Consider the following 60,948-nt stretch of genomic DNA (forward strand, 5'->3'; position numbering starts at 1 on the left):
AAAAAACAAAACAAAATAAATGTTATTACTGTCTTACCTTTACTTATAAATGAATAGAAGTCCTCCTTATCTTCCTTCAGTTTTAAAAGTCTCTCTGTCTCAATGGAGATCACTGCCAGGGAAGAAAGCCTTCCTTGATCCGTCCTGTTCCTGCCTTATGTTTTCAGTCTCTTGAGCACCCCCTGCCATGAGGCAAGAGAACTGCCTGCCTCACCTCGAACTTGTTCTCTGCCGTTTATAATCGCTCATTACACGAAACACGTTACACAAACACAGTTGGTGACAAAAAGCTCTGTACATTATATACATAAGCCAAATTATTAGAAATAAGTTCACATATTACATTTGTTTAAACCATTTTATTGACGCCGTACAGCAACATGCTCTCTCCGCTTTGCAGCCAGCGCAGAGCCAGGGGTTGCGCAATCCAAGGTGAGGCAGAGCTCGCTGCTGCCTCACCGGCATCGCTTCCAAGCATTTGAATGGGAAAATAAGAAAATTCAGCGATTTTGAACAAATAAAAATCGAAATTGGTGAAGCTACATGAAAAATGAATATTTTTTAGTACAAACCACCGGATGAATATAACAATTTAAATTACTTTATGATTATATATTTTCTTTCTTTCCATGATGGCTGGTGAGGCACTGCCTCACCTGCCTCCCCTGACCGCACGTCACTGCTCGGAGCTTTGGGTTTCGTTAAAGGGAACTGTTGGCCTCGCTGATAAGGCAAGGTGCTCTGTTCCCCTTTAATGGGGTAGAGGTTGCGATGATAGCAGGAAGGAATCCAAATTGTTTTTTTTTGTTTTTTTGTATCAAGGCAGCAGGGTATTAATGCAAATCATAACTCGTACCCTCATCATTTAGACATTGGTTTTTTGGACTAAATCTGGTTGGGCCGTTATACTCATGATTTATTTCAGATATAGTTGTCTAAAATGGGGCTGCGTTTGGTTGGTCTGATTTGATCCATTTTAGCCCAATAGTAGACGTTGAAATGATGTTGAAAACTTTACTTTTTAACAATGTGAAAATTACGGCTTTTCACCCTTCACTTTTCAAGCAACAGTATAATTTTGTCTTTTCATAGTCTTTTCAACCAACTTTTGCTCTGAGGGTAAGAACAATTTTCTTTGTTTGATTTTCAAAGGTACAATCATAACGGTTCCTATAATGTTTGTATAAGCAGGTTTTACAATGAGAAGAGTCAATTTTCAGTATATGTTGTCTTTTAAGTACTTTGCAAATTAAATACATTGAAAAAGTTTAAAAATAAAGTTCAAATATTCGGATTGCAGATGTGAGTAAGAACCTGGCAGCAGATTGGGTACATACAGGAGCAAATGATGGCTTAAGATCATGGTCCTCTTCACCTTTGCGTTTCCTTCTTCTGCTGCTAAGCTTGGCTCAAGAGCTCTCATTTGTGTATTCTTCGCAGTCACATATAGAGTACATTTCTTTAGCCAACAGACACAAGGCTTATTGCTGCAATAACTGTCAGACAGGGAATACAAAAAGGAGGCAGCAGAAAGCATCTAAAAGCAACAGAGAAATGTATTTATAGACAGAAATAAAAGGATTATGCCTCCATGAAGGAGTAGGGGGAAGCCACTGCTTTTCAGACACGTCAAATGCTGTTCGATCACAGTTGGAGGGAGAACGGGGGTGGGGAGAAAAACAGAGCAGAAGTAGGGAAAAACTGGCAGATAGAGAGAGCCTGATTGGGAAAAAAGTGTAAGAAGTGCCATTTTTCTAGATTCAATTCACTAGTTTCAGATTGGTCTGTGCATCACATCAGAGGCTGATAATTCCCCCCTGCCAGCTCGCTAGGAACAGGGTGGCTGCCGCGAAGGATGGGGAGTCTGCTAAATGATGCTTCCAAGCATAATGAGACTTACTCCCACCTTTCCCTTTTACAGCATGTGTGCGCTCCCTGCTGTACTTGGAGCCGCTAATGGACCTTGGACCTTGCTTTAAAAGTATTAAAAATCGCTACATGTTTTTTTTTTCCCCTCCTAATTCTGTCCTGCTTTTGAGAGAAAAAAATGGGATAAAAAGAAAATTTAGCAAACAGCTGTCAAAAGGGGAACTACCGCCAAATATGAATTACATAACATCCATCCCTGCATATTCTCTTCATATTCCCTACGAAGTCGCTTCCTTTTTCCCCCTTCCGTCTCTTTTCAACTTCTTTGCGCTGCACATATGTTGGCTACCGGATGTGTAAAAACTAGCGTTAATACCCTGCCTTGAGTCCTCTTGCTGTTGCTAAGGAGAATACAGTCAAGCCTTTAAATGGGGGTAAAAAAAGCAAAGCGGAGCGCAGGGATGAAAGCATGTTCATGAGAAGAAAGGAGGAAATGAGGCATTGGATGACTAGATTCCAGCTGGAGGAGGCAAATGTGTCAATACAGCTTAAAGGTGCATTCCCATTGCTAAGTAAATGAAATGGAGTGTGGCTCACAGATAGGCAGGGAGCACTGCTGAGCTATGATACATTCCACCATGTTCCTACACAGATTACAACTGGATAATGAACATGTTTAGATAGCCTCCAGGGAGATGTTCCTCGACTCTGTAATCTGCTATAAAATGTAAAATCCTGAAATATGTTCATGTATTGTACTGTCTATGTCAGACATGATGCTCTAAACTGATCAAATTTTAACTTGGTGAATTTTTTGAGGGGATAAAAGGAAGCACTTTACTACTTTGTTGCTAATGCACGATTTTTTTTTTAAATGGTTGCAGTCTAATGCACCAACTCTCTGGTTTAGATTGAATAAGGTTTGATCCATGTTCAGAAAATACCAGCATTCAGTCGGTTGTTTAGGTATCCTTGTATGTAGAAATCATGAGGTGGGGCATAGTCATTGGCTTGATGCAAATACCTCAAATCCATAAGAAATTAAGCCAAGATGGAAGTTTGTCTGTGATCGCCATAATGACTGCTGTCTGAAAAGTGCTGGCATTTTTGAAGGTGCTAGGACCTGGAAGAACTATGCTTCCTAGCGCAAACTCAGCATTCTATCATTTGTGTGACAGAACAGCAGAAACTCATAAAGTTTAACATAAAACGTTTCTTTTGTGGCATATACTCATTTGTGTAAGTTTTGTTTTTTGTACCAATTTGTACCAATTTGAGCACCATCATTCATGCGTGTGTTCATCGAATAACGATGTCCATAAGGCTAAAAAATTTCTCGATTTAGCACAGCAATCTGGAGCTCCTTTTCCACCAAGGTTAGTTTTCTTATTGTTGACCCTGCGAAACGTGAAGGGATGGGAGATGCCACAATTTGAGGTAATCGGATGGAGCCAAAGTTTTGTTCACCACCAATAAGTTTCAAGTCTTTCTAGTCCCAAGGGAAGGAATGCAAGCTTTAAATCGAGTCAAAGTCTCAATCTGATCAATTCAAAGTAAGGATAGGTATGGAATTATGTACTTTTATTGATGGTTGCCAAATTCTATCTGTTTTACCAAACATGTATTCATGTAGAGTGAAACATCATAGTTTGATACATAAACATTATTTTGAAAGAGAGGGATTGAAAGAGTGGTCAGTTTTCCATGGCCGGCATGAATGAAGCTTTGCACATACAAGAGGATGATGATGTAAGAAGCTTATCTATAGTAAACAAATTAAGCAGGGCTAGTAGAAAGTGCTTGAGAGGAGGACTCCACTATCCAAAATCTATACAGATTACAATGCCGGGGTGGGGGGAGGGTAACACGTCATATCTAAGGAAGCATCTAGTAAGCATTCTGTGCTGTTAGCATCTTTTAGCTCATTGTCTGCAGCCGGAAACCTGAGGCAACAAATTTATCATCTTTGTTAACCAACGGCAATTGTACAAACGTTTACTCTAACATGAGTAAAATAGGATTATCAAACAGTTGATGAAAGTTGCAAAATAATTATTAACTAAATGAATCAGGAACTTGGTCGTGCTGCTGTCAGCTGGAGCCTCTCAAAGCATTCGATCCAACAAGTTCAACAACACTTGAATGCAGAGTTCATGTAGCATAACAGAAAATAAAACATGACATTCCCTAATCTAAATTTTGCACCAAAGAAAAATCAGTGATTAAAAAGTTCCACAATACTTTCATGGAGATGTTACCTGATTTTCTTGGTATAAATTACATTTAACAAAAATTTTAAATTAAATCTAGAGGAACAAAATATTTTGATAAGTGATGTAGGCTTTTTTATGAATACGAATCACTGAAAAAGTTAGAACATTACCGACATGACTGCTTATTTTCCTCTAAACTAAGTAAATAACTGTGCAGGACAAAGTGTTTAAATTGTGGGGGATCAAATAAGTAGGGGACACTAGAAAATTCTACGTCCATCACTGTGTTTACATTCCAATTGTTACATCATGTGCACATGTGGCATCATCTGCCTCATATCAAATGGGAGCAGAATATCCCATCAGGATAGGGCTAAGGAGTGAATGGCAAGACCATACAGGGAGAATTACAGCATGCATACAGAGCAAGCATTCCCACTGGAGTGATGCTCTACTTCTGTGGCGGAAGGAAATAATCACTCCGCAGGGCTGCTATTTTTATCTATGTGGAATTGATCAATTCCTCTCAGCACCTCCTGATATGACACACCACACCGTGCGAGTTAGTAAGTTACGTAACATGGATATCTCTTTAATCTACATGATTATCATCTCAAGGATCCTGCCGGTGAAAAGCCAAGTCCGCCTTTTCCCATTAGTTAAATATGTGTCAGTTTTGCCTCGGCAACTTATTTACCTTCTGTAATTCATCTTTTTCTACTTCCAAGTCAGAGATGTGGTTACAGCCAGAAGATTACATCCTGGTGGAGATGAGCACATCGCACTCAGTGTTTGTATTTATCATGCTTACCTCTGCTTTTGACCGTAAAGCTTTGAGCAGAATCTCAACAGAAGACTCAGCAGAGCAATATGAAGTTTACCAGCTGCATAGGCCAATATTGCATAACAGAAAGTAGACATACTTTTGATGCCTGCAGTGATTCAAGCCTCACTAAGCACTTTATTATGCAAGGATAAAGAGATGCATAATAACACAGCATCTAGAGTTTGGGATTGATTTATGCTGTGGTGCTGCGGGAAATTAGAGATTCTTATGATACATTCTTTTAAAAAAGACACTATCTTATGTGTACGCAGATGCCACAAAAAAAAACTCAGCACTTAACTATGAATTTCAACTGCATGATTTCACAAAATCCTTTTTTAAAGAGCTCATTGAAGAAAAAAAAATGTTGCTCTTTGATTCTTGTTCTTCTAGTGTCATCAGTTCAAACTGATTATGACATTTACACACATTATGGCAAATGATAGACTTCTGACAGATTTTGAGATACGTGCTAAATTTTTCACAAAACTGCCATCATGGCTTTGTCAAGCTGCTACCTACCTTCGTGAAGCAGGAAAAAGACTAATACAAAGTGATTCCAGTAGAACTTTTTATTGCCTACCTGGAATGAGTGACAATAGTTGAATAAACTTTTGGCCGTCAAAATGGTATCAGCGCCCTATTTGTAGGTACTCGTCGATACGGATCCCACCATTTTAATGCCTGTATAGATTTTAGTGATACTGGTATCGGAATTGGTGCAACACTAGCACCAACACTTAAATTCTTTGTGTTGCAGCTTTTTGACAACTCTAAAAAAGGGGGCTTTTACTAGATAACCTATTAGCTACAACAAGCTAAAGTTGAGAGATTCCTGTATTCAACACTTGTATTTAACATAGAAGTTCATATCGGACTGATTAAACTTAAAGAAGTCTAAACATAGATATTTAAACTAAATTCAAGATTAATGAACAACTATTGTATATTTAATTATGAAATTATATATATATATATATATATATATATATATATATATATATATATATATATATATATGCTGACATATTAATGAACGAGATTTTTACATGCTTTTTATAAATTAGGATTACCTAAGTCATAATTTTGGAGTCCTGCATTTCCAATCATCCCATCACCTCTCATGAGCTTGATCTGTTGTTACAAATATTATGCCATCAAATTTCCTTCAAGGCCTTTTTCTGCCTTCATAATACAATAATATATTCTCCAATAATTCGCATACTTTAATCACAGTTGCTGGTGAAGATTCTGAGGCATCCAGGTTCATAGTCATTCCAAAAAAGTAAAAAAACAAACAAAAAAACAATCCACTTTGTTTCCAAATTTGAAGATGTTTCGCTTCCCATCTAGGAAGCTTTTTTAATTCAAATGTCAGAAATAGTGTGAGGCTTTATACAGTAGCCCAACAAAGTCTGGCTTTTGCTTAAACAACATGTGAATTGAAACGGACGAACGGCTCCACCCCTTTGGAATGGGGGTCATTTGGCTTCATTTGTTAGTTTGCAATGCTTCATAACTGTCTATGTCTCTGAAAGGGTGGTCACTAAAGGGAATTGTTGGTATGGCTGAACAGGTGGGGTTTTCTGTTCCCGTGTAGAGGAGTTTGAAATGGAAACGGACCTGTTGGTCAGTTTCAATTTGCATGTTGTCTCAGCAAAATCAAAGCTTTGTTGGGCTACTGTATAACGCCTCAAACTCAACGTTATTTCTGACATTTCAATAGAAAAAGCTTCCTGGATGGGAAGTGAAACCTCATTAAACTTGGAAACAAAGTCCACTGGATTGTTTTTTAGCTTTTTCTGAATTTAATCAGAGTTATCAAACAAGACCTAGACTTAGCTTAAACCTGTACAACAGCCCCATGGCTAAATCTAATTCACAGCTGGGTAATAACCAGTTACATTCATCCAGCTACAATGACTTAAGTAATATTCCTGTGAAGCATCAATACTACTTCTGGAGTAAAATATGTGGCTACTCTGCTCTCTGTGAGTATCTTGAGCTACTTAAGATCAGGTTTCTACACTGTAAACAGTCGATATCATCATTGGAATTTCTTTACCTTTTCCTAACATACAATTCCCCTTGTATGGATTAGAGTTGGTTTTATGTTACAAAAAAGATTGTGTTTCCTCTCTCACGGGTTTGTTATGTTGTTATCACATTATTTATTTGTATTTATATTCATTAAATACCAGAATTTTCTGCATCGTGTATATCTGACTACAGCATTTACTAAAAGCTAAAAGCTAACAGCTACTAAGTTCTTGAGTAGCCTTTTATCTAGTACTTTTTGACTGTAATTTGAGTAATTTTTTGGATCACTACTTTTTACTTTTATGTGACAAAAATAAATAAACAGAGTAGTGCTACTACTACTTGGGTACCATTTTTGAAATGTATTAAAATGTGAACGTAAGCCTATATGTGATCTACAGGCCTCAACATCATGCACAAAAGTGTGTGTTTGATTTAATAACAAGTGGGTGTCATGTATAAAAGGTTAAAAATGATCGGGCAATGTTTTTAAAACCATTTAACTTACCTTTAACATTGAGTTATTTTGCTGTTAAAACTAACATAATTACAAGACTTGCTGTTCTTTTCAAAATAAAAGCACTTTTTCTCATGCTCATTCCAAAGTTTTGGGAACCACTCATTGCACTACACCTTGCACTTCGTTTTTTTTGGGCCTTTTTTTGGTACCTTTGAACACTTTAGGATGTACACTCAACAACAAAAAACAAAAGATGTGAACTATGTCAGCAAACTACTAGTATTTTTACTAAATTAAAAGCACTTTCTCTTTACTTCTTCAGACATTTTATATTATAACCCCTCTCTAGAAGTTTTATTCTATTTTTTTTTTTACTTCAATGCATACTTATAGTCAGTTATAAAAATGATTAAATGCTTTGCCAAACAGTTTTCTTGAATTTAATGTATTTATTTTAATTGTGACTTAAATGTAGAGACTGTAGGAAGATGCATCTCTTTTTATTGATATGCTAATACTTTATCCTATAGCAAATACAAAGTATTCATAGATTACCTCATGCAGCTATAAGCCCATTTAGCCAATTAATTATGTACATCTTTGCACCTGCATCAGAATTCTTAATGAAACTAAAATATAGCAAAATTGTTAACAGTGATTAAAGGCACAGCGCAGACTTTGTGATCTAAAGAGTGATGCGTATAAGTTATTTTGAATGATTCCTCAGACCAATATACAGCGCTTGACATTATAAATACTACGAGTGTGGCTCCCCTTTTGAAATACCGCCTATTTAAGTCGGGAGAAGACGCACCATCGTTCCTACCGGTCATGTGACCCGGAAGAACATATTGCTTCATGGCCGCAGGTTCTTATATAGGTCATATAGTCATGGAGCTAAAGCTTTTGCTTTAGTATTTTTTCGCCTGCTCTACTACTGGTCATGGCATAGGCAAGGAAAAAATGTAAACCTTCTGACGAGGCAAAAAAATAGAAAACGTGAAAGGGATGGTACGTGAGGAAAAACAAGAGTCGATCTTGGAAAGGAGTTTATTCGTTGGAGCAGGCTGAAAAGAAGTTTATTCGTTGGAGCAGGCTGAAAAGAAGTAGCTGGATGTAAAACCGATTCTCATTTCTCAATTGGTAAGTTAAAACTTCGCTCCAAGTATACAGTCATATATCTTTATTATTTTTCATGTTTAGTAGAAGAAAAATACGGGCAGAGAAAGCTAGCAGGATACAAACAAATGCTAACCAAGATTCCAGGTCCGAACCAGTCCCTCTGCATTGGACCCCACCACTGTTCTCTGCGTGGTGTGGTCTGCCCCGGCAGTGCTCTCCAGTGAGAACCAGCGTTTCTCAAACTTTCTGAGCTAAACCTAGATGCCTAGTGTGGTCCCCGATCAAAAATCACGGAAGCTGACCAGCTGACTGCTGCAGCGCTTGTGGCCACTAGGGGTGCTAGAGATGGGAGTTTCAGGTCCAGCGGCCCTAGTGGCTAAAAGTTACACGGTGTACCTTTAAGGTAGTGTGGATTGCATATCGATTTTCTTCTGCAGGACCACAGACATATGCATATCCTGGGTTTTATTGCTTTCATGGGCTTAAATACTCTTTCACTGGTTGCTGGATACTGCCGTTGCATGGAAAAGGGATTATTCTGTGCTCTAGCTACCATCCTCTCTTCCCTTCTGTGTGGCGGCAAACCTGCTTCAAGCGCTTTATCACTACCTAAACGACAAGAGCCTTTTTTACATTGTAAACATATAGTGAATGTAATTTATTCTCCAGCCCTCAATGTCTAAAACACAATATGAATTACTGTTATACTATGGATTGCAAAGGTTTCACTCCCATTTTTTTTCTGAATAATTTGCTTTAAAATTATCTGATCACAGGGGAGGAGGGGGGGGGGGGTCATTAGAGAAAAAAATGTATTCCCAGAAGTTAAGTGGATTTATGATAATAATAATAATAATAATAATAATAATAATAATAATAATAATAATAATAATAATAATAATAATAATAATAATAATAATGAAACAACACAATGATTTCACAAGCAAGTCATTTTCCCAGTCCTTTTAACTGGATCTCACTACACATGCATTCAACAGAGCAGGTGCTAAAAACAACTAACAGAACACAGGAAAGTGTCTCATGTTTCACAAAGTCTTTTTTTTCTTCTTCTCATTTTTAGATGCAACAAACACATTTTTCTTCATATTCCTCTTTGGCAAGGTATAAAAAAGTGACACTAGTTCCATCCATGATAAGAAACAAATACCTGTGACCATCTATGTGGAGCCGTATTTGATGTCACCAGAGGATGTTTTTGTGCAGAAGCTTGTGTTTAAGCTGGTTCATTTTATGTAAGATATAAAGCAGTCTACTATAAAATAACAAAAGATGTGGAAAATGTTTTTTTTTTCCTAATCGACCTCATTTAGACTTTGTCTAAATTAAGTTATACCTTAAAATCCAGTTCATTTCTGCTAAAATAAATAAATAAATAAATATTCCGCTTATGCAAACATTTTTTGCAGAAAATGCAGAACATTTCAATGAATGGGATAAATGTCAACTTCTTTCTAAAGACTGAATCCAAATGTCATGTCATGTCATATGGCTCTCAGGTCCCGCACTGGGAGAAGCCAGCAGATGTTGGGGGTGCGCACCGGGCCAGAGGCTGGTGTCAGCGGTGGATCTGCTGGTTGCAGTGTTTCTGGACTAAAGCCAAGAAGGAGTCAGAAGAGCTGCAGCTAAAACATTCTGTTCTGGTTCTGGAGCCGCGCCTTCAGGCTGCGGGGAATCATGTGCGTGTGTATTGGGTTGCGGGGGATAAGGTGCGTTAACAGGACTGCGGCGCGCAAACATTTAACTCCCGATTGCACTTGTTGTGTGAGGATCTCCGGTTCTGATCCGGAACATTTCAATGCATTGCTGTTTAAAACTCACCTCACTCATGATGGAAGCGTGTTCGTGGGGGGAGTTTTGCTGCAGAAGTGGACTTCAGTTGCGTTTTGGTGTCCCCGCGGAAAAAAAAGAGCAGGGGGAGAAAAGATCTTTTCAGTCAGGTGAAAAAGCTGTTGGCTGCAGGATCTCCGGTACGAAGCTGCGGGAACTCAGCAGGACAGACAGATTCACTGCAGCTCTGTGGCGAAGATAGAGAGAAAAGGAGGATGCGGCGCGTGGCGCGATGAGGTTTATGAGCAACAGCAGCGCGCGCTCCCTCTCTCTCTCCATCCCTCTCTCTCTCTCCCTCTCTCTCTCTCTCCCTCTCTCTCTCCCCCCCTCTCTCTCCCTCTCTCTCCCACTCTGAAGCAGTCAGCGGGGAGCAGCCTGATGCGCTCCGACGCGGATGTTTAGAGGCACAGAGACTCGGCTGGCCCAGATCTGGGGTCTCTTACTCCAGATCTACTGCCCTGCAGTTTAAAAGCTCATCCCTGCTCCAGCTAACCTGCACTAAATGAGTGGCTCGTTATCAGGTCTCTGTCCAACTTGATGACAGATAATAAATAATTTCAGTCAGCTGTGTTGGATCAGGGATGTGCGTAAAAGCTGCAGGGCAGTGGAGGTTGTGAAAAGCAGTGGAAGGATAAAAACGTTTCCTACTATTTATTTATATGCTTTATATATAATTTTTAGTCACCTGACCTGTTGTTTTTCTTTTATTAATGACTCTGATCATCTCAGATCATTGATCCAGAACAGAAAGTTTCTGTGATCAGACAGTTTGTCTCCCAGGATCCTCATTCCAGACCAGTCTAAGAAAACCTTGGTGGTTTTTTTTTTTTGTTTTTATTAGTTAATGTTCCTGGATTTGTATTGAAAACCTTTAGTTACAATTTTATTACGTCTCATAAGAAATATCTCTAAAATAAGGCAGAGACTGATTCCCCAAACTAGATCTGGGGGAGAGTTTTCATGTTTGTTTTTTTACCCTCAGTTAAATTGTAACTTTTTTTTTTTAATTTGTTTTAAGAAATCAGCATCACTCCCCTCCAGTTGGTCCAGAAAGCTGCAGCAAGGCTTTTAACAGTAACAAACAGAAAGGCTCACAGCTTTATCAGTGGTTTCCTAGCAGCTATTTTACCATGAAGGCCTGATTCACGCAGTCTCCTCCCAACAGTTGTTCTAGAGGTTTGTCTGCTGCTAGAACTCTGTGTTTCATTGACCTGCTCTCTAATCTGAGCTGCTGTTAACCCTGTAATTTCTGAGGCTGGTGACTCAGATGAACTTCTCCTCTGCAGGAGAGGTGACTCTTGGTCTTCCTTTCCTGGGGCAGTTCTCATGTGAGCCAGTTTCTTTGTATTACTTGATGGTTTTTGCAACTGCACTTGGAAACACTTCCAAATTATTGCCATTTTTCAGACTGACTCACCTTCATTTCTTAAAGTAGTGATGGCCATTCATTGTTTTTTTACTTAACTACTTTTTTTTCTTGCCATAATAAAAACTCTAACAGTTTATTCAGTAGGACTATCATCTGTGTATCAGCTGACTTCTGACCTGACAAAACTACTGATGGTCCCAAATCCATTTATAAGGCAAGAAATCCCACCTGTAAAGTGAAAACCATTTCAGGTGATTACCTCTTGAAGCTCATCAAGAGAATGCCAAGAGTGTGCGAAGCAGTAATCAAAGCAAAAGATGGCCATTGCACATGGTATTTAGATGGGTATTTATCTATATAACAATTGCACTGGGTAAAGAAACTGGTTATTGCACAGGGTATTAAATATTAATTGCCCATTATTAAGTTCTGACTTTTAAAGTTTAAATAAAGAGATCCCAATACATCTGAGACCCAATAATCACGCTGTCTTCTCTGTTCATTGGGCCAAAACCTTTTGAAGGTCCCTAAGACCTGGTTTAAACTGGGAGTCACTTGTCCTTCCCAGCTGTAACCTCCAGACTGTAATACCCTGCCCCCCTCTATGTGTTTTTTTTTAATATGCACCTAAATAGACTTTTATTGTGAAAAATATTTACTGAAATGTAAGTATTCTATAATTTATAAGTCTTGACTGTAATTTATAAGTCTCTTTTTATCTGTGAAAGGTGCTATAAAGTTTACATACTGGCTTAGATCGATCAAACTTGTTTAGATTTTCATCAAACAGGAATAGATGCACTATTGTATTGTTTACTTTTATCAACTAAAGTGAAACCAAAACAACACAAGCATTACTGCACATTTAGATTTAGCTCAGTTTCTCTAATCCAATGATTAAAAAAAAATAAAAAATTTCCAGCTCTAGTTTTACAAAATGAAATACTTTCTTGTTACCGATGCCCTCATTTTTTGCTTACATCTTTTACAAATAAGAAATGTCCTACTAATACTAAGAAACATCTAAAATTCTGTGGTTAGACTTTTTAAATGCAAAAGGGGGACCCTGTCATAAAAACGGGCAGATGAACCCAGTATTCAAGGTGAGACAATCAGTAGGAAAGTTCATAAGGTTTATTAAAACATAACAAACAAAAACATAACAGAAATGCAGAGCTGTGGAATTACTGGCGACAACGACTGCAGCGGGGGTGGGGGGGGGTCACTGCCCGATCACAGACATTCTGGTTTAACAGTTCAGTCCATCATCTCAATTATAGGCACGATAAGCAGATGCACTAACGAGATGCGGCCCTGAGCCGCCCAGAGTGTCCCCGATGCTGCAGCCCCACAGAACATGCAGGAAGCTGACAGGGCAGACAGAGCAGGCAGGAACAGTTCAGGAATCCAGGAGACCTCCACTTGATCAGAGGTTCCGACCAAAACAGGAACAGCCTGGATACAGGCTTCCAGGAATCCTCAGAGAATGAAGGCAGGTTCAGAGTCCCGTGCGTCGAGCAACAAGCTCAGACAGAAACGCACAGACAGGCAGGATCAAGCGGGAGTCAAAAGGTGGTTCAGGCGAACAGATCAGATGGGTACAGACATGTCCAGTGGGTGAGAGTGAACAGAATCAGGAAATCAGAATAACAAAGGAAACACTGAAACTCTCTCACCACTGGTTAGGGAACAAACTTGCCTAAAGACTCCGGCTCCAGAATAATCTCCTCATTGGAACCGGGACATGAACCTTGGACTAACTAAAACAGAACTCACAGACATGAAACAGAAAGCAAACAATGATCTGGCCCTGATAGCTGGGTAAGCCGAATATAAAGGAACAGATGCAGGTGGATGAAATGAGGAGTGATTAGAGACTGGGCACAATTAAACAGCTGAATCATATGAACAATTAAGGCCAGCTATCAGGGCAGATTGAGACGGACCCATCTAGAAACAGCTTTAGGGAAAGAGACCAATATTAAATAGAAATGTTTAAATTGCTCTTGTTCCTAAAGTACGGGTCAGGGCCACCCAGAGGGTCGGGATGTGAGGGTGGATTTTTATAATAACTGTGATCACTGAGGAATACGGATTGCCAAAATGTTCCATGTAACAAATAATGATAAATGCAGAAGGATATATGCAGATATTACAGGGTACATTTTATTTATTTTGATGAAACTATTAAAGTTAACATAACAGAAAATGATAAAATGTACAATTAAATAATGAAATGTCTAATAACATACAGTAGTTAAATAGAATTAAAATAATGGATTCAGTGTCATTTTAAAAAATAATATGTACTTCACTCCATATTTTTTCATCCATCCATTATCCTAACCACTTATTTCCTAATGGGGCTGGGGGGGGGGGGGGGGGGGGGGGGGGGGGTACTGGAGCCTATTGCAGTAGTCAATGGGCGAGAGGCGGGGTACACCCTGGACAGCACTCTATATTTTATATGAGAAAAAAAATCATACATATCTTCATGGGGTCACAAGTCTGTGGCAGTGTAACTTTTTTGGTTCTGTAGAGTTCTTAAACCCCTGCGCAAGGTTAAACCCCATCTTCTGCTTCCTTGAAGGAATAAAACAAGGTATCTATACCGACTTTTATTGCTTCATAATGCAGGTTTCATAAATATTAGTCGTTATTTTAGGGATCTTTAGTGTAAAGTCATCTTATTTAGGTTTGATCGGTGATTTTCATTTTAAACAAGATACATTAAAGAGGTAGTGTTTGATGGAAAGTGGTTCAAGAAGAACTACTTAGCCCTTCAGCTCAATGCTGCATCCTTTAGCTTCTAAACCAGGAGTCTTGAACTCAAATGCCAGAGGACCGGTATCCTGCTACTGCTAGATGTGTCTCTGCTTCAGCACACCTGACTGCAGTATGAGCTCATTAGCAGAGCTTTTGGCTGATGCTAGAGGGGTCGTTTAGCCATTTGATCCGGATGTGTAGGGCAGGAGACACATATAAAAGCTGCTGGATACAGAGTGTAAGCATCCTGCCCTAAACAGTCATATTTACATACAGTGTGACACGGGCAGAACCTGCTCTCCATTGACAGGGCCTGCAAATAGACAGATGACTGGTGACTCATGGACTCACCAAGGTTCAAGCCTGCTCTGACCTGTAAATTGCTGAAGCAACAGTGTCATTGTCAGCTCCTAAGCCACTTTTACACTATCAGCAGCTAGGAGTTCTGATATGGAAATATGCCAGTTATTTAGAATATTTCAATTTTAAACTCCTGTAGAATTTTTACACAATTGAAATGCCTTCATCTTACTCAGCTCATTGACAATACTGAAAGGGAAACGTGTTTGCTGTTGTGATGTGAAGCCTTTAAACCCAAGACCACTGATTTATTATGCAAGATGGTGGTAGTATCATGCATGGGGCTTTTGTAGCAAAAGCATTTGTATTGCAGAAAGTGAATTGAATTATAAGATTCACACAAAAAATGTTTTGTGTACAACGATCACCCGAATGCTTTAAAAAAAAAAAATGCTATTTGTTTTTCTAAAACTCCAAGAATACCACGACATGAACCATGAAAAATATGTTGACTGTGGTTAAAAGCTGAATCTGTGCAATAGAAGGAAGGTATTGATATTTAAAGGAAATGTTCGGTAAGCAAGGTATAATCAATGGATCATATTTTATACCTTAAACTAATGCGTTCTCTGTGATTTAATGAATTTAGTGTTAATCAGTAAAAAAATTAAAATAATCATTTTGTCGAGATCACTGAGTCAATTGTAGTAACACCTCTTCCTGCAGTGACATCATGCCATCAAGCCATTCTCTCTGCTTTACAAACAAAATCAGTATGAACTACTAGACACACCTGCAATTATTTAAGACTTCGAGAGGACTTCAACATTGAAATTCACCAGAGCTATAGTTAAACTGACAATACCCATGTGCGTGGCAGTTGGATGTTGGAATATATCGGGTAAAAGTGAAAAAAAATGTGTTATTTCACCTTTCCAATTCATGATCGATCACCGACGGGTTACTGCATCCTGGTCGTTGGATTGCCAATTTAAAGAGGGAGAATTTGTCATTGAACTTCTGGCCACAGAAAAAACCTGTAATATGCAGCCAACATTTGGAAGAAGAATAAAAAATGACTTGGATAATAGCGCAATACAGCACTGGGACTTGATCAACATCTGATACCGCACCGTGATGTCACAAACGGGTAGGTGGTAGTATTACTCTTTTACAAACATTTTTCAGTTTAGCAAAAAAATTCTAGTGAAACAATGACATTCAAAATTAAGAAAATCACATCTAACAAAGGAGGAACACAATGTTTTCCAAAGACTGCAGGCAGGGGCGCCATATTGGGGGGAAAAGTTAGGATGATTCTAAGGGCCCTTGACTGAGGGCAGCCTAATAGAAGGAGGAAAGATTTGCCCCGCAATATTTTTCAAATATAAAGAGAAAATCCAGAAGTAAAATAAATTATCTTCATGCCGTCCCTCATTTTTTCAGCAGTAAACAGTAAAAAAAAAACATAAATATATTAACCCCTTCCCCTGTCTGCTGTCTGACTGAACATGATTTGCAAGTGTTTTATTATTTTGTTGTGTTTAGTTTTTAGTTTTAAAGATAAAATAAACCAGGATTAATCCAGCATTTATTGAGCCTATTGTGTGTTTGTTAATAACACAGAGGCGCACAGGGCTGAGAGTTTAATTCAATTCAATTCAGTTTATTTATATAGCGCCAAATTCACAACACATGTCATCTCAAGGCACTTTACAGTTCAACCAGATCATACAGTCAAATTGATACAAAGTTTACCTTGATTAACCCGACCAGGCAACAGGAAAACACTGAAGTCACGAAAGGTTAACGTCAGCTAAACGCTAGTAAATGTTTAGCAGGATATTTACTTTAAATAAATGTCTTTGTCCCCCCTTCATCATGTAAACAGATGATCCACCAGTAGCCCCTTTCTTTAACCCCCAAATTCCTGGTGTCCCCCCCGGCTGCAGATGTACACCAAGGCTCAGCACTTGGCCCACTTCGCTGCACTCATTTCACTTTGATTTGGCCGACATGAAGACTGGTGTAAATAGTTTATTACAATGAATAACAATTCTTCCAGGTTCACAGGTTGGCACTGACGAGGAGTGGTTAGCTGTTATTATTATAAGATTATTATAAGAACTAAGACATGTTGAAGATGTGATTACAATTGTGGATATGGTCCCAATCTTAATATCTGAGATATTGTGATAATACAAGAGGGAAAAGGTCAGCATATCCACAGAGGCTGAGATCAGGGTGGTGGTGAACGGTGCTTGTTTGTAATTATTTCCTTATTCTTTCTTCCAGGAGACATGAGAGGCAGTGGGAAGCTTGAGGGTTGACAGGCAAGTTAGTAATGGTGGATGGATGATGAGGTGTCCTGACAGCATGAACCACAGGAGCAGCCAGAGAGGCGGTGAGGAGAGTCACAGAGAGTCGCTAGGTGATTTCTTCTGCAAACTCTGAAAATGAAGAGACTGCGTGCTATAATCAAGGAGGACAACAAAAGAGGTAAGCACCAGAATGTGAAGCAACTCAGAAACAGAGAAGTAGTAAATGATAAAACTGATTTATATTCTGGGTATATTGACCAATCAAAGCACATTATACTGTCACTACACTCATCCAACACACAGCTGGACTAAAACAGGGCCTCAATGGAAGAAGACTACTCTTCGCATGAAACCACAGCCACTTGCTGGCAATACAATCTGGGATCTGCCTCAGGGATTCTGTGCTTCTTTGAGCTCCTCCTGATTGGGCCTCACAAGATAAAGCTGTGCAGACAAACCTGCTGGTCGCCCCTCAATCAGAGGAGACTCACACACTGTATGCAGCCATGTTGACATCACATGTGGTGTGTTGACATTTATGGTGCAGGTTTTTAGATGTATGCCAAAGATACAATCAATTTGTTTCTGTTTGTGCATCGATCTATTCACAGTCTCAGACTTCTAATTTGTAATTATAACGTTGTAATCTGTTAACACTTTGATGCCTTTCATGGTTTCCTTTCAAATATGCTATAATTTGATCTACTGACCGCAAGCAGGATCCACAGAGCTTTAAGACTCTTGATGACAATTGCTAAAGACATTTCTTCAAGAGTGAGTATTTAGAATAAAATAAAACACATTTTTAGAGTTTTTTTAAAGACAGATTCTGTTTTTTTTCTGCCACTACACTAATATCTAAAAGCATTGTTTTTTTTTAAATAAGTGCAAGTTTTGATCTAACAGAAGATGTTAACTCCAAGTCCACTAGGTCAGGTCATCATTGTCCAAAAAAAACAGCCGTCGTTGGTCTATATAGTTACTATCCTATGGCTCTGACTTCAGTCATCATGAAGTCACACGTCTCTGACTTTCAGTGGTGTTATGTCCTTGGGTAAGACATTTCATCATTGCCTATTGATGGCAGTCGGAGGACACTCATGTTTTCTAAGGGTATTTTAACTTTTATGAGTGTTTTGTCTGTGCCTTCACTGGAAGAATGATCTTGAAATAAGTAAAACTATCTTAGATTAAAGGGGAACACCGTTTTTTTTTTTACATTTGGCCCTTGATTTTACGTTATTACATCATGTTCTACTCACCCATATGAGTTTTGTGTCATTTGGAGCCGTTCTGAAGATATTCTGTTAGGTTATATCCAAGTAACGTCTTCCTATGGGCAATGAGTTGAAGGCGCAAACTGAAATGTTCATAATTTATCATTTATGGTACACCAGCATTCCTAACATGTAGGCGAATCACTGTCCCCCAGACATCTGTGTTTATATTCTTTATATTTGTATGTTTTTAAAAAAAAAAAGCGGTGTGTGTATGACGTCATCCACGCGCTCCGGCTACCGTTCATTCTTCCTGTCCGCTGAACTGCAGCTAGTTTTACTGACATGCAGAGAAGATGTCTAGAGCTAGTACCACAGATGATCTCGCTCTCAAATTGGAATTGAACGATTCAGATTAACCAAACGTATATAAGGGGTAGAGCGTAGCCGCCTGTGGCCCGGGCTTCCTGTTACGACTCCAGTCCATATGCGCGGATGACGTCATACACACTCCGTGTACAATATACATAACGCAATATCTGCAAAGTACTACAGAGAGAAGAAGAAAATAAAAATAAAAATGACTGCATGTTTTACTGGGGATTTGTGTTTCTTGTAATCTAAATGCAGCAGCACACATAAGCTGAATGAAGGGATTCATGTTTTACGTTGCATTATATTACAGCATATCAGGGTCTCCCACCAACCGCTAATGGCACAGTTGGTAGCCATGTTCCCTCCAATCCAAACCCTTTCTACTTGGAGTTTACCTGTTCTCCATCTGAATCTCCTTGATGCAAAGACCATCTAAGTTAGCGGAGCTAACATGGATTCTTAACGGTGATAAGCCCTCATCAAACCGTAAAAAGGTAATGTAAAAAAAATCTTAGGATCTTATTTATAGAGTAACCAGGTTGAATACCCTGAATTCTCAAGGCTATTCCAACAAACTGGTTAAAAAAAGCTTAACAAAAATAAAGTAAAAAATTCTTCACATCGTCACATCTCTTTTAGCTGTTATTCAGAATGTAAAAGAAAAAAGAATTTTTAATTAAATAAAAATGAATGTATGTTGATTTAATTACTAAGATTTTTAACAGTGGCAGTGAACAAGAAAAAAAGAAACATCCACCAGCCTTCTGTGGAAAGATTTCATGATGCGGCAAAACTAAACAATACATTATTGTTTTCATTGTTTTATTAGGTCTTTTTTAGAATATCTAAAGAACAAATGTGTATTTAATGATTTCAGAATAAATAATTCAATGTGTTTTTAAAGGGAAACAACCTATATTCTAAAACAGCCTCTAACTTGTTTTGTTATTGTTATTATTATTTTTTTTTCTACACCTCACAAAACTAAACCACATTCTCAGGGTTTGGATGGTGAGAAGATTTAAAACTATCACTTTAGTTTTTATACATTGGCTAATTATGTTATAGAAAATTCTCAGAAATGTGTTCAGTCTTCAAATGGCAAACAATTACAGAAAAATAACTAGAGATGCAATAGCACCATCTAGTGGAGATACTGGTGACATGTTTAGAAAGAGTTTAGAGTCCATCCATCAGATGTCTGGAGCTGTTTGTCATTTCAGGGTCATGGGCGTTCAGTGGGTTAGAGAACAGATATACTCTGAACAGGTCAGCAGTCCATCATCTTAATACAAATAATAACTGAAATGAAGTAGTTTTATCAGTACTTTACTTTTGTATTCAATTTTATAAGGACTTTTTACATCTACTCTCTACATTTGGACTTTCTTCTCCATATTTCTCAAAACCATCTCTTCACTTGTATACATATTGATAAGAGCACCATTTAACAGGCTCAGATAATGTTTCCTCTTTCTAGCAACACAGTTAGCAAAAGAGGATTATTAACCTATTTTATGAGTAAAGAAAATTTTTCCTAAGAATTTAGTTTCTAAAAGTTATTTGTAACAATTAAGGCAAAAATTGTATTTTATTTTTTAATTTAAGTACAGTTCAGATTTTTTTTCTTTTACTTCTTTGAATGAATTTAGTTGTCTTTTTTACACAGGAAACTGTTCTTTTGGCTTAAATAAAGAATGTGAGGACATTTCACACATCTGCATACAAACATGCACTTAAACACATTTAAGGGTGATTTAGGGAAATCAGTTAACCTCACAGTCAGGTTTTTAAAAAGGATAAAAACAACAACAACAAAAAAAACAAACAAAAAAACATGCAGATGGAGAACAGGTAAACTCCAAGTTTTGGAGGATTGGAGGGAACATGGCTACCAACTGTGCCATTAGCGGTTGGTGGAAGACGCTCATATGTTGTAATATAATGCAATATAAAACATTAATCCCTTCATTCAGTTTTTGTGTGCTGCTGCATTTAGATTAAAAGAAACACAAATCCCCTGTAAAACATGCAGACATTTTTATTTTCTTCTTCTCTCTATAGTACTTTGCAGATATTGTGTCATGTATATTGTACCAGATTGTTTATTTGTCTGTCATCTTTTCTTCCATGTTTTGTTTTTTTCTGTTGTAATCAGCTGACACTAATCTGTCTGCTTTTCTTCATGTTGCACCTGACTTCTGCCTTAAAGACCCCTTATCTAAGCCACTAAAAACACAAACAATCTAGATCAGGTATGAGTTAATCATACTGGTCATATTTATTATAAATATGTCACAGATAGTATTCTAGCAGATTTTTTCCTTTTTTATTTGCAATTGTGATATTGAATTGTCTTTTGTTATGACAGAAAATGTAAGTCTGGCACCATCTGAAAGAACATCTTTTCCCATGTTTGCTGTGTCCCTTACATACAGACTGTATGGCCATGTGACACAGCCAGGTTTCTTTTGATTGTAGTTACTTTCAACAATTCAAGTCTCTTCCAGAACCTCCTGTTCTCTTCATACAGATGACATGAAACAGTTTTTGTCTTGGGTTAGGTTTAAATGACAACTGTTTTACGTATCAGTGTTTATATCAAGTCAAAAAAAGTAACAAGCATTCTTTAATTTTAATAAGAGCTCTTGAGGTCATTTGTAATTATTACTACACTTAAACACAACACAAAAGTTATAGAACATTTTTTTTTGTTTTTTTAATACCTTTATTATTAAACTTGAGTCAAAAATTTTCCAACACAGTTGAAACTCACTTATGCGTAAAAAATGCACTAAAATGTTATGAAAAAGTATTAAATTCAACACATCAGTTCCTGTTTATACCATTTAAAGGGATTGTTTATATTTTAGAGGCTTGAGTTCAGTTGAAAAGCTATAAACAGTCAGCTTGCAATTTAGCTTACGTTCACATGAGAGCGTCACTCCCAAAGTAATTTTTTTCCCCTGACCCTGTTCCTTGAACATATTCTAAAATTGTATTATTTTTCACTAAAAACGTATTTGGTTCATTGAGTCAGTTTGAATGGACAGTAAACTGGAAACTTGCAGCAACGAGGTTCAGGGTTCAATTCCCAGCCTGGGGTCTTTCTGTGTGGAGTTTACATGTTCCCCCTGTACATGCGTGGCTTCTCTCTGGGTCTGGTTTCTGCTTAGGTGAGTGTGTATGTGAATGGTTTTTAATGTTTTCCAGGCCAAGGACCCCCAAACTGATGGCAAGATGGAGCGGGGACCCCCTAATTATATTTATTACATGAAATTGTCTTATATCTAACTGGTCCTATCGTCACTCTATTCTCTCTGTGATTATTAAAGTATTTTTGGTTCCTGGTTGATGGGACAGGTGTTGTGAATGAAACGGTGCCCAGCTTGAAAGAGCTCCTGTGTGTCGCTGAATGTGTGCATTGATGACTGAAAGACATCTTCTGCCTCCATTTATCTGTTTATTACGATGTGTTGAATTCATGTTAACGTGGATTTAAAGACATTTCAATTGGTGGAAATAATTGGAGGGGAACATAAAAAACAAAAAAAGTCTAATCAACCAAAACTTTTGTGACCCCCATCCAGTATCTCTGTGGACCCCCTTGATGTCGTGGAACCCCTGTTGAAGACCTCCGGCTTAGATTTAAAAACAGAGGAGAACTGGGTCACAATGAAGCAAAGAAAGAAGAAAATCATAATTGATAGTTACAGATCAGATTTCATTTGATATTTTCCTAATATTGTGTTACTCTCATTTAAAGGCTTTATTCCCATTGGGAAACACATTGGAGGAAGCATCATGCTGTTGGAGGTCCATCCATCCATCCATCCATCTTCCTCCGCTTATCCGGGGTCGGGTCGCGGGGTTAGCAGCTTAAGAAGGGAGGCCCAGACTTCCCTCTCCCCAGCCACTTCTTCCAGCTCTTCAGGAGGAACCCCAAGGGGTTCCCAGGCCAGCCGAGAAACATAAGTCTCTCCAGCGTGTCCTGGGTCTTCCCCGGGGCCTCCCCCCGGTGGGACGTGCCCGGAACACCTCACCAGGGAGGCTGTTGGAGGTGTGTGGATATAAATAAGCAACAATAAAAGAGAGAGAACCTGTTGAGGTTCAAACTCCAGACGGGGCAGTTTCACTTTCAAGTGAGACTTTACCTACAGTTGAAGCAGTGATGGAAGGGTTTAGATCACAGTTAGCTCACATCCAACATGTCAGTGTGTCAATCCAGCCTTTAAGGTCAGGCGTCCTTCGCCTGTTAGATCTGCTCCTTGTTTAATAACATAATTCAAATGCCTGAATTACCTCCTCATCACATAGTCAAGTTCTCCTGAGTCCTGCTCAGGACCGGATTATTTCACTCAAGTGTGTTTAATCAGAGACGCGTCTAAAAGCTACACGACTTCCAACCTTTGGGGCTGGAGTGGAACACCTTGTTTCTGTACAAATGTTTCACTAGCAGTAAATCTTTAAGACAAATTTATGATTTCAGGGTTGGAAATGTCAAAACTGAGCGTCACAAATACTCTTAATTAAACCTGACTGGGCTGGAGCTTATTTTTGCTAAATAAAAGTGATTTAAGATTCTAGATGTTCTACTGAGGTTCTACTGTTTTAGGCAGGCTGGTTTGATGTCATGTCTTTAATATTGATATCTGGGGGAAAAAATGTATTATTGCTTTCTGTCTTCTTCACCAACTTTGTAGTATAAAGTACTTACAGGCCTATTTTAAAGTTTTATAAGAAAAGAAAAAAGTTTTATTGCTCTGGCAGATGTTATGCAAATTTGTAATAAAATATTATTTAGTTGTAGAAAAGAGGATGTGTAATCAATCAAAAACTTCTGAACCAAAGGCATCTACTTTGCCAAATCTTTTGCACTTTATTTAAATAAAAAAAGATTTTTGGTCAATCTTTCATTGAAAACACTTCTGTATGAAGTCAAGTGTAATGAATCAAGTAAAAGCTGATTTTAGCGTACCAAGATCTGTTTTTAGTAAAAGTTGCTGAATAAATGGGGTTCTTTTTATAATTAAATTAAAACGAAAGGATAATTTAGGTTATTAAAAGACAAATACTTTGCATTGAATCTTTTTTTTTCACTGTAAGAAAATGTATGCAGTCTGCATCTGCTTCAACCACCATCTTTGAATTTCAATCAAAGGGCAGCAAACGCTGCTCTTCAGATTTAAGGACTATATTAGGATGCATCTTGACAAAATATGAAACAAATTCCAGTTCCAAGCTATCCCTCTTTTTTCCAAGTAATTCATGTTCTAAATGTATTTCATAAAAAAAAAAAAAACATAAAAAAGACAGATGTTTTGGGGGGTTTTTCGCCATGTTTTTATTTCTAATGTGTTTCTTATTTTTTTTTCCATTTGTCCACAAAGTTATATTAGTCACTACTATGTTAGATCAGTTTTCCCTCACTGCAATGGCAGTCAACTACACAAGAGCCCAAACCCAGCATGGCCCCTTAACTTCCTGGGAGATTTGTCATTTCAAGTTAATGAATGATGTGAAAAACAAAACAACTAAAAGAAGAACTGATGTAAAAGAAAATATCAGTTTCATACTAAAACTTAGAGATGACGGATGAAGTTTTGAAATGTTAATATGGATGGTTTGAAATGAAAGATGTAGTTTACCAAACAGTTTTGTCCTTTCAGAGCAATTAAACCTCAGCATTTTGCCTCGGTCAATATGCCATAATGATTGGACCATGATTGACTGGCCATTTTATTCCCATATGCCAGTAGGAGAAGCTGAAGGGGCCATCGCTTAAGTTTGTGCTCTCTTTAAAAACCAAAAACAAACAAAAACACAACATCTCTAGAGCTATCTGTACAACATTCAACATCACATTTCTCTTTTTTTTTTAACCATAATGCCAAAAACAATAATACTTATCATTATAAGAGCATTTTTCCATCTCAACGGCATTGAACAAACACCACACAAACAAACAAAAATCTAATAAAGGCCTCAATACCAGATAGTACACGTCACCTTCAAGTGGTGCTACAGACTGACGGTTTATGGATGATAGAAGAGCATGGAGGAGGAATAAGTAGGACATGGAAATAAAAGAATACGTTAGAGAGAAGAAAAGGAGAAAGAACCTATCAATTGTTCTTCTTTCTCGGCCGTTTTTTGCTTTTAGTGTCACATTGGACATCTTTTGGCACCTCATAATGTTAAAAACATTGTTCACGAAATGTAACTTGGGCTTTGGTTTTACCAAGGATTAGTATCAAGATGACAAGTAGCTTCACCATACAGCTACAGTCTCATTGAATTGCCTAGGGCTTAGGTAATCCATATTCTTCTGGGTTAAAGTATGGCCTAGTGGCCTTGTTTAAGGCCCAACGGGCCTGATGAGCAGAAGCTAACGCAGATACAGCTTTCCACTGGAGAGAACAGTCAGTCAGGAAGCAAAGAGGTGAGAAATAAGAATAAGGGAATACGTCAATGCAATGAAGAAGGGGGGGTAGGGTACAACAAAGGAAGGAGAGAAATTATAGAGACAAGAGGAGAGAAGTGAAAGCGTGACACAGGCTAAGTGCTTTTGGTGAGTTTTACAAAATACAACAGGAAGTGCTTGAAACAGAAGGCACGGTGGCATTGATAGTAGTTGTAAAGGAGACACCACTAAGGGACTTTTTCACTACAAAACTCATAAGGTGCTCTAAAAAAAAACAGACTCCAAACACAGTAATGCACATTAAAGTGTGGTAGCAGTAATTCTAGATGGCTTTTGTATGTCAGAACAAATGTTAACCTAGTACACATAGTCAGTAGGAAGCAACCAGATGTTTCTAAAGAGAAGTCTAAAGAAATATGGATCCGTTTCAGGCGCCTTTCCTACCAAAAAATGCTCTTAGGACATTGGCTGTAATGTTTTCATTTTGTATTGGCGTGATTACTAGCACATTCAAAAGCATTTATGTCTTAAAATGGGAGAAAATGAAGGGGATTTGGTGGGATATCTCCTGAATCGCTCGCTTTCAGAACAGTTAATTTGTTTATGTGTGAAATTCACAGTGGTGTACCGCGTCGGGACTGGCTTTCTTAATTGTGCCCAGACACCATTTGTTTTTCCTTCATATTTATGATAAATTGAATCTTAGGATTAGGTAACGATATCTAAGGATGTTTACTCTGAGATCTGACTGACAATGCTACACACTCTACATATTGTACTTCACATTGGCCTGCAGGGAGTCCAGCAAGATCCTTATCAGCCTGGGGTAAGCCATGTCAAGTGTTTACATGATTTTCTCATAGCAATGTGTCTTTCTAAGCCAATGAAACACAAGGCTACTACACAACAGTGTTTCATGGGTAAATAAATAAGAGATTCAGATGAAGACGCCCTGGTGTCTACATGGTGAGTTGTATGATCACTTAAACAGACATTAGCAAGAATATAAAGAACAAAATCTGGTACCATAAAGGTAAGGCTAAGCAAAAACGAGGCTTTGTTAGGCTTGTTCAGAGATGTTCTTCATTTCAGTGGACTTGAGAAAATTAAACTTTACCTTATTGCCGTCTACAAGCAAGTTTTTTAAAGGTATGGCAGCCCTAATTGCCCTATCGTAACAATCCTTCCTAAGCTGGCTATATCCAATGTTTTATCTATTGTGTTACATCATGCAGTATTTTTGTACCCATAGATATATTAATTTATGCAATTGGAGACCTGGCTTCGTTTTGTTTTTATTTTTTGCACGCTATTCTTGGTGGTTACATTTTGCTGTCCTGATTTTCTCTAAAATGCTTACAAGCTTTTCTGTGACTATTTAGGGGTTTAATAAAATGAAGACCTATTAATATATCGTGTGCATGTTGTTGAATATTTAGTCTGATTGTTTTACTACAAAAATGTGACTTCAAATAAAAAGCAATTTCCTACAAAAAAAAAAATATATATATATATACCGGTATATATATATATATATATATATATATATATATATATATATATATATACAATATATTTATTTATATATATATATATATATATATATATATATATATATATATATATATATATATATATATATATATATATATATATACATATTATATATATATAAATTTGCATTTTAAATTCCATAAACAGAAACTAATTTTAGCATTGTGGGACCATTTCTTGGAAATGTTAGCAAAAATAAGTGTACAAGTCACCCACAAAGAAGCAAGCTAGTGTTAGAATAATCACTACCGCTCACTGCTGTACGCACAAAACGCCATGGCATAAGTGTGATGTCAAAATATAATCCACTGTAAATGTATGTGTAGGATCAAATATGTCTGATGCCTCCTTGTAAACACAAAATATATTTAGAAAACTCTTTAGAAATATCTGGTATTATATTTTTAATGTAGATGCGTACTGATGCTGATGCAGAATTATGCCAACATTTGCTCTGATATCACTCCAAAAGCCCTATACCCCATCAAATAACAAAATAATTAGTATGCTTCAACCAGTGCTATCTATTCGCTATGTATTCACAATCTTTGAAATATTATTTTAGTTAGCGCTTTATAGCATTAATGATTTAGGCTCTTAAACTTTGATTACGCTGCTTCTCTTTGCTAATTGATGGGGTAAATTTACTCAAACCAAACACTTACACATTTAAATGACAATAAAAACTGCCAATGGAGAAACAAAAAGTTTGGTCTATTGATAGAGTCAACATAAAAACAACTACTTTGGGAACTCAAACCTTGCACAGTGCTCTGTATAGACATTCCAACTAGTCTTAGCTCACAAACATTATAATCAATAATACCTATATTGATAACCTTTTTCTGTAAGCATCTTGAAATGAAAATAAACAAAAGGGTCTGTGGGTTTTTCTTTTCTTGTCTTTACAAAAGCTACACATATACTACTGGGATGTCTAAGCATGTGTTAGTGTTTTAATAATTACTCCTACCATTGTCTTTTCCTTTTTTACAGAAAAAAAAGAGAAGGATTCTAGATGCCTAAAAGACATAACCCAAAAGTACAACTTATTTCTTGAATTTAGTCTTGTCTGGCAGCGATTCTATTCATCTCTCCTTTTCTACCCTCTATCTCAACTAAATGCTTTTTTGTGACACCTTTAATTTTTTTTAGAAACAATGTGCCAACTGATTGTGAAAGAGAGGTCAATATCGCCCCCCTACAGCCCTAAAACAAACCCATGATTAATTATTCGTTCACTACGATGGACCTCAACCTCAATTCCATTGTGAGTAGGGAATTCTAAGCCGACCCATTTCTATCTTGTGGTCTTTAAACATTTCATCATTGCCTACTTAAAAAAAAAGAATACTTTTTAAAATGAGCCACAAACCAGCTACAGTTTGTGCCGAGAACATTACGCTATGACGTAGCATTTCTTTTACAACTATTCACAACACCCTAGAACCACTTTTAACAAATATATTGTATTTAAATCATTTGAAACTGTATATTCCGATAAAATGAGCAACCTATGTGAGACCCGGGTGACACCAGAGACTCTTTCGAACAACATGTACATGAACAGGCACTAACTGATTACACCAACGACATAAAAAATAAAATAAAAATACAAACCTTCCTTTCAGAGTTTTTTTAGGACAGTAATCAATAAACAGCCGAGAAAAAAGGCAGTGATACACAGACGAGGAAACAGTCACCTCATGCCTTAAATTAATGCCAAATATCTTAAAATTTTCAGTTGATTGAGGAGGAAGCTGAAGCTGACAGCATTAAACTGTTCAGGGGTCAGTCAGGAGAGTTACCTGTTCAGCTCACTCGCTGTACTAGTCAGGAATACACTGCCCTTATAACAGTATATCCAATGGTTTGTGACTCTGGAATGATGGTAGTAGACGTAGACGTTTGTTGAATAGGACATGATCCTGAAAAGCCTCAAGCTTGGAGTTATTCTTGGAAGGGTAAGAATACAAAATGTGGCCTACAAAAATCTGAAAAGTTGTGTCCATGCTCCTTAGATATTACAGGGATATTAGTGTATTTTTTAGAGGATTAAACTGTTACAAAGAAAATAGACAATTCATACCAGAAGGAACATTAAAGCAGCTCTTTTCCCCTCTGTTTTTCTTCAAGACTCTATGTTCTCTCATAAATTAAATTATGAAGGGATGCTTTCTTGTCACATTCCCTTTTTTAGTTCCATCACATATACAGCTGAAAACGCAGAGGCGTTTTTAATCTGTTAGGACCTTTTCGTCCTCCTCTGCCATGCGGTTAGGGCTCACAGGTGGTGAAAGGTCAAGCGACATCCTCAGATCCTGATCCTGCAAATCCTCCACGCTGCTGCTCTCCATGTTCTCTTCAAATTCCATATCCATTTCTTTCTCTTCCGCTGTCTTTTCCTTGACAGCAGGATCCTCTCTTACATTCTTGGTCGCTGAGGACATCGAGTCTTGATGATAAGAAGCATCCCACTGATGATCTGCTGTATCCTCAGGGTGACCGTTTGGAATATAGTGCTGAGAGGAGGACCAGTGGCCCACAGGGGCCAAGGGTTCATCCTCACTCACGTGCCTCCATCCTGTAAGAGGATCAAGGTCAGAGGTATCCATTCGTGGCTTGGAGGCCCTTTGGGCTCTGTCGTCATCCAGGAGAGTAGAGGAGACCCTCTTACGCCTGGACTTGCTTGTGTGGTTGACCTGGATATGCATGGCCATCAACTCTGCTGATGATGTATGGAAAGGGCAGAACAAACACTGGCTAAGTTTGACCCCTGTTGAGCTATCCTTTTCACCATCTACACCAAACACAACCCCGTCTTCTGCTGCACTAGTGCCTTCATTCTCCTCTATCCCACCATGGCTGGGGGAGGTGCGTCGGGAAAGATCCAAAGGCTCAAACCCTCCCTCAGTAGCTGATGGCTTTTGCTCATCGTTATCATTTTGTGGTTGAACCATTCGACTAGTCGTGAGAGGTTTACGCCGGGAAACTTTAGCAGTCTTTGGTGGTGGGGATCCCCTGATCCAACCTCCTTCCATTCCTCCTTGGTACAGTGCCCCCATGACCCCAGACAGATACCTGTACTGGGTCTCCAGGTCAACATCCCGTAGAGCTGCCAGAGCCTTACGATGCTCACGTTGGTCTGGAAGGCCCAGGAGCCAGGATTGCTGACCGGACCGCGAAGTGGGCATATCAGCTGTGCCTCGATTAATTGGGCTGTGGTTGAGTTGAGAACGACGCTGCTTGACTAGTCCAGGGGTGCCAGATGTGTGGATGCTGGAAGTGGAGCCAGAGGAGGAATTGGAGGAAGCTGATAAGGCATTGCGTTGCTCCCGGTGGTGTCGTTGGAGGTGGTACTTCAGTGAGCCAGACTGAGTGCCGGCGTAGTCACAGTGGGGGCATTTGTAGGGTCTCTCACCTGCAAGAAAAAACAAAATAAATCTGAATACAAAAATAAGCATAGCTAGAAGCTAGTGAAAGAGACCCTATTCAGGCTAGAGGATGCCACATGTTGAGGAGTTCAAGTATTTTGGGTTCTTCTTCATCATAAATGAGGGAAGAATGGAGTCAATAGACTTCCCTTATAATCTGGATGCTGCACCAGTTTGTTGTAATGAAGAGAAAGCTGAACCAAAAGGAAAAGCTCTCGATTGACTGCTTGGCCTACGTTCCTACCTTTACCTAATACCATGAAATCTGGATCCACAACTAAAGGAGGATCCCAGATCAAGCAGCTGAGATGAGCTTTCTCTACGTGGCGACTAGGCACTATGTTATAGATAGGGCGAGGGGCTTGGCCATCCAAAAGAGGCTTGGAGTAGAGCTGCTTTTCCTTCATATCAAGAGGAGAGGAGTTTCAGAAGTTGCCTGGGTGCCTTCTTTAGGAGGTGTTCCAGGCGTGTCCCACCAGGAGGAGGACCAGGGGTCTCTCCTTTGGACCGTTTTTTACTTGATTGTATTGAAATACACCCCACCCCTCGCGCAGACTGGCCGGGCGGGTAAATACGATCAAGCAAAATGATACGACAGACATAAAATCAAATACAAACAGCATAAAAATTAGGGCTGCAACAACGAATCGATAAAATCGATAAAAATCGACTTTTAAAAGCGTTGGCAACGAATTTAATCATCGATTAGTTGTGTCGCGCGATTAATGCGTCATCCGCCGCCGCCGTCATCCCGGGGAAGAAAAAAAAATATGGCGGAGCGAGTCAGCGCCGCAGTTGCAGTGTTGCCAACTCAGCGACTTTTCAGACCCCTCCAGCGACTATTTTTTTAAAAAGCGACTAGCGACAAATCTGGCGACTTTTTACGGTGTCACTGGCGGCTTTTGGAGACTCTTACGTGAAAGCATGTATCGTTCCTACTCTTGTCCTCCAGCGGCAGCTGCTGCCGTGGGGCGCCTCCCCCATCCCAACGCCTTTCTCCTTCTCCCACAGGAATCCCTCTCAGCGTGCAGTCCGAGCCGCAGGATTTTAGTGAGGAGTTTACCCTCAGCGTCCAGACTGCAAATGAAGCGCGCATGCCCCGGGATTGACGGCGCAAATTGATCACAATAATTAAAATAGCCTGCGCTTTGTAAAGTGAAAAAAGTCGTAACATGCAACTTTTGTAAAAAACAAATGAGCATGGCACGGAAGCACCACTGTTATGACGCAGCACCTGAAAAGAAAACACGTTGGAGCCTTCAATGGCAGTGAAGAGAGCTCATCAGCAGGATGAGTAACCATGTTTGTTTCATTTTAAAGTGGGGAAACGTAAGTTACAGGTAGCTCATCTGATGCTTTCCTTAGCTTGTTAGTAGGTTACAGACAGTGATAAGGTTGGCTACTTATTTTACCTTTAATTTCATTTGAATTAGCTTAAGCAGCGTTTATATTTTCTTTATAAATAAATTAATTTGCAAATTATGAGGGCAAGGCTTTTAAAGTTTAAATCTTCTGGCAAAGATAAAGTAAAGAAGATCCTGCAATTTATGGAAGTAAAGCAGAATAAAATCCAGCAAGATCAGTAATATGTCAATTAATTATCTGCCACATTCCCATGTAAATATCTGTCTTTGGAGGATGTGTTTTTTAGCACCCCTAGTTCTCTCATTTTTATTCCAAATACAATTTATAATTTGAATCACAGGGCTATTTTTATCTCTATGGTTTAGTATTTTCTCAAGTAGCAACTTTAACTGCTATACTTTCCTGTCTTAAAAGGCAGAACTCTTCTAGTCTAAAAAAAACTCATTTGTTGAAATGGGGGGGGGCCTATTGTTTGAACCCCTTAGGGGCTTTTAAAAACAAAAATGTCTTTTTTTGCGCTTTATGAAACAAAGTATCCTATATTTTGTGGATGTACAGCTACATTTCTCATGTAAGTTTGCATAGTTTTAACACAAACATTTATTTTTCATATTGCACCAGTACAGTTAATGAGAAACCTGTACGTGTGTGCTTGTTTGTTCTGTCTAAAATGTTTATTTTGGAATAAAGAGGTTAATATAAAAAAAATATTTTGTGTCCGATTCATCGATTAATCGAAAAAATAATTTGCCGATTCATCGATTTTTAAAATAATCGTTAGTTGCAGCCCTAATAAAAATAAAACAAGCCGGTCCCATCGAGGCGTAATCGGAGACAATGACACACGAAGTGTGCTCCTTATGTCCAGTCTGCTCCGTAGCTTTGTTTTGGTCGCTGTAACCGCAGAAAATCCCGCTTCACAAAGATAGGATGTTATAGATAGGATGAGTCTTAACCTGTGTCAAGAGGCACAGATGCACCGACTGATGTAATTGGGAGAGAATACCGCAATTTTTTATATTTTTCAAAATAAAACATCACTTAGACTCTGATCGTTGATAAATTATTCTGTGCGGCCCGGTACAAAATGACCGACGGACCGGTACCGGTCCACGGCCCGGTGGTTGGGGACCGCTGCCCTAGAGGAGTTAAAAGGGGTGTCTGGGAGGAGGGCAGTTTAGGAGTCTGAGAAGGCAAAAAAGTTTTCTCCACATTCTGAAAAAGTTAAGAAATGAGTAACATTGTTTTCACATCATAGGTTTCCAATTTGTCTTCATTACTCTTCATTTAAATTGGTAAACGAAAGTTTGTAGATAAAGAAAAATAAATTAGCTGACATTAAGATCAATGGCCTGTGTAAGAAACAAAATATTCAGCATCTAGCTTATAGTGCTTTGCAAAACTATTTCCACTTAAAGATACATTTTTGCATAATTGTGAAGTGGGAAAAAAATGACTTTTTTTTTGTTTCTCATTGATTATTTACATGCATGACTAACAGCTGTTCAGTCTGATCAATTCCACCAAAGCTGTGGATCTCTGCAGCTCCTTCAGAGTGACCAAGACCTGGTTACTCTGTGCTTTTCTGATTCCTGCTTTCCTTATGCAGTGTGTGGGTTTAATTGGACGGTGCATAATGGCTGGATTAGCATGTTCAGATCATCGAGTAGGAAGTGCTGTGGATGTTCAATGCTCTAAAAATGTTTTATTGTTTTTGACAAGTGGATTACAGCACTTTTTTTCTACTTAAGTCATCAATGTGAAAGGGTATTAATAAAAATGCAAGTTTTAACATCTGTGTAAAAAAAAATACTTTACCATTAAAATGCAGTGAGTTTCGTTGTTAAATTATGATGTAGTGTGAAAAAGTTCATGAGGGAAAATTATTTGTAAGACAATGTATTGAGCAACAAAGTTTACTTAAGAGCAATCATCATTAGCTGGATTCCTATAGAGTAAAGTAAGCAATATGTGCAGAAACAAAAGCATTTAACAGTCATCGTTACGGGGCTACATGTTTTCTGATCACAGTCATATGTGCTTTTTTATGAAAGTGTGGTTGGTTGGAGCTGTAGTTTTCCAGTTAGAAGGAAGATGGCAGTGTTCCATAACTGTTAAAATACCTCAGCTGGGTTTACCAGAGGATCAAGTTGCTTGTCAACAGCAGGATACCCATTACATACGAAAAAGTGTAAAAGATCCTATCCACATAACATAAAAACGCTGAGCATACATGAAGGGTCAGCTCACAATTGGACTTTGTTCTGAGTAATGATGGTGAGAATAGGATGAGGAATTCACAAAGAGCACTTTGGAGCTGCTCCAGCTAACAGTTGATGAGGATCTCACAAATGGACAACAGGGTCTTTCATTTTAATAAGCTTTATCTGGCAAAAGGAAACTAAGAGATGCTTGTAGTGGGCATGAATATGGATCATCCATTTACAATGCAAGTGAGACGCTTGTAAGAGAGGCCAGGGTTTTTTTTCTAAGTAACACTCACGAAGCAAACATCTTCTTGTAGATCTGGTGTTGTGGTAGATCTGGCATCTCTCCATACATGAAGGTGTCATTTCAGATGCCTGGGGCTCATTCTCCAACCTCAAGATAGTTGCTGCATGTCTTTTTTTATTCTTAGTACCTGATTGCTATTAATAAAAGCCCCTTACTCCCTCTATATTATAAACCTGCATACCTGTGTTAGTAGCGAGACAGTGATAATTATAAACCGGGGCCTTAAGCTACATTGGATTGCAAATATTTTCTGACACCCCGGGCTTTCTCCTGGCTTGCAGGTAAAAAAAAAAAAAAAGGTGTTTGCATATGTTATTAGGATTTAAGTCGAAGACCAAGGGAAACATTTTACAGTTTCATAGACAACCTTTTATTTATTGTATCTCTTTTCAAGTGTTATATAACTAAGAAATTGTTGGAAAGCAGAACAAATTTTGCTGACTCTTTTACAGCCTAAAGTCTAAAGAGTGTAAAAGGCAGTAAAGTTCTACACGCAAACAGCTAACTCTGGTGGAAAACACACCATTCCCCCAGTGAAGCATAGCGGTGGCAGCATCATGTTGAGGGGATTCTGACACTCAGGGTCATGTTAATGGTCTAAGATAAATGAACCACAATTCTGGAGAAAAAACTGTGAAGGGAAACATTTCAGTGCCTGAACATGTAAAGTTGGTTTCTCGACAATGTGCTACTATCTCTTTACCATTAAGTGTTTTGGCTTTATCACTTCAATATATGTAAGAGTTTAAGAGAAGTATATAACGTAACAGTGGTGATTTCTCATTGAATACTAGGAAGGCTAAACCTCCCCTATAAATTTAGTAAAATTCTTGGTAAAATATACATTTTCAAACTTCATATATGTAGTTATCAAACTGTATTAGATATGTGCCTGATTTTGTGAGTATGTTGTGCATCAATCAGCGGTTTATTCTGCGCTTGGACACCATCTACCCTTCGCTCTGTAGCAGCAGGACGCTGCCTGTCAGCCTCTTTGAGAAATCCCTGTTTAGGTTTGAGCCTCCGCCAAGACAAGCCAAAATACGTCACTTTCTGTGAGGCTAAACCTATTAGGTGGCCTATTAGGGGCCACCTAATAGGCTGACTGTGACTGACTGTGACCAGACAAGGAGGAGGTTTTCCTCATGGAGAGGGAAAGAGATCTCTCAGACAGACCAATCGTTTAGTGCTGAACTCTTGCCATGGTTTCTGGAGTTTTATTATTTCAGAGCGCTTCACACCAGATATTTTCATTTGATTTGTTAATGCAAAACATGATGTTTGGATTTAATTAGCACAATTGAGCCTCTACTGTTTCAGAGAGCAGTAACAGCCACTGCTCTGTACAAACTAACATTTTTTGTCCCTTCAAACCTTACATACATCCATCCATTCACTTTCTTCCGCCAATCCGGGTCCGGGATGCGGAGGCAGCAGTCTAAGCAAAGATACCCAGACATCCTGATCCACACACACTTAATCCAGCTGCTCTGGGGGGGGACCCCGAGGCGACACTAGGCCAGCTCAGAGTCCCTCCAGTGTGTCCCAGGCCTTCCACTTGGCCTCCTCCCAATGGGACATGCCTGGAACACCTCCCGAAGAGTTGACCAGGAGGCATCTGTAATGTGGAGGAGCAATGACTCTACCCCAAGCTCCATAGATTTTCTGTCCTTTATTAGACTGAATCATTTTATCTTACACATAAAAACCATCAGTATTTCAATAATCAGTCAAAAAAAATCTACTTGTAGCAGAGCCGAAGGTGCAGGCAAGAAGGAGTAGTCGGTTTAGATGCCAATTCTGACTAAATAATATATATATAGATAATCCTTTTTCCTAAATAATTAATTACTCATCTAATAAATAGCTTACCAAATGTAATAATGTACTATAAGGCATATATATTTCAATCTTTAGCTGTTGTAAATTGCTTCAGTGGTCTCCAAACCTGCCTTGCCCCCTTTAAACCACAGAGATACCACTTTAAATATTGAATTATTTTTTTTTTGTGTGTACTTGACCATGTAACTGAATATAAAAATACAATCGATATTTTTTTTAAACTATCCCATCAATTTTTGAGATCACAGAAAACTGTGAGGTAAGCTACATTTGAGGAAAGAAGATAAATAGTCCTTTAAGAATTAAAAGAAAGAAACCAATTCTGAGCTTAAATCTGTTTTATCCATTCATTAGAATTTGGCATTTAAAAGATCAAATCCTCTGAAAATATGCTCCTCAGGCTTCCGTAGTTCACATCAGCCTTTTCGTTTTTACTCCTAAAAAGTAACCTTAAAACTAGCAATCAGGCTAAATGTATAACACCACTAGCTGCTAACTTATTTTCACTGTTTGCATCAGCAGGGCCAGCCAGCTTATCCGACAAGCATGCTTTGCTGTTAGTTGCACTTTGAATTCAGGTCAACTCCCAGAAGGGATGATTTTCTCTAAGAGCAAGATTTTGTAATTAGCTTTCATGAAACAAAACGAGAAAGAATTGATTAACTGATTTGAAATGAGGCTTTATTGTAAGCCATATTGCCCAGCCGGTTGTGAAATATTTTTGTAGATATTTATGTGAGGGAATAAATATATATAACCTGAAAAGGCTAAGGAAAATAATGAGCAATTCTTGGAAACTTAAAGGAACACCTTGGAAAACTCATCAGATGGATATTCATACTGTTATGAAACGGATAGTGTCTTAGCTACGTAGCGATGCCACATCATTTGATGAAAATCATTAACCCTCAGAGGGATTAATATAATGTCACTGACAACTGATGCAGCAGGCTGGTTCAATTTGCTGAAATGTCATTGCTGTACTGAGTACTTTCTATGGCCCCCTAAGGGCTGCTGAACAGATGATGTTCTGGGTCCTTTTTTAACTTTCCAGACACTCACTAGCTAACTGCTGGGCTCCTGGACAGTCTAAGATGCCACCGGGTAATATCAATTGACCTAAATGGGATGTTCTAGAAATGTTCGATTGATTTTAGGTCAGTCAGTGCTACAACACCTCTGTCCTCCATAAACTGCTTGTAATCTCTTGTCACATGAGGACAGGTGTTATTATGCATTATCATGAACCCAGAACTCCCTGCACTGATAAAGGGTCTGACTGTTGGTCGGAGGAGTTCATCCTGATACCTGATGGCAGTCCTGGTTCAACTGGTAGTCCTTTACGGGTCTGGGCCTCGCTCTCTGATTATACCTACCCAGACCAATACAACGTCTACCACCAAACCTATCATGTAAAGCAATCCTGCACACAGCGTGAGGGTCACCTCAGCTTCTTTTCACCCAATTTCATCTGTCAGATAAGGATTAGGTCAGGGCAAACCTGCCAATTCTAGTGTTTTCTAGCGAATAACATTTAGCACAAGTCTGACTAAAGCCCTTCGAACATCCTTATAAAGTCTGTTTCTTATGGTTTGGTCAGGAACATACATTCCTGCCTGATGGAGTTCACTTTGTAGGGCTTATTCCAAAAGGAGAAGATACCTGTCCTGCTGATGGACTGAAGACCTCCAACAGGCCTGTCCATCTCTCCTAAAGTTACTTCCTTTATCCTGGATTTTCCTCCATGTTCTTGAGACTATGCTGGAAGACACAGCTCTCTGTTTTTTTTCACCTAATGTCCATTCCATCCATCCATCCATCCATCCATCCATCCATCCATCCATCCATCCATCCATCCATCCATCCATCCATCTTCTTCCGCTTATCCGGGGTCGGGTCACGGGGGTAGCAGCTTCAGTAGGGAGGCCCAGACGTTCCTCTCCCTAGCCACTTGGGCCAGCCCCTCCGGGGGAATCCCAAGGCGCTCCGAGGCATCCTCCTGCGTGTCCTTGGCCTCCCCCCGGTGGGACGTGCCTGGAACACTTCACCAGCGGCTCTACTCTGAGTCCTCCCCGGATGGCCGAGCTCCTCACCCTATCTCTGAGGGAGAGCCCAGACACACTACGGAGAAAACTCATTTCAGCAACTTGTATCTGGAATCTCGTTCTTTCGGTCATGACCCAAAGCTCATGACCATAGATGAGGGTAGGAAAGTAATAAATCGAGAGCTTTGCTTTTTGGCTCAGCTCTCTCTTCACCACAACAGACTGGTACAGCGCACACTTGAAAGCAGACGCTGCACCAATCAGCCTATTGATCCTCCGCTCCATCTTCCCCTCATTTGTGAATAACACCCCAAGATACTTAAAACTCCTCCACTAGGGTCAGTACATCCTCCCCAACCCGGAGAAAGCACTCTACCCTTTTCCAGCTAAAGACCATGGTCTCGGATTTGGAGGCACTGTTCTCCTTTTCATTAACATCTAAATGATGGACATTGGTCAACAAACCCTGCTATAACTGAACTAACCGAATCAATATTTCAGAAGTTTGACATACTCAATATTCTGATTAAAAGTGTCACCTTTCATCATTTTGAGCTGTCTGTTAATAAATTCACATCTGTGAAAAATTAACAACAAAAACAGGGCAAATATCCAGCCTCTTTCATTTTGTTTTGTTTAATGATATATTAATGAATTTGTTAAACTATTAATTAGGTGAGTAAATCATGCATTTAGCTATTTTTTATTTTTTTTTTACGAGTATGGCAGTACTTGTTCTCCGTAAATGAACTATTTCTCATTTTTCTATGTTAGCATGGCTTCACTTTCTCTTTAGAAGCTAATGTTAATATGTGCTCCTCTGGAGCCGCTCACTTGCCTGCAGTGGAGATCTATGATTAGCAATGGTCAGCTCTCTGGAGTCAAGAGGTAGAACTATAAAGAAGTATTTCTGAATAATAAAGAAGACTTAAAAAAAGGCTTTTCAGGGATTACTGAAGGAAAAAAGGGAATAGTAGCTTATTAAATCAACAGTAACGTCTCACCTGTGTGAACTCTCAGGTGCACTTTGAGATGGTGGGAAGAGCGGAAGGCTTTGCCACAGTAGGGGCAGTCTTTGATCCCTCTGCCACGCACTCGCTCCCTGGTGGGAACTGAGGGCATGGAGGAGACTGCTCCAAAGCCGTTTTCACCTTGAAAAGAGGAAAAAAGTGAGGAAAATATAAACACAATACTTAGAAAGTCAAACTATACACAACATATCTGACCAAGCAAAAAACAAATGCAGATGTGATACCTTTGAAGTTTGATATAACAGAGTGAAAGCCGGTGACTCCTCCTGTTTGCTGAGATCCAACACTGTTCAGCTTTGATTCCTGTCTTATATCTCCTGTTTGCTGGGATCCACTGCTGTGAAGCTGGGAGTCTGGTCTTGCTTCACTGTTGCCTCCTCTTCCTAGTCCCATTCCTCTACGATTAGCAGTCCCGTCTTCTTCACTGGTGCTACGATTCTGTGGCCTCTGAGCGTGGACACGAGCATGCACCACCACCTGCTGTAGGCTGCGGAACAGCTTCCCACAGTCCGGGCATTCCCAAGGTCCCCCAGCTCCTGTCTCTGCTCTGGGATCCAGGCCGGATCGGTAGGCCCTGATTTGGTCTGCTTCTGTGATCACTGAACTTCGACCTGGAGCTCGCTGACCTTGCTGCTGTCCTCGTTGCTGTGGCCTCTGCTGATGCTGAGCCACAGCCAGGCTACGAGCAACCAGCTGCCACCAAGTCGCCTGTTCCCCTCCTTCTGAAATAGCTGATGTTTCACTTGTGCTTCTCGATGCTCCCCCCACTCTATTGCCAGGGTTGCTGCCTCCACCAATTCCTCCATCACTATTTCCCATCTCTGCCACCTGAGCTGCTGCTTGAAGTCTTTCCATGCAACTTGCCCCACTGCCATCACTGGGCAATCCAAGATATCCCAGGATGGCAGACTTGCTTAAACTCATATCAACCCTACCCCCAGTTTCTCTGTCAGACCTTCCACCTCTAGCTCCGCCTCCTCTCTGGGCCATAAGCAGGCTTGAGTACAAAGAGTTGAGGGTGTGAGTGCTTGCAGAGCCCTTGGACTGTTGCTCGGCACTCATGAGAATGCTATGGTGTCCCAATCCGGCTTTGAGGCCGAGCTTGTTAAGATGAACTTTCATGTGGTTCTTAAGGAACCAAGGCTCCTTAAAGCCACGGCCACAGACCTGGCACTTATGGTCTAAGGAATCCTTGTGTTTTCGCATGTGTCCCTTCAGGAACCAGGACTGGGTAAATCTCTGGCCACAAGTATCACAGCGAAATGCTGGCAGTGAGGAGGAGGAAGGGACTCCAGCAGCCGATGTAATCGGAGGATTACTTGGTGTAGGGGCGGGGGTATGTGATGGTGTGGGCACTGGTGTGTCAATGATGGTCCTGCAGTTGAAGGTAGATGTCAAGGCAGACGCATCGGGGGACGGGTGGCACTCCTGTAAGTGAGATGCCAGACTCTCTTCTTGGCTAGCAGAGAAAGGACAAAGGGTGCATTTGTAAGGGTTGTGGAGGATGCGGACGTGACGCGCCAGTTCTGAAGCTGTGCGGAATTTCCCCTTGCAGGCATGGCAGCGAAATGTAGGTGCAGTGGCAACAGATGAGCCCTCGCCAGTGGAAGAATAAGGGGAAGTTAGAGATACAGGGTCTTCTGTAAGTGGAGGGGTCAAGGGTGTGCTGTCATCCAGTAAAAAGTTTGGGTTCCTGTCTGTCTTCAGATCATCATCCAAACCTTTATCCTCTCCATTCACATTCTCGTCCTCTGTGAGGTGCTGGATGAGAGTTTTTGGCAGTAAACGCTGATTTGAGCCACTTCTGTGATTGGAGAGAAAATCTTTATGGTTCTGGCGTATTTTTAGGTGCTGTTTCAGGGAAGATGAGGGAGGTCTAGTGCTGTAAAGCGATGAAGATTTTCGGTCCCGGTCCAAACTATGTGCTCTAGCGTGAAGGGAGAGAATGCTTTGGAATCGAAACCTCTTCCCACACACACGACAGGGAAACCTGAGCGCAGGCCCAGGTGAGGCCCCTCCAGCCCCAGGTATGGCCCTAGTAACAGTTTCCTTCTGGAACAGTTGGAGATCTAATTCATCACTGCAGTTTCCTCCCTGTCCTGAAGAAAGGGCCAATTCCAGGGCGCCATACCCGAGGAACGGAGCTGATGGTGTGTCTGGTGGGGAAGAATCCAAACCTGGGCCGCATCCTACGTCTTGAGTTCCTCCACCTGGAAACAAAGCCACTGCTGGGGTTGGGGATGGAATTCCATCTAGTTCTTCTTCGCAATCCTCACCATCCAGATCAAGGCAGTCATTATTGTTGACCTCTTGGAGGGGGAAGGGAGAGAGGGGGAAGTACGGCGTAGTGTCTGGACTCTGTGGGGAAGGTTCAGGGCTAGGGATCGGAAGTACAACTGGGCTGTCGGGTAAAGGAGAGGATGGTTGAGGGCTGTGGTCAAGAGATGGCAGCGTTTGCGGAGACTGGGGCTGCTCACATGTAAGAGACAAAACACACTCTGGTGGAGAATCCATCCTCTATCACTGAAAGACAACAAAACCAGAATAACATATCTTTGAAAAACTGTTCACCCTAACACTTCCACCCCTCTATCTCCAACTGAGTTTCTGCTTTCTAATTTTTCGCTTTCTAAATGTTGGTCCTTGTATGTCTTTAACATATACATCTGGTCTATAAGGCAGGAGTAGAAATTTACCAGCAGTGTGTGTGATGTTATGCCATTCTTTAGTGTCTTGGCCAAGGGCGGATACTCTTCTGAGGCAGCCTCCTTCAATAATTTCCTGGGGACAACAAAAGTAAATATACCAAATTAGTGGACAAACTATTTAACAGAAATATGTCAAACTTAAAAAAAATATATAAAAATTGAGCTTGCTTTCTTGCTCAGCCGTAAAACAAACCTCATAGTTTTGTGATTTTTAGAAGCTTTGGGTAAATTCATGTAAGAGGAGGAGGCACTGATTTGAAATACTGAGCATCAAACCAGAGGTGCCAGTTTTTTTTTTTTTCAGAATAGGATTAAAAGCAATTTACAATGAAGGCATTTGAACTCGTTCCATCACCCTTTTTCAACCACAAAACGACAGACACGGTTGCTCACTGGTTTAAATGTGTTTCAGTGTGTCTACATAAAAGAAGCTCATGACTTGATCTTAATTTACTCCCCAGCCTGAGTGGGTGCATGCATACACTTCAACGTGTAACAGGTGTGCACCTGTTCTTCCTCCTACATGTGCTCGCGGGACTCTGCCGCATACTGTCAGCACATATGGGATGATTAGCCGGAGTGTGACTGCGCAGCGGTGTGTACGTGTGTGTGCGTCTGTTTAGAAGTTAAGGGCACCACTGCAGGACACGGACTGTCCCAAACAGGATGGGCGCGCAGTGTTTTGACTTCCCCACACACCCTTCCTGTACACACATCCAGTAGCAGCCTTTTCTGCTTAAATCTGGACGCCATGCACACAGAGCATGCATTCACTGCGATGCAAGATTTCTTGAATCCTCCGAACGGGTGTGGTTGCAGTCACCCATACTTTGCTTAGTCATGGCGACTTGTTTAGGTAATTTACAAATGTAAGCGTTTTTACTATTGTGTTGACTGCACTGCGACTGTCATCCGAGTTAACACTGTCAGCTAAAATGTGAAGTGTGATATACAGCATATTGAGCCTTTTTTTTTTTTTTTGGCAAGCTCTTGCTCACACACCCCAAAATAATTTGGATAGCAGAGCAGTTTGACTGGATTTCTGCACATGCAGGCGAAGCTTTTTGCCCATCTTTCGGTGCAGTAGAGGAGCGGCGAATGCACTCACAACAACACAAAAGGTCATAAATCAATGTGGCAAAAACAATGGAACATCTGTGCTCGCAGGTGTGGCAGATTTGTGGGCATTGGAATGGCGGCGGGATCATATATGTGTTTGTAGGACGCGTGTGTGTTTGCCTGTGTGTGCCGCTGAGGCTGTATGACAAAAGAGATTCTCATGTAGCCAGTTGACATTTTAGCTCAGCTATGACTCACAGGGATATCACCCCATATCAATCACATGAACACTCACACATAGCACACACTTTCTTAATCCACCATTATTGTTCTTTCTCTCCCCATCTTCCATTCCCCCTCTTGTCTGTCTCTTCTTTCTCTCCCTGATTCATACTTCTCCCATCCCCCTCTCATCCTCTCGCACCCTCCCGCCGTCTATTATTCACTAATTTTCTTTCATTCGCTCCCTCTCTCCCTATTTTTTTCTCTCTCCTGCAGTGTTGCCAGTTGGCAGAGTGCCAGGGAATGCTGATATCAGCTGGTAGATTGGGCCCTGCCAACATGGCGAAGAGCAAGGGGAAAAAATATGAGAAGGGAGGCAGACACAGAGAAAGAGAAGAGGCAGACGGGGAGATATATACAGTGCTGTTACAAACAGGGCAGCTTCAGAACAACATTGTCAGAGGCCATGGGAATGAAAATGATTTAATTTGATTGTCAACACGGTGCTGGGGTGGAGGGAGGTGCTTAAAAAAGACAGACGTGTTGGAGCAGAGGTTAGCAGAGAGTGCCACAATAATATGAGATTATATAGTCTTTTAAAAAACAAACACAGCTATTATGCAGGTGAAGAAAAAAATGAGCAGACAGAGGACAAAAAGCAAAAGAAAGCTGAATGCGTAGATCTCTGCAGTTTTGGGTCTGATGCTGTTATCATATGAAAATCAGCATCGCAGCGCATTGTTCCACCGTGACGGCGGCTGTCGCCAACCACCGGTCCCTGTCATGCCAATAAAGAAAATTTGGATAGATGGAGAGAGGGCGATAAGGTGCAGCAAAGGATGCAGGGAAGGCTGGGGAGGAGGGAGGAAGAGGGGAGGGACAAGAAGGGGAGGGCCGAGGCCAGTGGAGGGGCAGAAATCAGATTGAATCGGGTGGAGCAGAGACAGAAACAACAAAGGTGCAAATGAACCACGGAATGCATGGAGGGACCGGGGAACTAATGCCCCTCCAGACATGGTCAGGAGACACAATCGTTCTTATTACTGGCATATGTAATACACTCTCAACCTGCAGGTTGCACCGGGGAAGCCTACAGTAGGTTGTTGTGCAGGAAGACAAAGGGTTTCAGCTGAAATTACATTTAAAAAGTCTACAGAGGGATCTTGTGTCAAGTCTAAATGGGTTTTATGTGAACAGCCTGGTGGCAACACATGTTGATAAAGGGCCTCGCAAAAGTATTTTACACTAATAAACTTTGATGTTACATTTCATCACGGTTCTACACATGAATACCAGAAACTGGCATTTTGACCTTTTTCACTCTACCAAAACACCAGGTCTTTGCGAATGCCCCTTCTAAATGTTCAAGCACCTCTATAGATTCGCCCAATCTCATCTCCATGTGAACAGAGCCTTAGGTTCCTTTAAAACAGATTGAGCTTGCTGGCCAGAAGTTTTCGTTACACCCGACCAGACTGCCATCTTCATCATGTTTGCTCTTTTCAGTGCTTGTGGCATTCAGTGGCTGTCGATTAGAGACATTGGAATAAAGCAAGCAGAATGCTATCAGATTTTTATTTACATATCATTCTATTTACCTGATGTTATGTTGGCCCGTCACATTAAAGAAACACATGCTGATGGGGTAAGGGTGTGGGGGTTGTTTGGCTAGATTCTCTCGCACTCTCAAAGATCTCTCACTTCAGTGAGAAATTCCCAGCATTCATGTGGGAGTGTAATGACAGAAGGTAATGACAGCTTAAAAGCGCCGGTGCTGGTGGTTTAAGCATTGCAGTGATGTTGTCATTATAATAATTGTAGAGTAACTTTGTGGGCACTGAAGTAACTGATAACCCCCCCAACACCACATTGGTATAAAAGTCTAGCACATGTTCATGGGGGGGGATTCGCAAAACCGTCTCTGACCCAAAGTTCTGTGCAGAGAAGAAGGGAGGTTACTGATTCATGCGATGACTTTGCTGGTAAGTAGCTGCCAAACAGAGCGAAGGTGCAATATGTTCAGGCAAGTTTATATTTGGGAGGTTTAGATGACACTGTCTAAATACCAACAGTATTATAGCGAAGGCAGTGAGTGCAGGTTGGTACGTGTCAGAAAGCTGCCCGTTGTTAATGTAAATATCAGGGCGTGAGAGTCTTTCACTTTGTGCTTTTTTGACGATGTGTGTGGGCAGTTGTGCCAAATCAGCTAAGCTATCATTTAATGACCATGAATGTGTCTCACATTGGTAGGGTTTGGGAAATATAAACGGCCATTTATAGCCAAGTAATGGTTTGTATAATTGTGTTTGTGAACTTTTATATGGAAAGCACTAATTAAAAAAGGAATAAAAAAACTAAGAAGAGATAACATACAATACTGTCCAAGAGCATGTGGAATAGGGTTGTACCTATCGACTAATTTCTATCTAATTCATCTATCACTTAATTTTTTAACTAATCGATTATAATCTAAAAAGAGAGAGGTCAGTGAATTAACATTTCTAAATAAAAAGATTTCCCTCCTGTTAAGCTATGTTATTTATGGCTGTGGGCTGTCATTGTGCGCTGCTCAAGGCAGTGTGGGGTTGAGGGTATTTGCTCATTCCCCCAAGCTGGGATACGAACCCAGACCTCCCTTTTACAGGACAGGTGACTTACCTCATGAGCTGGATTAGCTCACAGGCTTTTATAATTTTTGTTTTTTATAAGGCTGCCAGCTAAGTGTAGCGTTGGCTCAACCTGGCAACCTGTGGGGCTCAAACTCAGAGTCTCAGGATTCAAAGCTCTATGCACTAACCACTAAACTACCACCTCCCCAAAGTCTAAGGTGGGTCTCGAACCAACAGCGTCAGGATTGGAAGTCCATGTATTACAGCTGATGCCACTAGCAATGGTAGAGGGCTTAAATGCCCAAGGTAGGGTCTCCTAAGACAGACAGACCCAACACCTGCAGGGGGAACCAAGAGGGTCCGGTTCTAAGAGGACCGGACAACAGCTAGAGGCGGAAGCTTCAGCAACCTGATCCACAGACACTTAAACTGACATAGAATGTGAATGCCTTCAGGAGTTGTTCCAGGCCCGTCCCACTGGGAGGAGACCTGGGGGATGATCTAGGAGGTTTTGTGAGGAGAGCAAAGTCTGGGAATCTCTTCTGAGACTGCCGTGCCCAACGCCCGTTCCCAGATAAAACTGAACACAATAAATACGAATAACAAAGTTGTTTGGAATTTAGAAAATAAACATTTATAGCACATTTTAGTTGAGTGGCAGCCTAGTGATTAGGGTATTGTCCTTGGCCCCCAGAGGATCTGAGTCGATCCCCAACTCCCGCAGACTGCAAGGGGATGGGTCAAATGCAGAGGTGAATTTCTCCAGTGTGAGATTCATAAAATTCAATTATTAATTAAATGGCTTGAGCATTTATAGTATGAGTACATGTGTACAAACATATAAATAGGATTTTATTATCCTTAATGGAACATATTTACATTTTTTGTAGTTTTGTCTTACTGCTGTGAAGGGGTCATTTTTTCCATTAAGTGCATTTTCAGAGTCTGTGTACCATTAGACTTAGTAATTCATTCTAATTTCCAAAGTAATTGACACTTATATCAATAATTGATTAATCACTATTAATTTGATTCATGGTTTCAGCTCCAATGTGAATCCTTACAGGTTGGTCTTGCTTTTTTTCCCCCATCTATATGCATTGAACCATTTTTAATGTCACCCGAAGCTAACCTGAGTAAAACGGAAAAATCTATTTTCCAATGATTGCATTGATTAAAGGAAAAAGCCTGACTATATGCTGAAAACATTATAACCACAATGAAATTGTAAAATAAATGTATAGTGGAGGATTTTCCCAGAAACAGAAGAAGGAAATGCCCAAGTCACTTTAGGAAAAACTGTAGACTGTATTATCTACTCCTCTGCTCCTCAGAGGGAACGCCTGTCAACCCTGCTGCTCTGTTTATCACCATATCACTTCTCCTGAATGATCAAATCCATCAATTAAAGCTCTATGTTTATAAAATGTATATCGTATATAGATAGATAGATAGATAGATAGATAGATAGATAGATAGAGAGAGAGAGAGAGAGAGAGAGAGAGAGAGAGAGAGAGAGAGAGAGAGAGAGAGAGATACATACATACATATATATATATGAACATATAGAGGTGATGCACATGTCAGCAAAAGGAAATTAACAAGGACAGGGCAACAATGATGCCATTAGGTTAGCATGTAATTAAAAGAAGGATGTGGGAAAACCAATAGATGAGATGATCCTCCTGGAATTTAGAGCTGAAAGAAATATGTCCATTATACCTGTACCTGCAATTAACCATTGCTGCAACAGTGGCTTTTAGTTTGCCACATCAAGGCCTAACTTCCTCCTGAATGGAGCCAGCCTGAAGTAGGCTGAAAGAACTAGAAAGCAACACTTCAGTCAAAGTCCAGGTATTATGTCCTTTAGAGACCCACCGATATGAATACAAAATGACTGAAAGAAAACACTCAACTGTGGGAGAATATAGACAGATCTACAGGCAAGAGTGGACCAAGATTCTTCCACAGGATGGTAAAACACTTCCAGTTATTGAAGAGCAAATGTTGCCTCTAAGTGTGGCAAAATCTTTTTATATTATGAATGGTTGGTTTTGGCCTTTCCCCTTTGTAAGTAATCCTCATTTTAAAATGTTTTCTTTATGTTTTTCCTTGTGTTAGAGAGAAATATGCATAATTTGGGAATACTTGTCCAAGCCTTGTATCTTTCCAGGTTCATCCATCCAGGTCATTTGTTCCATGTATTGCTTGATATCATCTCCAGAGAGATAGAATATATCAGGTAAGGCATCCCTTGAGGATAGCGTTTGGTGTGAGAACAGATTCACACACACACACAAGAGAAAAAGAGTACAAAAGAAAGGAACAGGGACCAAGAAAGGAAGTGAAGGCATACTGTTCTCTGTGAGGTACCGTACAAGCTGGCCCTGTTTCTTCCTTGTGTGGTCACGTGGCAAGCTTCTCCACAGACGGTATTCATTTCCTTTATTTCACCTTTCCCTGAACCCCTGACGCTTCACTTCAACTTTTCCTGGCTTACGCTCTCCCTCTTCCCCCCTTCACCAGCGATAAGGATGAGAGTCTCCCACTGTGTCTCCGACAGTAATGTTTTAAAGATGTGACTGGAAGGTTTCTAGTGCAGAAAATGTTCCTTTTTGTCCCTTTTTGGTGTGAAAACAACAAAACTAAACACTGTTTAGAGTAAATTATTGAGAACTGGTGTGGGGGTCATCTTGGGACTTTCTGTATGCGCTTGACTCATTCTTATTCATCTGAAGGTCAGCTTTGTGAGCAAAATCTTGATGAAACACTGTCTCACTGTCTTATATTTTGGTTCAATTCCTCTTTACCCTTGCACTTGATTTCTCATTTCTCACCTCTTAACATCCTCTCAAGCTTTTGCTTCCTCTGTTTTTTGAATGAATTCCTCCTCCGGCGGGGAAGACAGGATGACACTCACTTGCAGCTTCAGCGCACTGTTCTGGGAAAGTCGCAAAAGCGCCAGATCTGAGCAAGCGAATCTGAACGTTGAAAACATCACAGTGTCTCAGCAGAAAAAAACAAGACAGTGGCTCCGAGTCACAAGGGCCACGCTGACTGTGAACCACTGAGTGGGAAGGGCTGACTGACTCGTCAGATTTGGCTTTGAAAGACTGAAGCCTTTGCAGGGGGGGGATTCAAGGAAATATATGAGTGTGGTCTCCCTGAAAGTTCTCACACTGAAGATCTCCTGCTGGGCTCAGGGGAAGAGAAATAAAGGGAAGAGATGAGACATAACAAACACCTACCTGATCATAGATCCAAACCGATCCAAGGAATTGTCAATCAATTCAAGACAGATTAGGACACACTTCCAAATCATTTTAAATCTTTTCATGAGAGCTTTTAATAAACACAGCTCCAAGCTTGGGGAGCCTACAAAACGACCCCCTGGTTGCAGTGTACCACTATGTGCACCACATAAATCAGACACCTGATAAAGAACATTGCTCCTTACAACGTAAGAAAAAAAAAACGAACATTACTGTAATAATGAGTTGATTCCTTATTCACTCTAGGGAAATTTACTAAGCCTGTGTTCTCTTTCTAAGTGACACTTTGCTTGAAGCGCACTGCATTAAGCTATATATATGTCTTAGATCCTTTGACAGAAATAGTTATGTAATAGGGTTATTTTTAAAGTATGATTCCATTCTTTTTATTTTTTTTACTAAGAACAAGGTCTACTATGAGAAGTTGTCCACTCGAAACAAAGACAAGCTGAAATTGAAAGGCCTCGTTATGTGTGCCATTTAGTGACGAGCTCTGCAATGATGGAAAAGTTTGCTACTAAAGCTCGGCGTTACCTGGGGCCGAAACAATTTGTTGGATTAATCATGATTAATCGATTATTAAAATAACCGTCTAATCATTTAGTAATCGATTAATCGTTAACTGGACGGTAGAGACTCTAAAACATGCCTGTAACTGACAGAGAAACCCACTTAGAGCAGTAGCTACACCAGGATTGTAAAAATATATATATATAAAATCATTTTAAAATCAAGATAAAAAATGTGTTATCGTCTGTTAATATGCTCTTTCCAGAACTCCTCAAATGGAAAAGTTTGAGTTTCTCCTGATTTAACCATCCACCCATTTTCTGTCACCCTTGATCACAGTCGGGGTTGCGAGGGGGGGCGGTGCCTATCTCACCTGTACACCCTGGACAGGTCGCCAGTCTATAGCAGGGCAACACAGAGACAAACAGGACAAACAACCATTCACACACACACTCACAGCTAAGGAGGATTTAGAGAAGCCAATTAACCAACAGTTATGTTTTTGGATTGAGGGAGGAAGCCGGGGTACCCAGAGAGAACCCATGCATGCTCAGCGAGAACATGCAAACTCAATGCAGAAAGACCCCGGGCCGGGAATCCCTCCGGGAATGGAACCCGGAACCTTCTTGTTGCAACATTTAATGTTGTAGTTTTCTTTAAAGATTATTGATCGGTTAATCGAAAAAAAATCCTCGACTTTTCAACTCTAACGATTTTCAAAATATTTTTAAGTTGCAGTCCTACTTTGATCAGTAATTGGCAGGTTAAACCAATCAGTGTCAATCAGTTTGGGTTGAAAACAAAAATACATTTTGGAAGACATGGACAACAATTGGGTAATCTGTTTAATTTTCCATTGAATTTGAAGTAGAGATTCACAAATCAAAAGGCACACCAAGATCACACATTTGAGCGGTGACCAACTGGTTTGGAACCCTCAATTTCAATCCTTTTCTGAATAGTGAATAACCTCAGGTTTCAGGAACCACAACACTCTTCAGGGTGGAAGTTTTCTACCGAGGAAGCAAAGCGTTTGAAATCAAGTCAATCAAGATGTATGAGGCAAATCCAAAAGAAACATTTCCCACAATGCCATGTCAGCTGTTCGACGGGGGTGCTAACTAACCCTGCATGCTAAACCTCGGACAATTCTGCTAATTTAGTTCCTGAGGAATTTTATGCTTTAAAAGAGTTTTGTTGTTTAGAAAAGGAAGACATATGCAAAATGAGGCCCATTTAAATCTATAAAATAACAACATTTCTGGGAGAAATTTATTTAAATTGGCTGGAATTAAACAACAATGCAGGGAGGTTTTAAGAAAACATCAACACTGATGTAAGGATCCATTTTCTCAAATCAGAGTAGCCTTTAATTTCTAATAGTCTCTAATTTCAAACTAGAGACTAATAGAAATGCGTAGTGAAGTTATAATGTCTCATGTAAGATATCCTAGACAGGCAGATGGAAAGCTTTAAAAAATACCAAATAATTTCAGCTTTATTTTCAAATAATAAAGCCTTTTTTATCAACAACAGCCCTCTCTCTCTCACACACACACACACACACACAGAGTGTGTTATGGCCTTTTGTCCCAGAAAAATTGAACGGAAAAATGTGTCGGCTATAAAACTTGGATCTCTGCATCTCAAATATGGGTTCATGCTTTATTTCTGTGTAGCACAGACTGTTGGGAGTTTTACACAAGATTTAAAAGAACATAGGTAACAAAGTTATCTTATTTATCCAGACGAATGGAACATGGTCCCACAAAACAGCTTTCCTGTGTTTTTGATGCTCAATATCCCCAACAAGACATTTTCAGACCCAATGGGACTAAAGTCAGGGTATTTGAAGGCCTTTTCTATAGCCTGATTTGTCAATCAAGAAATCTTGTTTTTTGTTACAGATCTTTATCAACATATATTTCAATAACCAATCCTCTCCATTCACTCCTAAATCTACATTCCTACCCTCCCCTATGATCAAGAAATCTGGGTCATGACCAAAAGGCCGAGATCATTGATACAAGCAGCTGAAATTAGCTTCCTATCCTTCTCCACATCAGACGGAGTCAATTAAGATGGTTCTGACATCTGTTTAAGAAGCCCCTGGACATCTCAAGGTGTTCCAGGCAAGTGCCACCAGGTGGAGGCACATGGGACCTTCCAGAACATGCTGGAGGGACTATGGCGGTATCTTTTTATATAAAAACTGGTTGGGGATGCCCAAGAACAGCAAGGAAATCACAGAAACTGAAATTTGCGGTGAACCAGAAAAAAGCTTGAACATTCCCCTCCTGTGTTAGGAGTAAGGGCAGTACACAGAAATTACAGAAGTAAATACTTAACTTATCCACACATCATCAGCTCAATTATGTTTGAAACACAGTTAGATGTCATAAACAGGAGAATGTTCCAAGTGCAAATTAAGACTGTATAGCAGATAAAGCGGGATAAATACATCTCTAAATGGCCCTAAGACTCTCTTATTTAACCGTGGTCTGTGTTTAAGTGCAAAATTCTTGCCAGTAAACTAATGAAACTGAATGAAAGTCCAATTTTTAAAACTACTCACTTTGCTATGTGCTATTGAAGTATCTATGCAGAGCTATGTATATATATTTACATAAGCTATTGTGTATAATTTTGATCCAAGTGTAGACAGCTAAGCAACCCACAGCAAATCTTTTGACTTGTGCATTCAAGTCCAGATTTGTTTGCAGATGTTGTAATATTATTAAACCCTGCAAAAAGGAAATGTGAAATAAAAGCCCTGAAATAATAATCCCTTTGTATGCACGATGAGTCCAAAGTTCAGTGTGCAAATGTAAACTATGGTACAGGCCTACTCATTTAACTGTTGGTCAATGCAGGCTGGAAAAGAAGGAGTAGGTTTTGCTTACTGGACCAAGTCCTCCTCACCAGGACAGCAGTGATGTGAGACCAGAGAAGTATTATTTCCACTTGTTAATCAAAAGTTTGAAAAAAAAAAAAAGGGAAGGAAATAAATTCTGCCTACATCAATTATCTCCAAGGAAATTTTTTTAGAGTAAATTTGGAAATTGGTTATGTAAGAGATTTAAAGGATGCGATTTGATGTTTACTGGAAGCAAATACAGGTAAATGTCTTCTGGCTGAGTGGCCTAAAGCCAAAAACTGGACGCCAAGATGCTCCCAAAAACAGCCTTGACTTACGTATGTGGATGAACGAGAAATAAAAAAACAAATACGCAAACTGTTGATTACTAAAAAAAATGAACACAAACTATATGACTACTCTTTAAGTTGAAAATCACGTTTGACATAATACATTTTCAGTAAACAGTTAAAAAGTTACTCTTGTCGACGACTAGACATCTGATCAGCGACTATTAGGGCAAGGCAAGGCAAGTTTATTTGTATTGCACAATTCAGTACAAGAACAATTCAAAGTGCTTAAAAATAGAGCGTCTGTTTCATTTGATCTCCAGGCTTCTGCTGTTTGACTTCACTGTTTAAAATCACAGCAGGCGTCTCCTGAGCTCCTCGGTTTGCTGTCTTTACTAAAAATTACCACTCCAATTACATATAGGGGAGGGAACATGAAAAATCTGTCCACTTCCTTAGCTAGAATGTTTGAAAAGTACTCTGCTAACTCAATACGGGCGTCAAAAGTGTCAGGCTATATAAGTAAGACCCCAATGCTCTAAATACACAGTAATCCCGAGCAGCAGGCAGAACTCTCAACAGTCTCCAAATGTCACAATGCAGTAGATTCTCCCTAACTGAGGGCAAGCAGGTGCCTCTCCCGCAGCGCACTAATGACCCAATTATATCAATCAGAAGCCTTGATTGGTGCTACACTCCTTTCCCTTTTACTCCATCTCTTTCTCCTTCGCATACAATCTTGTTCCCAGGAGCCACCTGGATTGGATGGCGTACAGAAGTGTATGTGTGTGTGGCCCCCTCAAGTACAGTGCAGTACTAAACACACACAAAGATAGTAAGTAGGCGGCATTGATGGTGGTGCAGGAGCAGGAGGACACCACTTGAACACAAAAAGCAGATAGGGGTCGGAATGAGCAAAACCCATTAGACCCTTTTTAATGTTGGGCCAGTGTTTAATGTTCATTAGTGCAGCTGGATTCTGATGAGTACCTGCTAAGGGTTTCAACAGAAATCATCATGTTGTAAGAAAAAAGCAGACAACCTGTAGAGGTGAAGGGAAGGACTTCAACTCTTTGGGTTTGATTAGAAGAAAAGAAGAAATCCAAAGTTTGATCTTTCTTTTTTTTTTATTGTGCTTTTCCCTACAGGACATTAGCTGGTGACCTCAACAAGCCAATTATCCGCTTGAACACCTCTGCTTTCCACGTGTTTTCCTTTGTAACAGTCTTGACTAAAAGCGCCCTTTTCACAAAATGCCGTTTTGAAGATCCACCAAATTACTTCCAAAAGAAACTTCCAAATCTATTCCTGTTCAATTATTAAAAGCAGAATAAATAGGCAATACCAGGCCTCACTCACAACACCACTCTTCAGTGTGAATGTTGTTACTGACAGAAGAAGGTAACAGACAGTTATACATATATATCTATTCAGATCAGTGCTGTGTCAGAATCAGGGGTGGCGCTAGATGGGAGGCCAAAGGTGGCCGTGGCCAATCACTGTCCACCCCTGCGAGGTGATGCGTTGATCCCATGTGGATGTAATTTTCCACGTGTGGAACAAGCTGTTCCACGGATAACCCAGGGTGGCAGCAGTGAGACTCTTAAGTGGAATATCTGAATTACATTGACAACAATTGTTGGTTAATTGATTTACCATACAATTGCAAAAAATATACAGTAATGATTTTAGGATCACAAACACAGAATTTATGCTCTTTATATAACTAATTTAATGCTTTCTGAAGGAAAAAGGAAAGCTATAAGTCTTTTTACATCAGTCGCATATGTAATTAAATATAAATAACAACTAAACCTGTTTAATATATGTAATAATGTATGTGTGGATAACTTTTCAGGAAATGTGGGCATCGTTTGGCTACGGCTGGTCAGTTTTAAAGTGACTCTAGCTCCGTCATAAAGTGAAAGAATCTCCAAAATGTAGCCAAGACTTATTTCTTTCTTCTGAAGCCCTCATCCTCTCAAAAAATTTTGAAGGCTGTTTGTTTCTTGCGACTCTCAGTCATTTTGCAACACGCTTAGAATCATGTAACTAAAATGAATGGCTGAAATTGAAGCTAACTGAATACGTAAATACTAAAATAAAGAAGATGAGCAACAGGAATTCAAACTCAGAAGATTGTCCACTATACCATTAACTAAGGTATCATATATAGGCTACAATATGTGCATTTTAGCAAGTCTGCCTTCTGTGATTTATTTGGAAAATATGGATGTTTTGTTCTTTCATTTTCCTGTTGGTACACCGTAGATTGACCCTTAACTTGTTCTGGCCCTTAATGTATGAAGCTATGAAGCTGTTCAAAAGAAAACGTTATTAATAAGGACATGTCAAGGCATGTCTGCTGTTGGCTGAAGCTGGTAGAATAAAGCTTCACCTGATAGCATAAAGGGGGAACAAAGATGCTCTGCTTTATTAATTTAAACAAGATTTAGATATGTCAGGTACAACAATATTAGGCCATGCCATCTGGTTAAATTACTAATATACAGTATGATGCTAAAGACATAGAGGTAAAACAATGTTTTACCACCATTAAATAGAGCAAATGTACGCACAGGTCAAAGCTTTACAAAAAAAACTGAGATCAGGAATCTGCTAGAAAATACTCAGCCGTCATTCTTTACAGTAGAGATTAAATAATTATTTCGATTTTAGGAAACCATCATATGGTATATTTTGTTTGGATTAATTTACACCTACAGTAAATCCAGAGTGGAGTAACGAAGTATAAAGTAGTACCCTAACTGTTGGATTCACAAATAATGGGACTAAAAACACACTGAAGAAATAAGTTTAATACCCTGCTAAATGTGTATAAGACCGAACCGACCAGATCACCCGGAATCAGTAGGAATAAGTACATATAAGCTGTTTTATATATGGATTCTGACGCATCTGGGTTGCAAAGGGTTTATTAACCTTGCATGCTTAAAAAAAAATCAACATGTGATTTCTATGAGCTCCATTAGCCTCGTGAGTCCAGCTGCTTGGAGATAGCTCACATCTTGGCAGAAACAGTAGGTGGGGAGGAGCATGAAAATCATTTCAAATAGATATAAGGACAATATGTTATAATAAGAAGTTGATTTGGCCCTTCTGCTTTTTTTCATAAGTTTCTCCATTCGTTTGTTCTAGAGGTTTTCCTCAAATCCATATTTGTTGTATTTCTTTGCAAGGATATGAGAGGTGTGTTGGCCTAGTGGGTTAGAGCAGTGTGTTTGTGCTCTGAGAAGGTTGCAAGTTCTCAGTTTGATCCCCACAGCCTCCACTCTGGGCTCCTGAGCAAAACATTTAACCCCTGATTGCTCCCTGAATACAACATGGGGAGGGGTCAAACGGTAAGGGGATGGGTCAAAATGCAGAGAACAAATTTCATGATTGTGGGTAAATTCAATTCAAAACACGCAAACAATAATCAAAAAAGTTTGAAGACATTTCATTTCCCGTCCAGGAAGCTTTTTCACTTCAAATTTCCGAGATAGTGTTAAGTTTGAGAGTTTATACAGTAGCTAAAAAAAGCCTTGTTTTTGCTTAGACAAAACTTTAGTATCTCTGATTCTATCTCCTTGAACCCCAGTCGGCCTCAGCAGATGGCCACTCACACTGAGCCTGGTTCTGGTGGAGGTTTATTCCTGTTAAAAGGGAGTTTTTCCTCTCCACTGTCGCTACAAGCATGCTTAGTGTGAAGGCTTGAATTCATGCAATCAAGTGGATTTCCTTAGATAGAAAACTTTGAATCAATGTGACTGTATGACTTGGTGAACTGTAAAGTGCCTTGAAATGGGTTGTGTTGTGAATTGGCAATATATAAATAAAGTGAATTGAATTGAACAATATAAAAATTGAAATGGAAGAACTGGTCCACCAATCTGGAATGGGTTTCTTATTGATTGTCTATTTATTAATCTAATTGACAAACTGACTTATGTGTGGTTCTAAATGTGACAAACTGAATCTAAAGTTGACATTCCTACAAAATAAAAAAAGTAAAATTTAAAGTCATATGGAAAATAAAAGTTTGGTTTAAAAAAAAAAAGAGTTTGAGGATGCTTAAAAAATGTATTTCATTATAGGACAAGCCAGCAATGTCAGCCTACTTCCACTGTGAACACACGCAGCTCTCTGGACGGTGACATTTAGGATGTGAAAATAAAACTAGGACATTTCTGAACATATTTCACTGGATATAGAAAAGTGCGACGGGAGTGTCTTTTGGGTCCGCCAGATGACACGTCTGCGCCTTATCTCGAGAGGAATTTCCTCCTCGCCCCTGTGATGTGCGTCAATAACGCGCAACCATTTTCAGCAGCGCTCCTTTCCCCTCTATCCTCCTCCTCCTCTCGCGGCCATCTCAATTAGAGGCACATTAATGAAATAAATAACCATCAACAAACAATGCACTAATAAACAGCCCGACTAAAACGAGATTAACCCTGCCCCGCAGATTGGATCCCACTGAAAAAGAATGCGATTAGAGGAGGAAGGAGAGGGGGGGGTTTGGAGGAGAAGTCGGAGGGGTGCGAGTGTCATGTCAGCCTATCTATCGCTCTCTCTCCTGCTCCATTTTGTTCCTAAATTTTCTATACAAAAGATTAAGGGAGGGGAGAAAAAGGCGAGTGAGTGAGAGGGAAGGGGGAGGAGGGTTATCAAAAAAAGAAAAAGAAAAGTGCCATCATGGATTTCATTTTTAACCCTGTGCCAATCGCCAAGCGACATCCGTTCCCCCCCAAAAAAGCTAAATAGCATCCGAAAAAAAGATGCGTTTTATTTTTAACATCAAAGCTGAAGCCGGCTAACTTCTCTTCATGGTTTCCAAACCTGCAAGCTTTCTGTTGTGATGTTAGGACAGCTAAACGCCGGATAGTAAACACTGTAGTACGAAAAAAAAAAGAAAGAGAAAAGCGTCGCTCAAAACCTCTAAAACAGCGACACACACAATGCCTTTTAATGTGCGTCCAACAAAGAGAATTAGTCTAATAGCGTCCATTTTCAACTCAACTCACAGAAGAAAAAAAAAACACTTTTGGAATCCAGCTTTCATATCTGTTTTTATTTACTTTACTTTCGCGGTGTTTAATGAAGCGCTGCCATAAATTCACCCCTGCCACCATCCTGACAGCAGCTTTCAACTTACTTTAAGTTGCAAAATTTTGCAACAAATCTTTTAAACACTCCGCGACACTTTAGGAGCGCTCGCGACCTTTTTAAAGTCGCCCCGAACCACCGAGTCTACTTCTTCAAACAGTTTTTTTTTTTCTGTAAAAAAAACCCCTATTTTCCTCATTCTTTTCGCTCTATTTTATGGTCACGTCACGGACATGAGAACGAGGCTTAAAAACACGCATGCGGTCCACGCGCGCACCGACATCACACCGGGCTTTAACATACATGACCCACGGAAAGTGTCCGGAGTGCGCGCGCGCTTCCATACATACCATACATACGTGCTTCATGCCAATCACTCCACATGTTAACACGCGCGCGGGCGCGCGTCTCAGGCAGCGTGTGCTTGCGCGTGAGAGAGCTAACTGCACATGCAAGAAGCAGAGATACAAAAAAAAACAAAAAATCAACAACTACCATTATCACGCTCGCGAGAGAGAGTGGGGAGAAAAAAGGCAACAAGAGTCGCAGTTAAATTCTCCATTTTTGGAAATGTTTCATCACCGCTGTGTCATGCCACCGAGTGTAAAAGTATACACACGGGCTGTGTAAACATAGTAGTGGGAAAAAATGAAATAGATAAATGAAGATATAGGGTATATGTTGAAAGTAAAGACTCAGTGTACTTACGGGAGAGGCGGCGAGGAGATTAATGACACGACACGTCATGATTACGTTTCACTTGAATTAAATACATTACGAGTTGGGGAAAAAATGGAAATCAGGGTTGTATACAAGCATACGCCGTTTCCCCCTCCCTCCCTCCGTTTGGTCACCCTCTCCTCTCTCTCACTCTCTCCTCCTCCTCCATCTCCCTTTCTTTTCTTTCTCGCCTTCTCTCCTTTCTTCTATCTACCCCCCCCAAATTTATCGTACAGGAGTGAGTGAATAGGGGAGAGCAAAGGAGAAGTGGGAGGGAGAGTGATGTAGGTTGGAAATGTTAATTATAATCTCAGCACGGGCTCCATTTTACAACGCTGTCATCTCCTCACATTTGTATCCTAAATATGGCATCTGGGTTGGAGGGCAGCTGACACTTTAGACACATTTTTTTTCAGATGGGCAAAGAGAAAAGGGGAAAGTTTCTCACCAATGGAAGTGTTATAGAAGTGATGAGGGGGTGGGGGGGCAAGAGGCAATTTAAATGCTATAGTGAACCTCCCTGGAAGCACATGGCCAAGGGGAAGAAGAAAAGTGAACAAATTTGGGTCCCACCATGAGAGTAAGTGACTGCAAAGGCCTTCTTTGGAGAGGGGTGGGGGGGCAATTTCTTTAAATAACTTTTTATTTTGTAAATAAGTAAAATACTTCAAGCTGACAACATTTGAACCATTTAAAGATGAAGTATTCATCCAGGACGAAATAGAAAATAAAAGTAAAGCTATCTATAAACCAATCAGGCAAAATATTATGACCAGTGACACTGAATAATCCCAGCTCGCTGCCTTTCTGTGGTTCCGACCTCATCGTTGATATGTTGAGTACTGGAACAGGGCATCTTCAACCCTGCAGCTGTTGCCGGATGTCCTGGGTCAGCAGTTCTTATATCACAATGCTCCAAAAGAACGGTTTCTAAAAGCGTCAAAGCTTGTTAATGCATGTGAGTAGTGAAGGCAGAACACATGTGGTTCAAACTAGCAGATGACCTGCAGTGCATCGGACTTTTGGAGAAGTTAATAACAGGTCTGATGGGCTGGTGTCAGAAAATACATGGCATCACAGGCCAGTCCGGGTGCCCACAATGACCCATGTGCACTGGGCATGCCAGCATCACAGCGGGACCACAGAGCAATGGAAGGAGGTGGTTTATGGTTTGGTGTCACACTGTCCTAGGATGCACTTAGGAAGAAGCCAAGGTTGTGCTGACAGTGTGAGGCTCTTAGGACTGTTTAAAACTGGAGATGTGACTTTGACTTGTTGCTGATCACGTTCCCCTCCAGTCTCATTCAAGAAGGTCTCACCTTACATTTACAAAACTCAAAACAATTGGAAAAGGTTTCTCTATGATGGGTCGTCACTTTGTTATGCTTTGAGGAAATATTTCAGTTTAAATGGGTCAAGCTGCTCCTTTTTTAATTCTTATCCCTGTTTGGTACCCAGATTCCCCTCATTTCAACCCTTCTTAATTCAATTTTAACCCTTTAATATGCTATCAAATCAAAGTTTATTTTTTATGCTAGATTAGGATTTTGAGGAAAGATAAAGGTAACTGCTCACAATAATGCTCAATCCCCCGAAAACAACTAAATTATCTCATATAAATATATTTTTTGAAGACTATAATATAGTCCAATTATTATCGCTCTGATTTAACTATTGATGCAGAATGTTTTAAGCAAACTATGTGGGCACTGAAGTCATGAAAGTTCTGTTTAACACTGACCTGATGTGAAAAAAAAGTTGTATTATTATCTCAAATGGGTGAAAAAAGAGGGTATAAATTTTATTCCAAAAAAAACTGTTGCAGAAAAAAACAACCACCTGTTTTCATACTTTATACTTTAACATCTCAGATGCATCCAGTGTCCTGTGTACAAGCTTAAGAATAGGTTGAAAAAAAACTCTCGGTGCTGTCCCATGTGTCGATAGCATAAGTTGTCTGAATTCAAAAATATTATCATATTATTATAATATTATTATAAATAATAATATTATTATTTTATGGTTGAGGCTATAAAAGAAAAACCTGGTATTTGTTAAGGAACTGACTCATTGAATTTGTTAGTTACAAAGACAGTTTATTCTGCGTAATCAGGTTTCTCAGGTGTGTTTCTCAAGTTTTTCATTTTGTAGGTCTAAATAGCTTAAAGCTTAAAAAGTTCAGCTCAGGCATCTGGACGGGAAGTTTTCTAGAAGACGTTTTGCCTCACATCTGAGAGGCTCCCCTAGGTGTAACAAAAGAATTAGGGAAAAAAAAAAAATTTTTTTGTTACAACTACAGAATATTGATGTCAGTGCTTCCAACATCAGTAAGAACTGAAGGAGTTGGATGAGAGGCGAAATGTCTTCTACACAACTTCTCATCTTTTCTCAACTTTTCAAGCTTGACCATGACTTTGATGACTGCGAATCTTCACAGATAAAAATAAACTATAGTTTGTTACAGTGGTGAGCTCTCTCTTTAAAAAAAAACAAAACAAAGTTAGGATCTTAGGTTAGATGCTCCTGTATAAAGTTGACAAATAAATGATTAACGGTTAACGTGTCTTTCTAAGGCTACATTAACACTACAGGCCTTGATGCTCAATTCCGTTTTTTTTGTGTAATCCGATTTTTTTGCGTTTTGCTGCTTCTGCGTA

The 60,948-nt window shown here is 39.8% G+C and overlaps 1 protein-coding gene across 1 annotated transcript; it reads right to left on the bottom strand.

Annotated features, from left to right (window-relative positions):
- Positions 1-27,704: 27,704 nt before the first annotated feature.
- Positions 27,705-58,443, bottom strand: znf219 (zinc finger protein 219). Its single transcript, XM_038300286.1, has 5 exons — positions 58,280-58,443; positions 41,632-41,716; positions 39,160-41,458; positions 38,909-39,055; positions 27,705-30,125 (listed from the first exon to the last, which is right to left on the bottom strand). The coding sequence occupies exons 3-5, from the start codon at positions 41,447-41,449 to the stop codon at positions 28,942-28,944; spliced, it is 3,621 nt and encodes a 1,206-aa protein (XP_038156214.1). The 5' UTR covers positions 41,450-41,458; positions 41,632-41,716; positions 58,280-58,443; the 3' UTR covers positions 27,705-28,941.
- Positions 58,444-60,948: the final 2,505 nt, after the last annotated feature.

Source organism: Cyprinodon tularosa, unplaced genomic scaffold, assembly GCF_016077235.1.
Source record: "Cyprinodon tularosa strain WSP-4 unplaced genomic scaffold, ASM1607723v1 ctg445, whole genome shotgun sequence".
Classification (NCBI taxonomy): domain Eukaryota; kingdom Metazoa; phylum Chordata; class Actinopteri; order Cyprinodontiformes; family Cyprinodontidae; genus Cyprinodon; species Cyprinodon tularosa.

Bases quoted from the DNA above. Each gene is read 5' to 3' on its own strand.
- znf219 (XM_038300286.1), bottom strand. From the start codon at position 41,449: ATGGATTCTCCACCAGAGTGTGTTTTGTCTCTTACATGTGAGCAGCCC. The intron at 39,056-39,159 runs GTATCACATCTG...CCTCTTTTCAAG, and splicing joins TGTTATATCAAACTTCAAAG to GTGAAAACGGCTTTGGAGCA. The intron at 30,126-38,908 runs GTGAGACGTTAC...TTTTTCTTGCAG, and splicing joins GCACCTGAGAGTTCACACAG to GTGAGAGACCCTACAAATGC.